This window comes from Rutidosis leptorrhynchoides, chromosome 7, assembly GCF_046630445.1.
Source record: "Rutidosis leptorrhynchoides isolate AG116_Rl617_1_P2 chromosome 7, CSIRO_AGI_Rlap_v1, whole genome shotgun sequence".
NCBI lineage: Eukaryota > Viridiplantae > Streptophyta > Magnoliopsida > Asterales > Asteraceae > Rutidosis > Rutidosis leptorrhynchoides.
Genome location: NC_092339.1, coordinates 2167074 through 2239162, shown reverse-complemented (window position 1 = coordinate 2239162; position 72089 = coordinate 2167074). Strand labels below are relative to the sequence as shown.

The 72089-nt window shown below is 34.3% G+C and overlaps 4 protein-coding genes across 5 annotated transcripts in view; 2 read left to right on the top strand and 2 right to left on the bottom strand.

Moving 5' to 3' along the window:
• The window catches only part of LOC139858805 (large ribosomal subunit protein uL3z-like), a 2627-nt gene extending 1647 nt beyond the window's left edge, over window positions 1-980 (top strand). The window contains exons 5-6 of the mRNA XM_071847644.1: window positions 39-448; window positions 544-980. Coding sequence (XP_071703745.1) covers window positions 39-448; window positions 544-802 — 669 coding nt within the window. The 3' untranslated portion in view covers window positions 803-980. The remainder of the gene's footprint in view (window positions 1-38; window positions 449-543) is intronic.
• Window positions 981-28980: 28000 nt separating this feature from the next.
• LOC139858887 (uncharacterized) lies at window positions 28981-30791 on the top strand. 2 transcript variants are annotated; one of them, XM_071847725.1, is made up of 2 exons: window positions 28981-29481; window positions 30587-30791. In XM_071847725.1, the coding sequence occupies exons 1-2, from the start codon at window positions 29233-29235 to the stop codon at window positions 30668-30670; spliced, it is 333 nt and encodes a 110-aa protein (XP_071703826.1). In that variant the 5' UTR covers window positions 28981-29232; the 3' UTR covers window positions 30671-30791. The 2 variants fall into 2 exon arrangements, with proteins under 2 accessions (XP_071703826.1, XP_071703827.1); XM_071847726.1 differs by having other exon boundaries at window positions 28984-29481; window positions 30602-30791.
• Window positions 30792-30976: 185 nt separating this feature from the next.
• LOC139856851 (exocyst complex component SEC6) lies at window positions 30977-41002 on the bottom strand. Its single transcript, XM_071845563.1, has 27 exons — window positions 40792-41002; window positions 40604-40649; window positions 40375-40508; window positions 40050-40088; window positions 39641-39729; window positions 39411-39501; window positions 38620-38709; window positions 38405-38484; window positions 38107-38199; window positions 37955-37981; window positions 37689-37796; window positions 37430-37565; window positions 37313-37357; window positions 37155-37210; window positions 36948-37056; window positions 36704-36844; window positions 36432-36611; window positions 35567-35650; window positions 35379-35465; window positions 35232-35276; window positions 35066-35144; window positions 34899-34968; window positions 34718-34805; window positions 34513-34602; window positions 31569-31685; window positions 31415-31477; window positions 30977-31256 (listed from the first exon to the last, which is right to left on the bottom strand). Exons 3-27 carry the CDS (start codon window positions 40501-40503, stop codon window positions 31122-31124), a joined length of 2271 nt encoding a protein of 756 aa, XP_071701664.1. The 5' UTR covers window positions 40504-40508; window positions 40604-40649; window positions 40792-41002; the 3' UTR covers window positions 30977-31121.
• Window positions 41003-45500: 4498 nt separating this feature from the next.
• Window positions 45501-47929, bottom strand: LOC139857838 (laccase-15-like). Its single transcript, XM_071846675.1, has 6 exons — window positions 47837-47929; window positions 47577-47728; window positions 47115-47359; window positions 46795-46923; window positions 45765-46712; window positions 45501-45631 (listed from the first exon to the last, which is right to left on the bottom strand). Exons 1-6 carry the CDS (start codon window positions 47927-47929, stop codon window positions 45501-45503), a joined length of 1698 nt encoding a protein of 565 aa, XP_071702776.1.
• Between the last annotated feature and the right edge of the window lie 24160 nt (window positions 47930-72089).

Here is a 72089-nt window from a genome sequence, read left to right as displayed (position 1 = left end):
AATAATGATGTAACTCGAGATGCGATCTTTTTGTACAGATAAGAAAAATGAAGGGATTGAAGCAAAAGAAGGCACATCTTATGGAGATCCAAGTGAACGGTGGAACAATCGCCCAGAAGGTGGACTTCGCATATGGCTTCTTTGAAAAGCAGGTCCCAGTTGACGCTGTTTTCCAGAAGGATGAAATGATTGACATAATTGGTGTAACCAAGGGTAAGGGTTATGAAGGTGTTGTGACCCGTTGGGGTGTCACCCGTCTTCCCCGTAAGACTCACAGGGGTCTGCGTAAAGTTGCTTGTATTGGAGCATGGCATCCTGCTAGAGTGTCGTACACTGTTGCCAGAGCTGGTCAGAACGGATACCATCACCGTACTGAAATGAACAAGAAGATTTACAAGCTTGGAAAGACCGGACAGGAATCTCACACTGCTCTTACCGAGTTTGACAGGTTTTTTTTTTTTTTTTTTTTTACTTTATACATATTTTTATTTTCAAATACGTTCCAAGTGAAAGTTCTTGTATGCTGACACGTGATTGTCTCAGGACCGAAAAGGACATAACTCCAATGGGTGGTTTTCCTCACTACGGTATTGTCAAGGACGACTATTTGTTGATCAAAGGTTGCTGTGTTGGACCAAAGAAAAGAGTGGTTACACTTCGTCAATCGCTCCTTGCTCAGACATCCCGTTTGGCTTTGGAAGATATTAAACTCAAGTTCATTGATACATCATCCAAATTTGGACATGGTCGTTTCCAAACTGCTGAGGAGAAGCTTAAATTCTACAACCGCGTGAAGGCTTAAGAAAAGGGTTATGTGTTGTTGGGGGATCATTTATTTAAGTTTTGGTCAGGTCGACTAAACTGTCGTGGTTCTGTTGGTTTTTGTTCGTGTCAAGTACTCTTAATGTTTGAAGAGAAACCTATTTTGGTTGGAGTTTTGTTTATTAATTATCTTGATATAAATCCATTATGTTTTGATAGCGCTATTTGGTTGCCATAATGTGCTACACAAATAGATCTTTTAGTATTAAATATATAATATATAATTTTTCAAACTGATGAATGTTGAAAAGTTGCAAGGTTTTCACCTGGTACCTGGGAGTGATGTAATCGAAAGTAGTAGCAAGTGAAGTCCAATTCGACTAATGTGGCTTTAAAAACTTCGCCGTTTTAACATCTGGCAACTCGACAAGTGAGCTCGATGCTACAAGTCTAATTAACCCTTACTACTTGATAATTCTCGATAAACAAATTGGTTGATATGATATAAAGCATGTGTAATCAGAAACTTGAGCTAAAGGGGACACAATTCTAATATCATTAATATATTATTTCAAGCAGTTTTTAAAGTGAGAAGTGAGCCAAAATTATGAGTCAATTTTATAGCGCTCTCTTAAGTCTTACCAATTAGTTGCTGTTTTTTTTTTTTTAAGAACATAGGAGTTTTAAGTTATCAAGTACGGAGTAATGTATATTACTAGTAAAATACTCCCTTCATCTCCTAAATAAACTGATGTAAGCATAAATAAATACATATTACATATAGCAAAGGAAACAAGGACTGTAATATAAAACCAGCTTTTACTGCACTAACTAACTAACTAACTAACGCAACTTGCGCCAAATCTTAGTGATTATTGACGTGTTTAGTGGCTTCAATTTGGAGAAAACAAAACCTGTCCTGGGAGGATTCCCATCAATCAAGGAATTCTCAAATATTTTCTTGCATTCTTGTACAACCTGCTTCCCACAACCACAAACACAATACATTCATCAACACGCGATTGATTTATTAGCAACCAACATGTAAACAACGTGACATTTTGTTTGTAGATTGTGCTGATTTGAATTTTAGAGCTGATTATATCGATTCTCTTCAACTGATTATTTGGAGGTCACTATAAAATTACAAATAAAATTATATATATATATATATATATATAGGGGCAGGATTAATGGGGAAGTAACCAATCGGGGGAAGCAAAAATTTTTTTTTTTTCGTTTTTTTTGGAATTTTTTTTTTCCCGACATCAAGATCACACGAAAATATGAACATTTAGAAGAGACACTTCGTGTTGAATGTTATTATTTAGGCGGGAAAACGATCGACAAAAACAACATTCAAGATAATATTGTTCGTGAAGAATATGAACGTTTTTTTTTCTTCATGTTTTGTGAAGTAAAATTTAGCCCGATTTAGAGTTTAGGGTTTAGGGTTTGGTGTTTTGGGTTTATTCCATAAACCCAAAACGCCAAACACTAAACCCTAAACCCTAAACTTTAAACCGTTCGTGTTAAAAACTCAATCTAAATCCTAAATCTAAACCCTAAATCTAAACCCTAAACCCTAAATTTTAAACCCTAATATCTAAACCCTATAAACTAGGGGTGTGCACCATTTGGTTTGAAACCATTTAAACCGAATATCGAATCGAAACCAAATCGAAAAAAATCAAACCGAATTTGAAAATTGGTTTTCGGATCGAGAAAAACCGAAACCGAATTTTAATTTGGTTTTTCGGTTTGGTTTTCGGTTTTGAAATTTTTTAATTATGATTAACCGAAAACCGAATATAAAACCGAATTCAATTAATACAATATTAAATAAATATTTTAAATTATTTATATTATTGTATTGTAAGACCTGGATTCTGATTCTGCCCAGTCGCGCGCCGCGCGGGGTTATGGCGCGCCACGTCATATGTCGCTGGCAGACCCCTTTTGCTATTTTAGAGTTTTTAAAAGGGCATTTTGGTCTTTTCGCATTTAAGCCAGATTTGGGGACTTAACCTCATCCACCCATTTCATTTATTATTTTCTTTTTCCTTTTCTTTTCATATTTCTCTCAAGAACTCAAACACCAATTTGATTCAAAGGGATTTTTAGAAAGAAAGAAGCGGGTTTTGATCTTTGGCGTAGCAGACAAGTTTGTTCTCCTCGTTCTTAGCTACACGGTGATACTAGTGGTAAGCTCTAACTCCGAATTTCGTTTTTGTGTTCATCATTCAAATTTGGGGCTTTTGATTGTATGATTCATAGATGTAACCCATTTAGTTGTTAATTGAAGATTAACACCAAGATTCGGGTTTATAAGTGTTAAAAGACGGATTTTGGGTTGGTTAATGATTTAACCATGTTTAAGACTTGAGAATGGTGTATAATAACTAGTATTAGTGATTATTGATGTATTGGAGACCTTTAGGGTTCTTGTGGTTGACTAATTTTGACTAGAGTCAAAGTTAGGGTTCGTTGATGATTATGACCCGAATGTCGATTCGATGAGGTTTATAAACCTAAAATGGATTAAGTTGAAGTATAAAACCGAGTTAAATATGTTTTGGTGTCAAAACTTGTAATTGGTGAGATTTTGACTTTATGGGTCAAAATTAGGGTTTATGGGCGATTTTGAGAACGATAAGTGTTTAACACTTGTGTTCGGGTTTACTTGGCATATTAGGACCATTATCACTTGTGTTAGTGATTATTGGTTAGTTTGGGCACGGTTTGTGCTTGGAAGTGCAATTGGGTCGAAATTGCACTAAGTGTCGAATTGGGTTGGTTTGTAAATCCATCCTAATTGTGTTGTGGTATTTATGATAATGGAATAGGTACATTCCTTCGGCGAGTTGCGAATTATGCGGAAGCGTTCATCGAGGCGACAAGGTGAGTGTTGATATCCTATGTACATATGTATGTGTAGGATGGGTGCGGGTCGGGTGAAGTGGTTCTCGGTTTTAGAGCTCACTTCACATATAGGTGGATTGATGGACTTGTGTGTAGGTCCAACTGGCACGGTTGTGCGTTTTGGTTGACCTCCTTTTGGCGAGGTGTACACTTGTGTGTACGTTATCACATGTATTATGATGTGGTTTTGGATAATCCCGATGCGGTGGATTTTATAATCCCGTGACCGTGGGTTTTAGTATTGGAGAAGTGAATCGCGTGTAGTTCGGTCATCTTATTGAGGTAGTAATCTCGTGAGGTTTCGGATTACTGAGGCTCGTGTAGTTCGGCCAACCTTGATGTTGTCCTTGAAGATGGTAATCTAGTGTGGTTTCGGATTACTAAGGCTCGTGTAGTTCGGCCAATCTTCCTTGTGGTGTTTTGGTATTCGGTAATGGGTTAAGGGGTTAACCTTATTCGTTATATATTGTTCTATATATATTAATGTATCGTTGTGTTGTAGCTAACCCTCTGGGTGTAGCTTATTGGCGTTGTTCACATCGTCGTTGGTGAACTTATACTTTGTTGATATCTTTAGCTTGTTGCTTAGAGATCGTACGGTATGCTTAGTGTAGTTGCCTTATACATGGATGCTTCGGTATGCGGTATTTGATATTTGTGTGGCGTGTCTATTTTATACATATATATGTATGTAGTATGTTATCACTCACTAAGCGTTAGCTTACCCTCTCGTTGTTGACTTTTTATAGATTTGCATGGATGCGGGCTCGGGTAAGCGGAGACTAGTAGACTTGCGTAGTTGCTTTAGAAGGCTCGCTTTTGGATTGATTAGGATTGGATAGCGTATCCCCAATCGCCATGCTCGGCTTTGTTTTGTATTAAAAGTCTTGTGGTCGAAAACTTGTATTTTGTATTTAAAGGGGTAATTTGGGCATATGTGAGCCCGGTGTCGTAAAACCCTTTTTATTAATGGAACGTGTTAGTTTTACATATTTGAACATGTGGTTAAAAACGTTTTGTCTAATTTCATCGGGAAGTGGCCAAACATTTTCGCGTATTTAACATTTTGGGACAGCAGCCTGTCCAGGCCCTTCTGCGCGCCGCGCGGGGCCTTGGCGCGCCGCGCCAATAGCTGATCAAAGAAAAAAAATTTTATCTTACATTTTTGGTTGGCTAAAGGGTTGGGTTGTTACAAGTGGTATCAGAGCATGGTCTAAGGGATTTAGGTGACTTGAGATAGGTGCCTAGACTTAGACTTTTGTGTGTGCTTAATTTGTTGCGGGACTTGTAGGAGTACGGGTCAGAATGGATTATAGTTAGCGCATTGTTTATAGGTGGACTAACGTTTATATTAGTAATGCGGATATTATTAATATGTTATTGTGTTGTGATGATAATTCTTGCGTGTGCTTATATCGCGTAGGATTTTGTTTGTGATTGTTTATATCATCGAGCGAGGTGGTCGTTGTACTAACGAGTCGATACGGCGTGTGTACGTAATAAGGACTTGCAAACCTTATTACGGGTGCAAATCGTGTCTAACAAGTGATGTGCGACGAGTGTTTAGCAAGATGGGGCGGTATTATGTGTGTGCTTTATACGTTCGTGATCTAATCGCTTTGCATTCCTTAGAATGGCGACGGGAAACGGGATCGAGACGAACGATTTGGAGTTTAACGCTAGAGTTTCGGCCGCCGTTGCGGAGCAAATGGGTGCGTTGTGTAGTGACCCGAACTTTTCCATGTTTATATATATTAAATAAAATTGTTATTTACATGATTAAGTGTTTCCAACATGTTAAGCAATCAAACTTGTTAAGACTTGATTAATTGAAATAGGTTTCATATAGACAATTGACCACCCAAGTGGACCGGTGATTCACGAACGTTAAAACTTGTAAAAACTATATGATGACATATATATGGATATATATATAGTTAACATGATATTATGATAATTAAACATATCATTATGTATATTAACAATGAACTACATATGTAAAAGCAAGACTACTAACTTAATGATTTTGAAACGAGACATATATGTAACGATTATCGTTGTAACGACATTTAATGTATATATATCATATTAAGAGATATTCATACATCATATTATCATGATAATATAATAATTTAAAATCTCATTTGATATTATAAACATTGGGTTAACAACATTTAACAAGATCGTTAACCTAAAGGTTCCAAAACAACACTTACATGTAACGACTAACGATGACTTAACGACTCAGTTAAAATGTATATACATGTAGTGTTTTAATATGTATTCATACACTTTTAAAAGACTTCAAGACACTTATCAAAATACTTCTACTTAACAAAAATGCTTACAATTACATCCTCGTTCAGTTTCATCAACAATTCTACTCGTATGCACCCGTATTCGTACTCGTACAATACACATCTTTTAGATGTATGTACTATTGGTATATACACTCCAATGATCAGCTCTTAGCAGCCCATGTGAGTCACCTAACACATGTGGGAACCATCATTTGGCAACTAGCATGAAATATCTCATAAAATTACAAAAATATGAGTAATCATTCATGACTTATTTACATGAAAACAAAATTACATATCCTTTATATCTAATCCATACACCAACGACCAAAAACACCTACAAACACTTTCATTCTTTAATTTTCTTCATCTAATTGATCTCTCTCAAGTTCTATCTTCAAGTTCTAAGTGTTCTTCATAAATTCAACAAGTTCTAGTTACATAAAATCAAGAATACTTTCAAGTTTGCTAGCTCACTTTCAATCTTGTAAGGTGATCATCCAACCTCAAGAAATCTTTGTTTCATAAAGTAGGTTATCATTCTAATACAAGGTAATAATCATATTCAAACTTTGGTTCAATTTCTATAACTATAACGATCTTATTTCAAGTGATGATCTTACTTGAACTTGTTTTCGTGTCATGATTCTGCTTCAAGAACTTCGAGCCATCCAAGGATCCGTTGAAGCTAGATCCATTTTTCTCTTTTTCAGTAGGTTTATCCAAGGAACTTAAGGTAGTAATGATGTTCATAACATCATTCAATTCATACATAAAAAGCTATCATATTCGAAGTGGTAAACTAGTAATCACTAGAACATAGTTTAGTTAATTCTAAACTTGTTCACAAATAAAGTTAATCCTTCTAACTACACTTTTAAAATCAACTATACACATGATCTATATCTATATGATATGCTAACTTAATGATTTAAAACCCGGAAACACGATAAACACCATAAAACCGGATTTACGCCGTCGTAGTTACAACCGGGGGCAGTTTTGGTTTGGATAATTAAAAGCTATGAAAAACTTTGATTTAAAAGCTATACTTCTGGGAAAATTATTTTTCTTATGAACATGAAACCATATCTAAAAACCATGGTTAAACTCAAAGTGAAAGTATGTTTTTCAAAACAGTCATCAAGATGTCGTTCTTTCGACGGAAATGACTACCTCTTTCAAAAATGTCTTGTAACTTGTATTTCTGACTATAAACCTATACCTTTTCTGTTTAGTTTCATAAAGTCAAGTTCAATACGAAACAGTGGCCGCTTAAATCACTCAAAACGGATTAGAAACAAAGAAATGGTGAGCAAAACAAAATTGGTAAAAACTACTCATTTTAGCTACGTGAAATTTCGTAACAAATCTATTCCAACCATAAATTAATCAACTTGTATTGTATATTATGTAATCTTGAGATACCATAGACACGTATACAATGTTTCGACATATCATGTCGACACATCTATATATATTTCGGAACAACCTTAGACACTCTATATGTGAATGTTGGAGTTAGCTATATAGGGTTGAGGTTGATTCTAAAATATATATAGTTTGAGTTGTGATCAATACTGAGATATGTATACACTGGGTCGTGGATTGATTCAAGATAATATATATCAATTTATTTCTGTACATCTAACTGTGGACAACTAGTTGTAGGTTACTAACGAGGACAGCTGACTTAATGAACTTAAAACATCAAAATGTATTAAAAGTGCTGTAAATATATTATGAACATACTTTGATATATATGTACATATTTGTTATAGGTTCGTGAATCGACCAGTGGCCAAGTCTTACTTCCCGGCGAAGTAAAAATCTGTGAAAGTGAGTTATAGTCCCACTTTTAAGATCTAATATTTTTGGGATGAGAATACATGCAGGTTTTATAAATGATTTACAAAATAGACACAAGTACGTGAAACTACATTCTATGGTTGAATTATTGAAATCGAATATGCCCCTTTTAATTAAGTCTGTTAATCTAAGAATTAGGGAACAGACACCCTAATTGACGCGAATCCTAAAGATAGATCTATTGGGCCTAACAAACCCCATCCAAAGTACCGGATGCTTTAGTACTTCGAAATTTATATCATATCCGAAGGGTGTCCCGGAATGATGGGGATATTCTTAAATATGCATCTTGTTAATGTCGGTTACCAGGTGTTCACCATATGAATGATTTTTATCTCTATGTATGGGATGTATATTGAAATATGAAATCTTGTGGTCTATTGTTACAATTTGATATATATAGGTTAAACCTATAACTCACCAACATTTTTGTTGACGTTTAAAGCATGTTTATTCTCAGGTGAATATTAAGAGCTTCCGCTGTCGCATACTTAAATAAGGACAAGATTTGGAGTCCATGCTTGTATGATATTGTGTAAAAACTGCATTCAAGAAACTTATTTCGTTGTAACATATTTGTATTGTAAACCATTATGTAATAGTCGTGTGTAAACAGGATATTTTAGATTATCATTATTTGATAATCTACGTAAAGCTTTTTAAACCTTTATTGATGAAATAAAGGTTATGGTTTGTTTTAAAATGAATGCAGTCTTTGAAAAACGTCTCATATAGAGGTCAAAACCTCGCAACGAAATCAATTAATATGTAACGTTTTTAATCAATAAGAACGGGACATTTCAGTTGGTATCCGAGCGTTGGTCTTAGAGAACCAGAATTTTGCATTAGTGTGTCTTATCGAGTTTGTTAGGATGCATTAGTGAGTCTGGACTTCGATCGTGTTTACTTGAAAAATGATTGCTTAACAAATTTTGTTGGAAACTATATATTTTTAACATGTGAATATTATGTGATATATTAATCTCTTAACGCGTTTGATATTATGTGATAGATGTCTACCTCTAGAACAAGTCCCATTGACTCACCTAATAATAATGAAGAGTCAAATGTAAATTGGAATGATTCGTGGACTGATTCACAAGTTCCCGAAGAGGAACCGGAAGAAGAGTCGGAACCGGAAGAAGAATCGGAACCGGAAGAAGAAATAGAACCAGTGGGGGAAATAATAAAACGGTTAAGTAGAAGAAAATCCTCAACCAACCGACCAAAGTTAATTATGGTCAATGGTGTTTCCGCCAAGGAAGCAAAGTATTGGGAGGATTACCAATTCGCCGATGAATCGGATCCCGACAAGGATTCAGATGATGTTATAGAAATTACCCCAACACAATTTAATAAGGCAAAAGAGAACAATAAGGGAAAGGGCATAAAAATAGAGAAATTTGATTCCAAACCCGATGAACTTTATATGTATCGTCAACACCCGTATTTCTTAAGTTGTGACAATAACCCGGGAACCTCTAAACCACCAGGTTTTTCTAAACCAATGTGGAAAACGACGGCTCGTATCAGGGGAACATCATATATCCCTAGAAACTTGGAAAAACGAACCAAAACCGAAGAAGAAGAAACGAGCGAGTCGAAATAAGATAGTTGTATTCGTGTGGTGTAATATATGTAATATAGTGTGCTTATGCTTTATGATATATGTAAAAATTGCTTGTATTAATAAGTATTTTTTTTTTATGAATCTAACTCTTGTCTATTTTACAGTATAAAAACACAAAATGGATAGACAACCCAATATTTTAAGAGACCTACCCGGAGATATGATTGATGAAATCTTGTCTAGAGTCGGTCAGAATTCCTCGGCACAACTATTTAAGGCGAGATCAGTTTGTAAGACATTCGAAGAACGTTCCAAGAATGCCTTGGTTTATAAAAGGCTTTCGTTCGAAAGATGGGGGATATCACATTGGGAAATCCATAAGTTACGATGTGTTTACTTTGACGCATATATTGCGGGGAACTCAAATGCTATTTTACGCAACGGGTTAAGAAATTATTTTGACTCAATATATCCGAATATAGGATTTCGTGATTTAGAAAAAGCGGTTAACATGCAACATAAAGAAGCATGTTATGCTTACGGGTTAGTAATGTTCGCTTCTCACCAAAGTGAGAACAAGAACATCGGGCTACAACTATTAAACAAAACGTTCCCACAAGTGACGGAGTCGGTAATTGGGGTAAGAAATGAGGTTTTTAGATTGTTACAGGACTGTTGGACATTACGTAACCCTCGTCCCTTTGACGAAGTTACAACACGCTGTCTTATCAACGGCCATAACGGTTATGTTCCACAAGACCAAGGATGGGAAGTAGTCCTAGTAAAACCAGAATGCATGACTTGTTTCTGGACGTATGAATTACGTGTCTTTATTGCCTTTGCTAAATGACTTGTGTACTAGCTAGAATTATCTTCACAACCATCTTGTATCAAATTTATTGTGTGCTATATTTCATGCTATATGTAAAATAAGCGGTATTGTAAGTTTGTAAAATATTGTGTAAAAGTTTGAACGCGAAATATTATTATAATCAGTTTTTCATATAGAATTGTAGTAGTTGAATTGTATATTAGCTACTAAGTATGAACTTAACGGGTAGGTACTACCCGAATTTAAACTTATAAAACGCTAATATGAAGAAAAAGCTTTTATAAATAAGTTCATATTATGCTACGATATACTATTGACTACTCTTAATATTCTGTATGATTAACTTGTTTCATTTGACTATTTTGAAGGAAATGGCACCAACTACTCGACACACCTTGAATATGAGCGAAGAGGAATTTCGTGCCTTTCTTGCTTCAAACATAGCCGCAGTACAGGCTGCGCTACATACCAACAATAACCTTGGATCTAGCAGTACAGGAAATCTTGTAGGATGCACCTATAAAGAATTCACTGCCTGCAAACCTTTGGAATTTGATGGAACCGAAGGACCGATCGGATTGAAACGGTGGACCGAGAAGGTCGAATCGGTTTTTGCCGTAAGTAAGTGTACTGAAGAGGACAAAGTGAAGTACGCTACGCATACCTTCACAGGTTCTGCGTTAACATGGTGGAATACCTATCTAGAGCAAGTGGGACAAGATGATGCTTACGCACTACCGTGGTCAGCATTCAAGCACTTGATGAACGAAAAGTACCGTCCCAGAACCGAGGTCAATAAGCTCAAGACAGAACTTAGAGGGTTACGAACCCAAGGATTTAATATTACCACGTACGAAAGACGATTCACAGAATTGTGCCTATTGTGTCCAGGAGCGTTCGAAGATGAGGAAGAGAAGATCGACGCGTTTGTGAAAGGATTACCGGAAAGAATCCAAGAAGATATAAGTTCACACGAGCCCACCTCCATACAACAGGCATGTAGAATGGCTCACAAACTAGTGAACCAGATTAAAGAAAGAATTAAAGAACAGACTGCTGAAGAGGCCAATGTGAAGCAAGTCAAAAGAAAGTGGGAGGAAAACGGTGATAAGAATCACCAATACAACAACAACAGCAATTACAATAATAATCGCAACAACTATCCCAACAATCGCAACATCAATCGCAACTACAACAAACGGCCCAACAACAACAACAACAACAACAACAAGAACAACAACAACAACAACAACAACAACAACAACAGCAACAACAACTACAACTACAACTACAACAATCATCCCAACAACAATAATAACCGCAACAACAACAACAATCAGAAGCAACTATGCCAAAGGTGTGAAAAGTATCACTCGGGGTTCTGCACCAAATTTTGCAACAAGTGTAAAAGAAATGGTCATAGCGCGGTGAAGTGTGAGGTCTACGGACCAGGGGTTAACAGAACGAAAGGAACAAATGGTGTCGGAACGAGTAATGGTGGAGCAAGTAGTGTCGGAGCAAGTTATGCCAATGTAGTTTGTTATAAATGTGGAAAACCGGGCCACATTATTAGAAATTGCCCGAACCAGGAGAACACGAATGGACAAGGCCGTGGAAGAGTTTTCAATATTAATGCGGCAGAGGCACAGGAAGACCCGGAGCTTGTTACGGGTACGTTTCTTATTGACAATAAATCTGCTTACGTTTTATTTGATTCGGGTGCGGATAGAAGCTATATGAGTAGAGATTTTTGTGCTAAATTAAGTTGTCCATTGACGCCTTTGGATAGTAAATTTTTACTCGAATTAGCAAATGGTAAATTAATTTCAGCAGATAATATATGTCAGAATCGAGAAATTAAACTGGTTAGCGAAACATTTAAGATTGACTTGATACCAGTAGAGTTAGGGAGTTTTGATGTGATAATCGGTATGGACTGGTTGAAAGAAGTGAAAGCAGAGATCGTTTGTTACAAAAATGCAATTCGCATTATACGAGAAAAAGGAAAACCCTTAATGGTGTACGGAGAAAAGGGCAACACGAAGCTACATCTTATTAGTAATTTGAAGGCACAAAAACTAATAAGAAAAGGTTGCTATGCTGTTCTAGCACACGTTGAGAAAGTACAAACTGAAGAAAAGAGCATCAATGATGTTCCCGTCGCAAAAGAATTTCCCGATGTATTTCCGAAAGAATTACCGGGATTACCCCCACATCGATCCGTTGAATTTCAAATAGATCTTGTACCAGGAGCTGCACCAATAGCTGGTGCTCCTTACAGACTCGCACCCAGTGAGATGAAAGAACTGCAAAGTCAATTACAAGAACTTTTAGAGCGTGGTTTCATTCGACCAAGCACATCACCGTGGGGAGCTCCTGTTTTGTTTGTCAAGAAGAAAGATGGTACATTCAGGTTGTGTATCGACTACCGAGAGTTGAACAAACTTACCATCAAGAACCGCTACCCACTACCGAGAATCGACGACTTATTTGATCAACTACAAGGCTCGTCTGTTTATTCAAAGATTGACTTATGTTCCGGGTATCATCAAATGCGGGTGAAAGAAGATGATATTCTAAAGACTGCTTTCAGAACACATTACGGTCATTACGAGTTTATGGTCATGCTGTTTGGTTTAACTAATGCACCAGCTGTGTCCATGGACCTTATGAACCGAGTGTGTGGACCATACGTTGACAAGTTTGTCATTGTTTTCATTGATGACATACTTATTTACTCAAAGAATGACCAAGAACACGGTGAACATTTGAGAAAGGTGTTAGAAGTATTGAGGAAGGAAGAATTGTACGCTAAGTTTTTAAAGTGTGCATTTTGGTTGGAAGAAGTTCAATTCTTCGGTCACATAGTGAACAAAGAAGGTATTAAGGTGGATCCGGCAAAGATAGAAACTGTTGAAAAGTGGGAAACCCCGAAAACTCCGAAACACATACGCCAGTTTTTAGGACTAGCTGGTTACTACAGAAGGTTCATCCAAGACTTTTCCAGAATAGCAAAACCCTTGACTGCATTAACGCATAAAGGGAAGAAATTTGAATGGAATGATGAACAAGAGAAAGCGTTCTAGTTATTGAAGAAAAAGCTAACTACGGCACCTATATTGTCATTGACTGAAGGGAATGATGATTTTGTGATTTATTGTGACGCATCAAAGCAAGGTCTCGGTTGTGTATTAATGCAACGAACGAAGGTGATTGCTTATGCGTCTAGACAATTGAAGATTCACGAACAAAATTATACGACGCATGATTTGGAATTAGGCGCGGTTGTTTTTGCTTTAAAGACTTGGAGGCACTACTTATATGGGGTCAAAAGTATTATATATACCGACCACAAAAGTCTTCAACACATATTTAATCAGAAACAACTGAATATGAGGCAGCGTAGGTGGATTGAATTGTTGAATGATTACGAATTTGAGATTCGTTACCACCCAGGGAAGGCAAATGTGGTAGCCGACGCCTTGAGTAGAAAGGACAGAGAACCCATTCGAGTAAAATCTATGAATATAATGATTCACAATAACCTTACTACTCAAATAAAGGAGGCGCAACAAGGAGTTTTAAAAGAGGGAAATTTAAAGAATGAAATACCCAAAGGATCGGAGAAGCATCTTAATATTTGGGAAAATGGAACCCGGTATAGGGTTGAAAGGATTTGGGTACCAAAATTTGGAGATATGAGAGAAATGGTACTTAGAGAAGCTCATAAAACCAGATACTCAATACATCCTAGAATGGGGAAGATGTACAAGGATCTCAAGAAATATTTTTGGTGGCCAGGTATGAAAGCCGATGTTGCTAAATACGTAGGGGAATGTCTGACGTGTTCTAAGGTCAAAGCGGAGCATCAGAAACCATCAGGTCTACTTCAACAACCCGAAATCCCGGAATGGAAATGGGAAAACATTACCATGGATTTCATCACTAAATTGCCAAGGACTGCAAGTGGTTTTGATACTATTTGGGTAATAGTTGATCGTCTCACCAAATCAGCACACTTCCTGCCAATAAGAGAAGATGACAAGATGGAGAAGTTAGCACGATTGTATTTGAAGGAAGTCGTCTCCAGACATGGAATACCAATCTCTATTATCTCTGATAGGGATGGCAGATTTATTTCAAGATTCTGGCAGACATTACAGCAAGCATTAGGAACTCGTCTAGACATGAGTACTGCGTATCATCCACAAACTGATGGGCAAAGCGAAAGGACGATACAAACGCTTGAAGACATGCTACGAGCATGTGTTATTGATTTCGAAAACAGTTGGGATCGACATCTACCGTTAGCAGAATTTTCCTACAACAACAGCTACCATTCAAGCATTGAGATGGTGCCATTTGAAGCACTTTATGGTAGAAAGTGCAGGTCTCCAATTTGTTGGAGTGAAGTGGGGGATAGACAGATTACGGGTCCAGAGATAATACAAGAAACTACCGAGAAGATCATCCAAATTCAACAACGGTTGAAAACCGCCCAAAGTCGACAAAAGAGCTACGCCGACATTAAAAGAAAAGATATAGAATTTGAAATTGGAGAGATGGTCATGCTTAAGGTTGCACCTTGGAAAGGCGTTGTTCGATTTGGTAAATGAGGTAAATTAAATCCAAGGTATATTGGACCATTCAAGATTATTGATCGTGTCGGACCAGTAGCTTACCGACTTGAGTTACCTCAACAACTCGCGACTGTACATAACACTTTCCACGTCTCGAATTTGAAGAAATGTTTTGCTAAAGAAGATATCACTATTCCGTTAGACGAAATCCAAATCAACGAAAAACTTCAATTCATCGAAGAACCCGTCGAAATAATGGATCGTGAGGTTAAAAGACTTAAACAAAACAAGATACCAATTGTTAAGGTTCGATGGAATGCTCGTAGAGGACCCGAGTTCACCTGGGAACGAGAAGATCAGATGAAGAAGAAATACCCGCACTTATTTCCAGAAGATACGTCAACACCTCCAACTGTTTAAAATTTCGGGACGAAATTTATTTAACGGGTAGGTACTGTAGTGACCCGAACTTTTCCATGTTTATATATATTAAATGAAATTGTTATTTACATGATTAAGTGTTTCCAACATGTTAAGTAATCAAACTTGTTAAGACTTGATTAATTGAAATAGGTTTCATATAGACAATTGACCACCCAAGTGGACCGGTGATTCACGAACGTTAAAACTTGTAAAAACTATATGATGACATATATATGGATATATATATAGTTAACATGATATTATGATAATTAAACATATCATTAAGTATATTAACAATGAACTACATATGTAAAAGTAAGACTACTAACTTAATGATTTTGAAACGAGACATATATGTAACGATTATCGTTGTAACGACATTTAATGTATATATATCATATTAAGAGATATTCATACATCATATTATCATGATAATATAATAATTTAAAATCTCATTTGATATTATAAACATTGGGTTAACAACATTTAACAAGATCGTTAACCTAAAGGTTCCAAAACAACACTTACATGTAACGACTAACGATGACTTAACGACTCAGTTAAAATGTATATACATGTAGTGTTTTAATATGTATTCATACACTTTTAAAAGACTTCAAGACACTTATCAAAATACTTCTACTTAACAAAAATGCTTACAATTACATCCTCGTTCAGTTTCATCAACAATTCTACTCGTATGCACCCGTATTCGTACTCGTACAATACACAGCTTTTAGATGTATGTACTATTGGTATATACACTCCAATAATCAGCTCTTAGCAGCCCATGTGAGTCACCTAACACATGTGGGAACCATCATTTGGAAACTAGCATGAAATATCTCATAAAATTACAAAAATATGAGTAATCATTCATGACTTATTTACATGAAAACAAAATTACATATCCTTTATATCTAATCCATACACCAACGACCAAAAACACCTACAAACACTTTCATTCTTCAATTTTCTTCATCTAATTGATCTCTCTCAAGTTCTATCTTCAAGTTCTAAGTGTTCTTCATAAATTCAACAAGTTCTAGTTACATAAAATCAAGAATACTTTCAAGTTTGCTAGCTCACTTCCAATCTTGTAAGGTGATCATCCAACCTCAAGAAATCTTTGTTTCTTACATTAGGTTATCATTCTAATACAAGGTAATAATCATATTCAAACTTTGGTTCAATTTCTATAACTATAACGATCTTATTTCAAGTGATGATCTTACTTGAACTTGTTTTCGTGTCATGATTCTGCTTCAAGAACTTCGAGCCATCCAAGGATCCGTTGAAGCTAGATCCATTTTTCTCTTTTCCAGTAGGTTTATCCAAGGAACTTAAGGTAGTAATGATGTTCATAACATCATTCAATTCATACATAAAAAGCTATCATATTCGAAGTGGTAAACTAGTAATCACTAGAACATAGTTTAGTTAATTCTAAACTTGTTCGCAAATAAAGTTAATACTTCTAACTATACTTTTAAAATCAACTATACACATGATCTATATCTATATGATATGCTAACTTAATGATTTAAAACCTGAAAACACGATAAACACCATAAAACCGGATTTACGCCGTCGTAGTTACAACCGGGGGCTGTTTTGGTTTGGATAATTAAAAACTATGAAAAACTTTGATTTAAAAGCTATACTTCTGGGAAAATTATTTTTCTTATGAACATGAAACCATATCCAAAAATCATGGTTAAAATCAAAGTGAAAGTATGTTTTTCAAAACAGTCATCAAGATGTCGTTCTTTCGACGGAAATGACTACCTCTTTCAAAAATGACTTGTAACTTGTATTTCAGACTATAAACCTATACCTTATCTGTTTAGTTTCATAAATTCAAGTTCAATACGAAACCGTGGCCGCTTAAATCACTCAAAACGGATTAGAAACGAAGAAATGGCGAGCAAAACAAAATTGGTAAAAACTACTCATATTAGCTACGTGAAATTTGGTAACAAATCTATTCCAACCATAACTTAATCAACTTGTATTGTATATTATGTAATCTTGAGATACCATAGACACGTATACAATGTTTCGACCTATCATGTCGACACATCTATATATATTTCGGAACAACCATAGACACTCTATATGTGAATGTTGGAGTTAGCTATACAGGGTTGAGGTTGATTCCAAAATATATATAGTTTGAGTTTTGATCAATACTGAGATATGTATACACTGGGTCGTGAATTGATTCAAGATAATATATATCGATTTATTTCTGTACATCTAATTGTGGACAACTAGTTGTAGGTTACTAACGAGGACAGCTGACTTAATGAACTTAAAACATCAAAATGTATTAAAAGTGTTGTAAATATATTTTGAACATACTTTGATATATATGTACATATTTGTTATAGGTTCGTGAATCGACCAGTGGCCAAGTCTTACTTCCCGACGAAGTAAAAATCTGTGAAAGTGAGTTATAGTCCCACTTTTAAAATCTAATATTTTTGGGATGAGAATACATGCAGGTTTTATAAATGATTTACAAAATAGACACAAGTACGTGAAACTACATTCTATGGTTGAATTATCGAAATCGAATATGCCCCTTTTTATTAAGTCTGGTAATCTAAGAATTAGGGAACAGACACCCTAATTGACGCGAATCCCAAAGATAGATCTATTGGGCCTAACAAACCCCATCCAAAGTACCGGATGCTTTAGTACTTCGAAATTTATATCATATCCGAAGGGTGTCCCGGAATGATGGGGATATTCTTAAATATGCATCTTGTTAATGTCGGTTACCAGGTGTTCACCATATGAATGATTTTTATCTCTATGTATGGGATGTATATTGAAATATGAAATCTTGTGGTCTATTGTTACAATTTGATATATATAGGTTAAACCTATAACTCACCAACATTTTTGTTGACGTTTAAAGCATGTTTATTCTCAGGTGAATATTAAGAGCTTCCGCTGTCGCATACTTAAATAAGGACAAGATTTGGAGTCCATGCTTGTATGATATTGTGTAAAAACTGCATTCAAGAAACTTATTTCGTTGTAACATATTTGTATTGTAAACCATTATGTAATAGTCGTGTGTAAACAGGATATTTTAGATTATCATTATTTGATAATCTACGTAAAGCTTTTTAAACCTTTATTGATGAAATAAAGGTTATGGTTTGTTTTAAAATGAATGCAGTCTTTGAAAAACGTCTCATATAGAGGTCAAAACCTCGCAACGAAATCAATTAATATGGAACGTTTTTAATCAATAAGAACGGGACATTTCACGTTGGAAGAAAGAATGGATAGGAGGTATTCCGAATTTCGGAGTAGCAGTGAAATGGAGCGTTGTCTTAAGAGTTTCATGAGGACTAAACCTCTGATGTACGATGGGAAACCGGATCCATTGGTAAGCACCACTTGGATCTCGGATGTCGAAGGGTGTTTCCGAACAAGTGAATGCCCTCCCGAGAAGAGGACAAGGCTCGCTACGAGCTTGTTGCGGGGTAGAGCAAAGGATTGGTTGGATGCTAAGATTGATCTTTTCGGTGGTGAACCATTTATGGCGTTATCATGGGATGAGTTTAAGAAGGAATTCTTCGAGGAGTTCCGAACTTCAGCCGATTTGTCGAAAATGCGTAATGAGTTGCGAAATTTGCAACAGGGTTCTATGGATTTGAATACTCTCAAGACAACCTTTATGGCGAAGGCTCGTTTTTGCCCGGAGTATTTGGGGAATGATCATTTGTTGATGTAAGATTTCTATCGGACTTTGAATGATGACCTGAAGAATAAAATTAGCCGGGGTCAAGCAAAATCATTTGCGGAGTTATTCGCCTTGGCTAGAGGTTTCGAGTCGTATTCACGATCCAAGAAGAGTGAACCTGCAAGTGAGAGAAGGGTTGTTTCGTATGGTTCTCCGAGTAAGAGGACTAAGGGTCCGAGTGTGAGCACGGGTGGTACACAGACTGGTATACCGGATTCTAGTGCGTCTAGATGTTACAATTGTGGCATGAGGGGTCACAATTCGTGGGAATGTTCGGTGCCAAGGGGTGATGGCATGGTGTGCTTCAATTGCCAAGAAGAAGGACATCGTAAGTCGGAATGTCCCAAGTTAGCGGGGACGGGTACGGCAAGGAGACGTTAAGGTACGTTTCATTTTAGTAAATATGTCCTTTGATTATTTATTAAGTGCCGTTTGAATTTGAGATTTATTAAATGCCTTGTGTTGTGCATATTGTTGTTATGGGTGACGTTCCTAATGGAAGTACCCTATGGTGACGTTTGATTGTCGGGCGAAGGGCATAAGACTTGGTGCAACCAAGCATTCCTTAGTATTTGGAAATGTTTCCACCAAGCCATGGAAATGGGTTTTGGTATCGGTTGTTAAGCGCGTGTTCGCTTTTGTGTTGAAATGGATGAACCGTGAGGTTCGTCGGGTGGTTGGAACCCTTGAGATCGAGTGTTTTGAATATCGATGTAGGTTGGTAATGGAGTCTTTATGACGCGACATTAGGTGCCTCTTTTATACCTACTAGCGTGGTGTTCGGCTCCGATTGTATTGTGGTTACATTGTACTTAGGGTACCGAGGTGAAATCTTTAAGTATATGAGTGACTAGGTGAAGTTGACAAACTATAGCAACTGGATGATTGCGAGGGTATAGTTTGTGTAATCGTGGTACACTTTTCGTTTAAAGTGTTTAAGGATAGGTTAAAATCCTTCGGATGCTCAGGGTTGGAGCAAGTTATGGTGATGGGTCGTGTGAGCCCAATTGTTGGTAAAGTCTACCTTTGGTAGCATTGTACGATTGTACGAGTTGTGGATATGGAACGTAGTTTCAAGTGGGGGAGTTGCACTTCCGCACGAGGAGGTTTTTAGTTTGAGACTTCGGATGATACTTTTGGTAGATCCAGAAGTTTGCGTTGGGACCTAGTTTTGGTCGATTTGTGGTAAAGTACAATTTTGGTTAAATTGTACTTATGGTTTTGGATGTAAGTTACCACCGAGGTGGTAATGTGGTAAATCTCGGTGAGAGATAAAGGACATGTTTGGCGAGCAAGGTGAAATCCCTGGGTTAAGGGATGTGCGTATTGGATTCTCTTCTAGAGAATTATTGTTTTGTACCTATGTTTGATATAGGTGGTTCTTGCTCGATTGTGGGAATGGTTAGTGGTATCCGTTAGGATTCACTATGGCGTGGCAGAGCGCGATGTTACGCTACTCGTTATTCGAGGCCAGAAGGGAGTTGATTGGTGAAGCATGACCTCCAGGGTCCGCTGACTTCATCATGGTATTGATTGATTGGTGAAGCATGACCTTCGGGGTCCGCTGACTTCATCATGGTAGTACGTGATTGGTGGAGCATGACTTTCGGGGTCCGCTGACTTCATCATGAGCGTGGTGTTATATCGGTGAAGCATGACTTTCGGGGTCCGCTGACTTCATCCGGTGTTGAGATTGGTGAAGCATGACCTTCGGGGTCCGCTGACTTCATCATGGTAGTGGATCGCGTGTGGTTTCAGATTCACGATGACGCGTGTGGTTTCGGTCATCTTATTGTGGAAGTGAATCTCGTGTAGTTCGGATTCACAAATGACTCGTGTGGTTTCAGTCATGGTATTGAGGAGTGAGTCTCGTGTAGTTCGGATTCACAAATGACTCGTGTAGTTCGGTCATTCCTCTGGGATAGTGACTCTCGTGTAGTTCGGATTCACTAAGGCGCGTGTAGTTCGGCCAATCCCGATTGTTGTTGAGGTGAAGGTAGTGAGTCGCGTGTGGTTTCGGATTCACTAAGGCGCGTGTAGTTTTCGGCCAGCCTTCGTGTTGTGTGATCTATCGGTTGTTTTATACACCGATGGTGGGGTCGTAAGGACCATGATGTTGATCTGTTGGTTGTTTTATACACCAATGGTGGGGTCGTAAGGGCCGTGTTGTGTGATCGATCGGTTGTTTTATACACCAATGGTGGGGTCGTAAGGACCATGTCGTTTGATCTATTGGTTATTTTATACGCCAATGGTGGGGTCGTGAGGACCATGTTGTATGATTAGTGATGCGATAGCCTTGTTTCGCTCACATGATGTTACGGATGTGACGATAGTTGATTTTGTACACCTTGGGATTTGCGTTTCCATAGTCGTTTTGGGCGCTATCGGCTCTAGCCGTTGGATTATGATGTTACGGTAGTTGCGTATGGGTCGTATTGCGCACTACAAGGGATGTTTAGTGGTAAGTGTTATCCGTAAGGATTTACTTCTTCTCAGTCTTCGTCGGTTTAGATGGTTAACCTTAAGTTTGGTATGTGGTTACTTTAGCATCGTACTTGGTAATGGTATACTGGGGGTTGATATCTCGGTTAGAGATTGGATGAGTTTTTTCGATGTGAAGGAATGAGCAGGGTTTTAGTGCTCGGATTGTAGACTTGATAAATCGAGGGTGACGATTTAGTTGTTAAAGGTAAGTGGGGAAGAATTGTCTAGGAAAGTTCGGATTGGGACTTATGTTTGAGGACCGTAGAGTGTGGTCCATTTGGTTAAGTGGTGAAGATCACGAGGACGTGATCGATTTTAAGTGGGGGAGAGTTGTAAGACCTGGATTCTGATTCTGCCCAGTCGCGCGCCGCGCGGGGTTATGGCGCGCCGCGCCATATGTCGCTGGCAGACCCCTTTTGCTATTTTAGAGTTTTTAAAAGGGCATTTTGGTCTTTTCGCATTTAAGCCAGATTTGGGGACTTAACCTCATCCACCCATTTCATTTATTCTTTTCTTTTTCCTTTTCTTTTCATATTTCTCTCAAGAACTCAAACACCCATTTGATTCAAAAGGATTTTTGGAAAGGAAGAAGCGGGTTTTGATCTTTGGCGTAGTAGACAAGTTTGTTCTCCTCGTTCTTAGCTACGCGGTGATACTATTGGTAAGCTCTAACTCCGAATTTCGTTTTTGTGTTCATCATTCAAATTTGGGGCTTTTGATTGTATGATTCATAGATGGAACCCATTTAGTTGTTAATTGAAGATTAACACCAAGATTCGGGTTTATAAGTGTTAAAAGGTGGGTTTTGGGTTGGTTAATGATTTAACCATGTTTAAGACTTGAGAATGGTGTATAATCACTAGTATTAGTGATTATTGATGTATTGGAGACCTTTAGGGTTCTTGTGGTTGACTAATTTTGACTAGAGTCAAAGTTAGGGTTTGTTGATGATTATGACCCGAATGTCGATTCGATGAGGTTTATAAACCTAAAATGGATTAAGTTGAAGTATAAAACCGAGTTAAATATGTTTTGGTGTCAAAACTTGTAATTGGTGAGATTTTGACTTTATGGGTCAAAATTAGGGTTTATGGGCGATTTTGAGAACGATAAGTGTTTAACACTTGTGTTCGGGTTTACTTGGCATATTAGGACCATTATCACTTGTGTTAGTGATTATTAGTTAGTTTGGGCACGGTTTGTGCTTGAAAGTGCAATTGGGTCGAAATTGCACTAAGTGTCGAATTGGGTTGGTTTGTAAATCCATCCTAATTGTGTTGTGGTATTTATGATAATGGAATAGGTACATTCCTTCTGCGAGTTGCGTATTATTCGGAAGCGTTCATCGAGGCGACAAGGTGAGTGTTTATATCCTATGTACATATGTATGTGTAGGATAGGTGCGGGTCGGGTGAAGTGGTTCTCGGTTTTAGAGCTCACTTCACATATAAGTGGATTTGATGGACTTGTGTGTAGGTCCAATTGGCACGGTTGTGCGTTTTGGTTAACCTCCTTTTGGCGAGGTGTACACTTGTGTGTACGTTATCACATGTATTGTGATGTGGTTTTGGATAACCCCGATGCGGTGGATTTTATAATCCCGTGACCGTGGGTTTTAGTATTGGAGAAGTGAATCGCGTGTAGTTCGGATTCATGATGACGCGTGTAGTTCGGTCATCTTATTGAGGTAGTAATCTCGTGAGGTTTCGGATTACTGAGGCTCGTGTAGTTCGGCCAACCTTGATGTTGTCCTTGAAGATGGTAATCTCGTGTGGTTTCGGATTACTATGGCTCGTGTAGTTCGGCCAATCTTCCTTGTGGTGTTTTGGTATTCGGTAATGGGTTAAGGGGTTAACCTTATTCGTTATATATTGTTCTATATATATTAATGTATCGTTGTGTTGTAGCTAACCCTCCGGGTGTAGTTTATTGGCGTTGTTCACATCGTCGTTGGTGAACTTATACTTTGTTGATATCTTTAGCTTGTTGCTTAGAGATCGTACGGTATGCTTAGTGTAGTTGCCTTATACATGGATGCTTCGGTATGCGGTATTTGATATTTGTGTGGCGTGTCCATTTTATACATATATATGTATGTAGTATGTTATCACTCACTAAGCGTTAGCTTACCCTCTCATTGTTGACTTTTTATAGATTTGCATGGATGCGGTGGCTCGGGTAAGCGGAGACTAGTAGACTTGCGTAGTTGCTTTAGAAGGCTCGTTTTTGGATTGATTAGGATTGGGTAGCGTATCCCCAATCGCCATGCTCGGCTTTGTTTTGTATTAAAAGTCTTGTGGTCGAAAACTTGTATTTTGTACTTAAAGGGGTAATTTGGGCATATGTGGGCCCGGTGTCGTAAAACCCTTTTTATTAATGGAACGTGTTAGTTTTACATATTTGAACATGTGATTAAAAGCGTTTTGTCTAATTTCATCGGGAAGTGGCCAAACATTTTCGCGTATTTAACTTTTTGGGACAGCAGCCTGTCCAGGCCCTTCTGCGCGCCGCGCGGGGCCTTGGCGCGCCGCGCCAATAGCTGATCAAAGAATTTTTTTTTTTTTTTATCTTACGTTTTTGGTTGGCTAAAGGGTTGGGTTGTTACATGTATACATGTACGAGAAACGATTTTGAATAGATATTTTAATTCTTCAAGTCAACTTCGGTTTACTTGGATTGAAATCCTATTTTAATCTTTAATTTCATAATTTTTCTGTTAACTCCACATTTTTGAAACTGTAATCATTTCTAGTCGATTTGCTATTCAGTTCAATCTATGTGTGTATGCACGTTGAATCAATCAAATTTATATACGCTGCTTTACAACAGTTTATTATTAGAAAGTATACACTATGACTAAAACAGAGAAAGTTTTAGCTTTGTTATTGGTATTGGTTTTGTTTATTTTTTGATATAAAATGTATTGTATTATGATATTATATAAGCTTATTTTATTTTCTAAAATTTGTATATATGTTCGATTATATATATTATTTTAGTATGATTTACAAAGTTAATAATATAATGTTTATTTATATCGTGAGAAAAAAGAAAAAAAATCGATGTGGAAGTTAATTTAGTTTTAACCGAAACCAAACCTAATTCAAATTTGGTTTTCGGTTCGATTTTGGTTTTGATTTTGATATTTGAATTTGGTTTCGGTTTGGTTTTTGGTTTTAATTTTTAGAATTTCAAAACAGAAAAAACCGAACCGAATAAACCGAAAAACCGAAAACCGAACCAATGAACACCCCTACTATAAACCCTAATATCTAAACCCTAATATCTAAACCCCAATAGCTAAAACCTCAATATACGCTCGAAAAACTCGATAATTGTTATATATTACTTCTTCGAGCGTTTTACCGCCAAAATAAAAACATTTATCACAAAGTGTCTCTACTAAATGTTCATTTTTTCATCTCATCTATAATGTTCGTGAACAAAGTTTTTTCAAAAAACGAAAAAAAAAAAAGTTTTTGCTTCCCCCCGCTTCCCCCGATTGGTTACTTCCTTCTTGATCCTACCACTATATATATATATATATATATATATATATATATATATATATATATATATATATATATATATATATATATATATATATATATATGAAGAGTGAGGAAATCACTAATAACGATACCTCTTTTGCATCTTTCCGAGGAATTCCTTCTCGCAGGCCAACAATTCTCTCAACGACATCAGGCTGCAATGGCTTAAGTTAGCACCTTATATCCACACATACATTTATTTATAAAAACTGAACATTATTAAAAACAAGAGTGACTTTTATGGTGACCTCTTGTTAGAAAATGATTCGACATGTCCTGTTAGAAATTTGGTAGTTCAAATGAAATATTATCCAGCCCAGATTTTGAGTTTTCAAGGGATAAAAGTGTGGTTTAGAGGTTTTGAAAGAAAAGCTTGTTAAGGGCCCAAACGATGATGTTGGTGACGGTTATAATGGAGTTTTGGAGTCAAATGATGATAACATACCATTTGCGGAAAGACCGGCTCAGCTCGTTTGAAGAAGGAGAAAAAGAAAAAGAAAGAAGAAATGTTGGAAAGAAATAAGGCGATCGAGGTTTCAACATCGGGTGCTTATAAACTTAAAGATAACATCGACGACTTGAATTACGGCGACACAATTCAAAACTTGTTTATAGGCTCTCAAGATGAAAGAGATGGTGGCTCATCCACAATTGAGAAAGGAAATATGTCCGTGGAGGATCTCATGGCATTCGACGTTATGATGACAAGGTTGGCCGGGGACAGTGCACCGGGTGATGGATCCACTAACGTGTTATCTTACAAGATTGAGAACCGATCCAGGAAAAATTCTCTAAAAGAGACGGTTAATGGGAAACTGAAAAGGGCGGGTCCTCGAGGTTAATTGTTATGGTCCGTCTTGTTTTCTTCGGATGCTTTCGTTCGTTACGTTCGTTGTTTTTCATCTATTATTCGGTTTTTTTCTTTAATTAATATGTTTGCATTTTTTCGGATGTTAAGAAGGCTCGCATATAGATACTTTTGTTAGTTGGTTGCTTTGTAGGCGCGAGCGAGCCTTCTATTTTTCCTCTAATCCTTTTGTATTCTCTGTTGAGAGTGTTTTCCTTTGGAAAACGATCTCGTTTCTATATGAGTATTTGTTTTTTCGCCAAAAGAAAAAGAAAAAAAAAAAACAAGAGTGACTTACAGGGCAATCAGGTTGATGTTCAAGAATATTTGTGTAAACAAGAGTGAACATATATGGGCTTTCAGCCGATGCAAGCTCTCTCAAGTCGACTAGTATCTTAGCCTGTTTTCAACTTTCTGCACGTACCAAACCATACATTTAAAATCCAGAAGCAACTTCTGCGATTGGAGATAGTATAGACTGAACCTCCTATATCATTTTTTTAAGTATAGATATATTACTGAATCAATGCAATTTTTGGAATCATACTTACAGCTAACTATATATTATATTTTGAAAAAGGTGTCTCTGGTCAACCCAAACTGCTTCGACCCGAAAAGTATACTATTTGACCAGTTATCCCCCATCCATTTTCAACCATTACTACATAATAGGAATATATATATGTTCTCGAAAATGACTCATCATATTATCAGCTACCTAACCAAGATTTTTATATATCAGGGTAAGTAATTTACATTAACACTTATGTATTCACTGAAGAAATCCTTAAGAACCTCTTCATCAAGTCTCATCCGATAAAAAATTTCTTCCTTGATGTAATTTTTCTACAACACATCATGCATTTCGTTTCAGTTGGCATCCTAAATAAAAGTAAGCTACAAAGTACTTCCAGTCATGCATCATGTCTTAATTATTACATGAAAGATTGTACATATGAAACCTGAGACAAAAGATGGTCAATGGTCAACATAAACAATGACCGTTTCTTCCAGGCAAGACTCAACATATCCCCCGCCTGACAATAATTGAAATCATAACAATAACAAATTAATTAATCCCCAATTTAAAAGACAGAAATATTACTGAACTATAAAGATATTGATTAATGCCCAAGCTTCAAAAACTTACATCTTCACATCAGTAAAGTAATCACCGAAAGTTGCGACTAGGTACTCAGTAACCTGCCCTTCACTTCATTCTGTATGTATGATGCACCAAGTAGATAATGAGGGAGCCCCAAAGAAGCAATTGTAACTTTGTCATTTAAAAAAAGTACAAAAAACGTCATCATTCTCATCTCGTCCTCACGCCATATCATACAAGAGATGTAAAACTCATATAGATCAAAACCCAACTCATCAATAAGCTTGTATTATATGCTCAAATGGTATACTGAGGTGCTCCAAGTCTTTTAAGGTGTAGTCATGTGTATGTGAAATGATGAAGATAGAGATTAATGGAGAATGAAGGAAGAAAAAATAGTTCAAAGAGATTAGGTGCAAAAGAGATATGAATCAAAAGATGGAAGGCTGAACTTTTAGATGCGAGTTACTTGTACAGTTGTACGTGTACGTACGTTTTTAGTGGAAATTGTTTAACCCCCCAGATGATGTGTCATCTGGATACTAAGCTAACCACCTGTGAAACAAGAATATTTCCATTTTGACCGGAATGGACAGAGAAAGGTTCAAAACAAGCATTCGACAATATTCATTTTCATTTGTTACAGTGATCCACCTATGACAGCACTTCTTTACCTGGACTAGTCGTCGTATCAGCGCCACATCAGCACTTCTTTACCGGGATTAAACACATGACTAAACACTACCAACCATGACATATTTTTCCAAGATGCGTTTCATGATCATCTCAATCGACAACTCAACAAGTGAGCTAGATAATCCCAAGTTTAGCATAGCTTTACTAGTTCACTACGTACCATATACATCCCGGTACAATTAGTTTTAAAGTTTTTACCGGTTTACTTGTGTTTCGATTTTCTAAGTCATGATACACAAACATATACATGACGAGCCAAATTTAGGGGCCAATTCTAAAAGCACTCTCTTACCAATTAGGTGGCTGTTTTTTTTTCTTCTTATCATGCAACTCAAATTTGGATCCCATTAATTAATGGGCAAAAACATCGGACACTTCAACTACTATGTTTCAGCCCAGCTTCTTTCACAGCTCGTTGTTGATATTTTCAGTTGGGTTAATAGCCCAAAACCTAAGCAGATATGAAGAACATAGTCCCCATTGGCCCACTATTACATAAATTGATGCTTTTGCATGGGTCAAAGAGACTGAGTCAAAAGGCAGTGGGAGAAAGGCCAAGAAGAAGAAATTAATTGTTCCCTGACACCTCCGCTTGGAGTTGGTAAAGACACCTGTCCTCTTCTACATTCCAAATTACCTTTTTTATATTCTTCTCTATCCACTATTTTTTTACTAAATATTCTGATTAATTTCGATCTGTGGCTAAAATTTTAATTCCACCCTATGACATGTTTAATACTAATATATGATTATTACATTTTTAATTATTATTATTTATTTAAGTTTAAGAAAGTTATGTCGTCGTTTCGCTTGTTACAATGACTTTAAATGTGCCGTTTTAAACTGTAGTATAAAAGTAATTGTAAGTTTTAGTTTTTCTTTTCTTGTTTTATTTAAATTTAATCATATCTATTTGCTGTAGTAGTAGTTGTTTTATCATATCTGTTAGAGTTTTTTTTTTACTAAACTATCTCAGTATACAATTAAAGTGTCTCTCAAGTTCAAACTTTACTAATAGCACAATGAAATGATGAATATGAAAATTGTCTAAAGCACTTGAGATAACTCGATACGACCTTATTTGAGAAAGAATATTCGACATTTTCACGGTACACATGAAAAAGTTTAGACATTTATTATATTTTACTAATCAATAATATGTTTCTCATGTACGGAAAAATGAAATAAAAGGGTATTATATATGTTTGTCTCATTAATTCTTGTATTGTGTAAAAGTTATTTCCCAAGAAGAAAATTCCACCAACCCATGCATTGAATATCACTACACTACTATTCATGGAACTCAGCTTTAAATACATAAAAACAATATTCTTAATAAATGTTATGCCCATTTCTAACCTAACCTTCATCTCCTTCATCTTCCTAATTCCCTTTTGACTTCAAGAAAGTTTTAACAAAATCAATCAAGCATAACAAGATAGTTGTCACTAGCCTCAAAGTAACAAATTTCCTTATGTGTTTTAAGGTTGTTAATTGTTAAATAATACAATATAAATAGAATAAAATGGTTGAGGAAAGAAGTGAAGTTGTGTATGATATTGGTTATGGTTATAGTAACCCATGTAGGTATTTACAAGAAGCTTTTAAAGGTTTTTTGAAGTGTTTGGGACTATATACTGAACAAAAAGAAAAAGATGGTGATGGCAACGACGACGGTGGCGATGACATCAGTGGTGATGGTGGCGGCGACGGTAGAGAGGTGGATGATCCGTCGATCATGGATCCTATCGATGAACCCATTTCTTCAGCAACTGTAAGTTACAATTTAACAACAAAATTTGCTTACGTTATTACCAAAATATTGTTGTTTTCATAACGTAATATGTTGTTACTATCAATTCTGTTTGTTATAATATAATTTAATTTAATATGTTATCATTTATCAAATTAAAGTGATCAAAGAACAGTTTTAATGTTTGTAACATGTGTATGTTTTTTTAAAGTGAGAAACGTGGGTCATGGTTACAACCCCTTCTCATTGATATATAATTTGATACAACAAAACTCAGTTTTGGTGCATATGTTTTTGTAGAATATTTCTAAAGTTAAACATATTTTATCAGTCTAAGAAATATAACCCATCTTATTGAAGGTTGTATCAAATCAATATCTTAATTTCTAGCGTAACTCATAATATATTTGTTTTTCGTTCTCTAATAATCGTTTGTAAGTGGTATTTTAATTTTAATATAGTATACCAAACTTAAAGCGAACAATTTACAAACTGTTTTGGTAGTAAAATTATTCGTGTTTGTTCATTTTGTTATATAAACGAAAATGAACAAAATTTTATGTTTTGTTTAACAATATGAACTAACATGAACATATGTTTGTTTACTAGTAGTTTAATTTAAATAAATCGATCCATATTTGTACATCATATCTTTTATTTGTGTGTGTCTAATATATATACATGTTCCTTGTCTAGATTCGTTTGGTTCGTATAATTTCATTTAGCATATTAACAAACACATGCATTTAACTACATACTCAATCGACCAAAAGGCCATTGGTCCGACGTTATCGTGGTGACCCTTTTAACCAAGAAGTTGAGGGTTCAAGTCCCGTTGTGAACATATTTTGTGGATTATTGTAAATATTTGTGTAAAGTGTGTGTGATTTTATCTTTAAAAAAAATTTGTGAATTATTGTAAATATTTGTGTAAAGTGTGAGTAATTGTCTTAAAAAAAAAAAAAAAAAAAAAAAAAAAAAAAAAAAAAAAAACTATATACGCATTTGTTTGCATTTTTTTTCCTCACGCATATACAAGGTATCTAATATGTATGTGCACAAATTACCGTAACTTTTATAATTTTTAATATTAATATTAATTATTTTGACATTGACATTTATATAGACGACGTTGGTGCAGGGGATTGTGACAAGACGCGTGCCACCAAGACGTCCGATTAGCTCCGGAGGACCTGGCCAAACTAACTAGTCAAACTTCTAGTCTAGTCTAGGATTATTATAATATGTCAAATTAGGATGTTTATTATTGTATCTGAGTTGCCAATGAATGAATTATTATTAAATACTGTTTAGTAGTATCGGACTCCTTTAAACCATTAATAAAGCAGTGTTTTGGGTAATAATATTATGGATGTAAACTAAAATGCAAACATAAAAAATGTGACATGATGGTTTTAATTACAAGTCAGTTAATTTATATTTTCACTTAATAATCACCTTATAACCCACTCATGTTCACCCGTACAAATACAAAGGGCTATCTAAAAAGCCAAGGTGAAAACAAAGAAATTATTACATCACAATATGTATTTGCTTGCAGTAAAATAATGAAAACCAAGACTCAAGGAAAACAAATCTAAGCATAAATAATTGAACACATACGCAAAGAAAATGAGGACAGTAATATAAAAGCATCTTTACTAATGCAACTTTCGCCAGATATTAGTGATCTTTGACGTGTTTAGTGACTTCAATTTGGAGAAAACAAAACCTGCCCTCGGAGGATTCCCATCGATCAGGGAATTCTCAAATATTTCCTTGCATTCTTGTACAACCTGCTTCCCACAACCAGAATAAAACATTCATCAAAACACGATTGATTTATTATTAGCGAATAAGATGCGAGTGTGACATTTAGTTCAGGATTGTGCTAATTTGAAATACAAAATATATACATCTATATATATAGTGAGAAAATCAGTAATAACGATACCTCTTTTGCATCTTTCCGGGGAATTCCTTCTCGCAGGCCAACAATTCTCTCAACGACATCAGGCTGCAATGGCTTAAGTTAGCACCTTATATCCCCAGATACATTTAAAAAAAAAAAAAAAGGATAATAATAAGCATTATTAAACCACACTTACAGGGCAATCGGGTTGATGTTCAAGAATGTGCGTGTAAACAAGAGTGAACGTATCTGGGCTCTCAGCCGATGCAAGCTCCCTCAAGTCAATTAGTATCTTGAGCCTGTTTTCAACTTTCTGCCACGTACCAAACCCATACACATTTTAAATCCATAAGCAACTTCTGCGGTTGGAGATAGTATAGACTCGCACATGGTAGAGGTGGAAACTTTGACCTATTTAGTTACAAACAGGTCGGTTTGGTTGTATTTTATCCCTAAATCCCCCCATCGATTAAGATAAAATAGAATAGCAGCTAATAAAGGAGGCAAAGGTTGAACAAAGTTGGTTTAAGCATATTTTTCTAAGAACTGAACCTCCTAAATCATTTTTTCAGTAACTATATATTACTGAAAATAATACTATATATATATATATATATATATATATATATATATATATATATATATATATATATATATATATATAGAGAGAGAGAGAGAGAGAGATTTAATCAAGAGGGGAGCACTTTTTTGGGGGGAAGTAATTTTTTTTCGTTTTTTGAAAAAACTTTGTTCACGAACATTATAGATTAGATGAAAATATGAACATTTAAAAAGACACTTTGTGATGAATGTCATTATTTTGGCGGGAAAACGCTCGAAGAAAAAAATAAAAACATTCAATGCATTGAATGTTTTGCTGCTGAGTTTTTTTTAAGTGGTTAGAAATTAGGGTTTAGAAATTAGAGTTTAGAAATTAGGGGGTTATAAATTAGGGTTTAGCTATTAGGGTTTAGAAATTAGGGTTTAGATTGAATATTTTAACATGAACGGTTTAGAATTTAGGGTTTTGGGTTGAGGGTTTACGGAGTAAACCCGAAAACCCAAAACCCTACACCCTAAACCCTAAACTCTAAATCGGGCTAAATTCGAAAAAAACACTTCACACAAGATGAAAACAAAACGATGCAAATAAACTCAGCAGCAAAACATTCAATGCATTGAATGTTTTAATTTTTTTATTCGAGCGTTTTCCCGCCAAAATAATGACATTCATCACAAAGTGTCTTTTTTAAATGTTCATATTTTCATCTAATCTATAATGTTCGTGAACAAAGTTTTTTCAAAAAACGAAAAAATAATAAAAAATAATTTGCTTCCCTCTTCCCTCAAAAAAGTGTTTACCTCTTGATTATGACCCTATATATATATATATATATATATATATATATATGGTATCTGACTTTGCCTGTATATATTTTTTTGTCGTTTATATGGGTTATTCGATGGTCTGTATATGTATTTACGTATAGGTTTTTGTACCTATGTTTATATGTACAAGTGTATATGCCTCTGTATCTATTCAGGTTATATATAGGTTCCTGTGTATATGTTTGTATCTGTATATGTATGTATGTATCTAAGTGCATGTATCTAAATTTATATATGTATGCTTGTATCTATACCTAGGTATATATGCCTATGAATGTCTCTATATGTATACATGTTTAGGTATTGTTATTTATACATGCTTATGTGTGGGTGGGAATATATATATATATATATATATATATATATATATATATATATATATAGTGGTAGGATCAAGAGGGAAGTAACCAATCGGGGGGAAGCGGGGGGAAGCAAAAACTTTTTTTTCTTTTCGTTTTTTGAAAAAACTTTGTTCACGAACATTATAGATGGGATGAAAATATGAACATTTAGTAGAGACACTTTGTGATAAATGTTTTTATTTTGGCGGGAAAACGCTCGAAGAAGTAATATATAACAATTATCGTGTTTTTCGAGCGTATGTTGAGGTTTTAGCTATTGGGGTTTAGATATTAGGGTTTAGATATTAGAGTTTATAGGGTTTAGATATTAGGGTTTAGAAATTTAGGGTTTAGGGTTTAGATTTAGGGTTTAGATTTAGTTTTTAACACGAACGGTTTAGAGTTTAGGGTTTAGGGTTTGGTGTTTTGGGTTTATTCCATAAACCCAAAACACCAAACCCTAAACCCTAAACTCTAAATCGGGCTAAATTTTACTTCACAAAACATGAAGAAGAAAAAAAACGTTCATATTCTTCACGAACAATATTATCTTGAATGTTATTTTTGTCGATCGTTTTCCCGCCTAAATAATAACATTCATCACGAAGTGTCTCTTCTAAATGTTCATATTTTTGTCTGATCTTGATGCCGGGAAAAAAAATTCCAAAAAAAACGAAAAAAAAAAAAAAAAAATTGCTTCCCCCCGATTGGTTACTTCCCCATTGATCCTGCCCCTATATATATATATATATATATATATATATATATATATATATATATATATATATATATATATATATATATATATATATATATATATATATATTGGGTTTTGGGGTGGGGGGTGGGGGGTGGGGGGGGGGGGGCTGTGTTTTTTACTTGTTTGCATGTCTACTTGGTTTTACATATTTCTGCGCATTATATTATCCATGTTATTTGGGCTACTGTTGTGCATTACTGCTATATGTGTTTTCTTTTATGGATACTTTGTATTTGTATGGTTGCTATTTCTGCACATAACTCTTACATGTACGTATGCCCGCACTATTTCGTTTGGAGGAGCATTCCTGGCCGGAGGTCCTTTAGGAAGCAATCTCTTGGCTCTTCGAGTAGAGGGAGGGACGATCTTATCTAGTCACGGGTTCTATACCCGCGGGTGGAGTAGGGACTTCCTTCTAATCTAGGGTTCGGGGAATGATTGTCTACACTCCACCTCCCCCATACCCTACATATATGGGATTGGGTGTTGTTGTTGTTGTTATTATATTTTGAAAAAGGTGTCGTACATTTTCAACCACTACCTTATCAAGATTTTTCTATGTCAGGGTAAGTCACTTATATCAACACTTGTGAGTTTGCATCTCAATAAAAAAAAAAAAAAAAAAAAAAAAAAAAAAAAAGAACACTTACATTAACACTTATGTATTCCCTGAAGAAATCCATAAGAACCTCTTCATCAAGTCTCATCCGTTCAATAGTTTCTTCCTTGATGTAATTTTTCTACAACACATCAAGCATTTCGTTTCAGTTGGCATCCTAAATAAAGTAAGCTACAAAGTACTTCCAGTCATGCATCATGTCTTAATTAAAACATGAACGATTGTACATATGAAACCTGAGACAATAGATGGTCAACATAAACAATGACCGTTTCTTCCAGGCAAGACTCAACAAATCGCCGAAACGATCTTTCTTCAATATACCTGACAATATTTGAAATCATTACAAATTAATTAATTCCCAATTTGAAAGACAGAATATTACGGGATATTAATGTCCAAAATTCATAAACTTACATCTTCACATCAGTAAAGTAATCACCGAATGTTGCGACTAGGTATTCAGTAACCTGCCCTTCACTCCATTCTGCATATATGATGCACCAAGTACATAATAATACGAAAAAATAATATAAAATACTCATAATGATTATAATAACAATAACAATTCAGGTGATATTTACCTTTATGATAAAGCTTGACCAGTAATTCCTGCACTCCTGGATCATCAAAAATGACATTGACGGTTTGATGTACAGCTTCCTATATCCCCAATAGATAAGGTCAAAGTCACACAACAATTAAACATAGGCTAACCTAATACTACCGAATTGCTGATAACATACATACTTTTGCAACCTCCAGAAAGCCTTTGCAGGTGTCTTCAAAATTAACCTGTTGGGTGAAAGGTCAAAGTTGTAAATTCAAATAATTAAAGAACATGGTGATAATTTGGTCTTCTTTATCAAGTCAGGGGAGGTACAATCGGATTATTACCTGCTCGGCATAATTTTCTGGAAGAGCTTCAATAGTGCTAGAAGCTAGTTCCATAGCAAGATCATAACATCGCAAATTGTTGTTAATCTGTCATTGAGAAAGAATTTAGATCGAGTAGATATAGACATGTTTTAAAACTACTGGGAAGTTTAATCAGATTAAATATATAGTCGAAGAAAATTACAAACCATGGCACATATTGGTTCCAAACCAATTTCGGAAGCAGGCTCTTCTAGTCTCTTTTTTTGGGCACCTTGGAAATCAATCATTACCTAAACCGTTTTCAAACAAGTTGCATTCAAATTCACTCTACAATATGACAAATTTCATTTCGAACTAATACTACGCAACATCTATAGGTATCATTTTGTACTGAGATTTTGAGATAACTTTTGACCTTCAAACTTAATTTCTGAAAGTATCCACACAAACTGTACTCTGTGCTTTTAGTCCACTCACCATGACAACTATGTGTATGTTTGGAAAGAAGCTTTTTGGACCTTATAGCTTCTAGCTTTTATGAAAAAGCTCTTATCTTATAAAAAACTTCAATTAGTAAGAAAAAGCTTAAAGCTTTTAGATGGAGGAAAAAGCTAGAAGCTAAAAGCTACTAGAACTGGCGTTTGAGAAAAAAGCTCCTAGTTGTTTGTCAGTTTATTCTTCATTTGAACACTTTTAGCTACTTTGACAAACACCTATATATATATATATATATATATATATATATATATATATATATATATATATGAAAAGCTACCAGCTAGTTTTACCAAACATACCCTCTGTAGATAATACACCAACGGCATCTATGGATACACAATTTGGAACTGATCATCTAATTACTACCACTCAAGTCAAAACAATAAGATTTTTATGTTTGTCCCAACAAATTTTGCTGTGACTATCTATTTATATAATAAAAAACCTAGCTTCATACCAGAATCAACAAAATTTGATTAGTTCAGGGTACATATTTACCTTTTCTTTTAACCAGATTTTCTACTTTTCTTATTTTGTCAACAAACTGCTTAGTTCTAGTGGAGGTATATATACCTGAATGATTGACAAAGCGATTCTGTATAGCATAATTTCAGTGCTATTTTCTCTAACAATTTGCACTTGTTCTCCAAGTATTCTAAATAAGTCAACAGCAGCTGGAGTATATAGTTTTCCCTCGTCTGTTGATTTTGGTGGTTGAACTTTATCAGCCTCAAGGATATTCAAATACCATTTCTAAATAAACGAAATACAATGAGCGAGAGTAAAAAAATACAACGCTAATATATAGTACAAAAAAATGGAAGTTAACAAAGTTTCTAGCTTACCCTTGTTGTAGCTTGCATTCTCTCAACATATGAATCCATTAGCGGATCCATTGCACCACTTTCTGAACAAACTTGAGCTAATGCCTCATCAACTCCAAGTGCAATCAGGTTATCTTGGTATTCGACCACCCACCCAGTTACCTGATTAAAATAATAATATAAAGGCCATTGCAAGAGCAATAAATTCTATCATATAAAATAATGTTTCAAGATTAAAGTTGATATCAGATTAAACACACGATACCTTTAAGATTTCAATATTTGTGATATCGTTGGCACGGTCACTCAGCAGTCTTAGCCACTGAATAAACCTCTCCGTATACAGATTCACCATCAGCTGAAATATTTCATACCTGTAATACTAATAGTTCACATTAGGAAACAGCTATAACCGCTTAACCAAAATTATCAAAGTGAAACAAAGAATAAGGAAGAATAGTTAACAACAAACCGTGGAGGAAAACAAGGAGCCACAAAATCATATATATCTCCGAGCTCTTCCCCAATCTAAAAATATTCAACAAATAAATGAACAGCTGCATTAAGAATAAACCTGCCACCGTGGCAACTTTTTATCATCGTCTACCTAAAATAAATGGCATGGAATACCTTTTTTGCCTCCTCTATGGCGCCTTTCAGGTTTTCAAAGACAAGCTGTCACACCAATACTGTTACTATGGTTGAAAATACGAAATACAAATGTACCATTATAGGTTGAAAATATACTTCTGATAGAAGCTTGCTGAATCTTGTTTCAACAGCTTTCGTGATATGCTCATAACATTTATCTTTGTAGCCTTTTCCCTGTTTAGCCTTTTTCACTGCAAGGTTTTTAGAAGACATAACTGCAGTAGTAGATTTTCTGCATGTCAAGGAAAAATAAACCACATATGAGAAATTTGATACAAAGGCAAAGTTTTAGAAACAATTATGATTAGAATTTTTTAAGAAATTTAGAAAATAAATTCAGTCAGAATATAAGTACCTGCCAGCTCTACGAGGATTTGAAACAGAGGCCATCGCACCACCACCTTCAGCCTCAGCTGCTTCTTCGGCCACTTGTTCATCGAGTATCTCTTGCATTTCAACAACCCTAAAAGTAAGTGTGGTAGGATGTATGAGTATTTTAGTTTCAGATAAAAACGTGTCTAGTTAAATTATATGAATAAGAATCACATAAATGAATACAAAAATCCATGACCCTACTAAACGGTTAAAAATGATCTTGACCATGTTGATTAATAAACGTACCTCAAAGCACGTACAAGTGTCTGTGGGCTGCAATTAAAACACGAACAAAAAACAATATCAGTCACAACTTAATAAAACCATGAAACTAATAAACATGTAGAAATAGAAGATACTCCATACTATGTAAAAATTGACGATGCAAACGAGTATACCTCTCTTTAGAAAGTTCAAAGAAGTTAGAAATATGTGACCATAGGGTCTGCTCAAATGTCTCCCAAGTCCTATCAACTTCTTCAAAATATTCTCTGTGAGATTTAAAATGTGAAACATGTCAACGCCAAAACTTATTTAGGCTGCCATTTTTTTTGAAGAAATGTTCCACAAAATCATCAAAATGTAACATCAAATGCCATTTGAAAGTGTGATGTTAGTGTGTTTGCATTCTCATCAAGTAATTTCATCTTTTTAACCATCAGCAATATACTATAAGTCAGGGAAACTGATCCTGACCTGAGTCTGCCAACCTCCTCTTTATGAGATCCTGCAGCAGCTAATGCAAACCTCCTCTTTCCATCCAGAGCTGTCAGCCTCTGAAAGAATAGATGAAATTTAATAGATATCATTTTGAAAATTAAGCATATTTAATTAAAATATGTGTCCTTACCTCATACGTAAAACATTGTGCAGCATATTTAGTTAATTTTATGTAAAACATTATGTCTTACCTCATACGTGTTAATGAGCTCCTTATCATCACTCAGAGATTCCTGTGCAGCAGCAGCTTCAACTGAAATCGACATCATTCCCTCGACATCCTAAGAGTTAGACAAAAACATTGGATTCAATCATATACATAAGTTATGGTAAGTTCGGTCCACAATTTCATGAGCATTCTCACATATATGGCTACACAGAAACTGCCAGTCTAATTAAAAGCCAAAGTTATTCCAAAATACAGTAAAAAGGTAGTAATTAAGCTGGCACAAGTCATAAATAATATTGGGGATTGAAAATTAAGCATGTACATGCAAGCCAACTTTGTATTCAAAAGTTGTTGATGTATCCAAAAATGACATTACTTCTTTTCTTGAAGAAAAGGGAAGAGAGATTGTTGAGGAGATAAACACTCTCCGCAAAACACTAAAAAATATGCTTGATCGTAAGCACAAAACCTTAAATAATATGAATACGTTTATTGATAACCTTAAACGACTAAAAAAGCGACTATTAAAATGAAAGAAAATAAACCAAATAGGATTCTAATTCATAATTTATTCGAAACTTATCAAAAAATAAAGTAAATTGATGAACAAGAAAATCTACTAGAAAATAAATAACTTATGACTAAGGAAAATCAACTAGAAATATAGTTCTAGTAGGATTCTTCTTTCATTTCCTAACCCGGTTTCACGTTATATGAACACAGGGAAAATGAAAAAAGGACAAGATAAATATAATAAAATAAACAATTAAAAAGAAGAAAGTGGATCTATGATCAATGAGTTTAGATGCATACCTTCAATGTCGTGTTTAAGTTATTTCGCGCGTTGCTAAGAAGCTTAATCTGATCGTGATTATCAATTAAAGTTTGACATTCTAGACATAACCTGAACAAGTAAATCACTATGATCAGTCCTAAAGCAAGCTATACATATCCTACTCGAACCAAATATCAGTATGTTTAGTCAAAGAAATATAGGAGTGTATAAGATTCATATAAGTGACTTCATGTGCCATCAAAAGTACCTCTCAATATTAGCAAAGTTATCACGGAGATGGTTTACAGTCTTCTCAGATGAAGCAAGTGCTTTGAGACCAGCTTGTGCTTGTTCAACCTGCAAACAAAATGCAGAATGTTTACAAATTCCACATATTCAAAAACATGCCATCTGATATGAACCTATCCCATATTAGGACCGTATCAAGCAATAAACCCAAGTGTAGAAGTCACTCCCAAAAGCCAGCTTGTAATCGGCCAAATATAAGTTTATAGATCTTGATGTTCCCTCCTACAAGCTGGTGGCTTTTAGAAGTAAGTTATACACTTGGTTTTGTGGCTTGATTTGTGCCTGGTATTGAATAGGTTCGTATCACCATCTTCATCAGATTAGTTACGATATAACTTTCGGTAATGGCAACACGACGACTACTTCACCTGTTCAGCAACCATGGTACTAAGTTGTGCATCATTTGCCTGAAACAAGTGAGAGGAACAAAAAGAATTAATAAATGGAAGTTGGTATATCATCTCAGTAATCTCAGCCATCCATTTCCCGATGCTGTCAATGAAATCAGACTTATATAATTCACATTCCTAATGCCAATAGAAACATATTCTTACCAAAACAAACAAAAATATATCGAATCGAACTTTCGAAATTGAACAAAAACATTGATACCAATCGTGTTCATCCGAATTTGATACTAACTTATGAACTCAACTAACAAGTATTACAGAATAATTGAGCATTTAATTTAACCTGTTGCCGTGCAATGTAATCAGCTTTGATTGAAGAAATGGATAACAAAAGTTCAGGAAGCGGTAAGAGCTTCGCAACCTCACGAACTGCGGACTCCTTAGCTTCGATTCCAAGATCTTCGACCATCATGTTGCCTAATTTATTATAACAATATCACACAATTCATCGTTAGGGTGTAAATTTAATAACTTCCGGTGTACAGTAAATTCTAGAGATCTTTGTAGTGTACCTGATAGATTAGATCAATGTACAGATATGATAGACTATAATTGTACCTGAATTCGGTGAAAATTTAGTTAATTGGATCTAATTATTAATTGATTAATTAATAATTTAATAATTAATTTATATAGTAGGATCGATATATTTAGGTTGAAAAAATGGTTTCATTCAAATTAGGGATTGCAAGGGACTTACTTTGTAGAAGAAGTGTAGATATTGAGGCACGTCGTAGGACGCAGTAACTGATTTCCGACGACGATGACCGTGTGCGGTGATCTGTTGGAAGAGAACGTCTGATATACGGGTTTTGTATTTTGACCCAGTTAATTACTCCGTATTACATGCACTACAGAATTATTTGTATCACTAATAATCAAGGTTGAAGTTTCCTTACTCGGGCACTTTTCGGCAAGATAATTTTTGAGAGTTCTCGGAAAATTTGGGAAGAACTCGATCGTTGACTTTGGTTTACTTTTAATATAAATATATATTTTTGAATAAATATATATATAAATATTATACTTTTGAGATAATTCTCGAGATTTGACCGATTTTTCTGAGAAGTTGACCGATTTGACCGAGAAGTTGATCGATTTTTTTGAGATATCGGTCGTTGACTGATAAATTGAGCGTTGACCAACTTTTTTGCCGATTCACAAACGAGTTCTCACCAAGATTGAGTTTCCGAATTCTCGGCGATTTTTTCCGATTTTTACAACCATGCTAATAATATTACTCATATTTTTAGTTGATTTATATAAAATAAAAACATTTATCTAATTTATTTAATTTTATTAATTATTAGTGTTACTGTATATATTATTATTATTATTATTATATATTTTTAAAATAAACATTAAACAAAAAATTTATGTTGTATATTCAAAAATATAAATAAATATCCTATAGAGATGTTATATAACTTTTTTAGTTTCAATAAAAATAATATGACACATTTAATGCTATTAAAATATTAACTGTAAATTTATAATTATTATTATTATGAAGTTTTGATGTGATCCAGCGGTTGGTAGCCTGCCTCCTTTAGGGGAGGTCAGGAGTTCGACCCCCATTGCTACATATTAAAGACACAATTTCATTTCTGCCATGAAGAATCCACCCATGGGGAGATGGGTAGGGGGTTTTATTTGGCTGTGCCCTTAGATCGGTTTCAAGGTTTCCTCCCGGGCAGCGATGGGGGCGGGGTTATTATCGCAACTGGTGGTTTAGTCCCTTCAGGTGATCTCAATCGCTGTTAAAAAAATTATAATTACTATATATTTACTGTATATACTAAAGATCAAAGTGGAATGGTGTCTTCCTATTGGTCGGCCACTATTCATCAATAATGTTCGACCACTATTCACCTTTTTCCCCCGGTTTTTTCCCCGGATTTCTATTGGCCGAGCACTGTTCATCATTTTTATTTTTTTTTATTTTTATTTTTGCCTATTATGTCTTTATCATTTGGAGAAAGTTGAAAGGATAATATACATGAATACATACACTCGCTATTACACGTTTTAAAATGTATAATATTTTTTAATTTTTTTTTTATTTAAATCGCTAACACTTTTCAAGCAGCAGCGCGCGAACCCCACCTTTCTTGTTATTACATCAAAGTTTATTTTGGGATCAAACTTACCAAATCCTCATCCAACGACATAAAATTTAAATACATGTAAATGTATTAGAATTAAGATGATCAAGGCATGTAATCAACTTGGTGCCTTAAATTATTAATCGCACATTTACTTGTGTAACGTTCAAAAAAAAAGGAAGAAAAAAAAAAACAAAACGTTCAGGTGTTTGTAGAATCAATGGAAATTCGTAACATTAAATTGTAAACTTGTTTTTCAAAACCACGGAACACCAAAAAGTGGTGTGCCGAAATTAATATTTAATATTCAACTTAATTAAAATAAGATTGTACTATATGAATTATGAAACATATGTAATGAATTTAGTTTGATTTTTGTATTTTTATTTATATTTATTTTTAATTTTTAATTTTGATTATAGAACGAATAGAATAACTGTTCATTATCAATAACGCATACTCTGTATTATTTTAGGACTAGTGTAATACCCGCGAATTCGCAAGCTTACGTAGAAAAATCTGTTACAATGGAGTATACATATAAGGAACCATGCATATTTTTTTATTTACTTGCATGGTAGTACAAAGTAACCTTAAATCAATGAAAAATATAATCACTATCTTTAAGCATATTTTTAAACATGCAACTCTTTATGATTTAAATGTAATATATAATCGGTTGTCGTAATAATTTTCAAGTTACATTCATTTCACAAGTTGAAACTAACTTGTATTCATATACAAACGGATAAAAGCAATGACGTAATTAAATTGTTACTGTATGCATAAAATATTTATTTATAGACAAATATATAGAAATATATGTATGTAAGAATGAACACATTAGTATGATTAACGATCTATGTAATTTTGTAAAATGTAGAAAGACATAAAATAGATCAAGAATACAATGCCTTTATATGATTTTAGTAACACAAAATATATCAAAAAATTCAAATAAACTATAAAGCAAATATTAGCATAAAAATCAACAGAGTTTCATGTATAGATACGATTTTGAGATATATGAACTCTCTATATAAGCAAACCTTCAAGTACCACACAATCAGTAGCTTGTACCCAACAACAATCATTAGATTACATCTATCTTATAAGTTCAGTAAAACCAGTAACTTTTTTCTTTTCTTTTTTTTCTTTTTTTTGGCAAAAAAAAAAAAAAAAACCAATAACTTTACCATTATAATTCTCATAATATTGTATTATTTGTATTACTAAAAAATTCAAACACAATATGGCAATTTTGACCCATCTTCTTCATTTTGTATTTAAAAATTTTCCCAAACTTCATAACCAAGTTAACAGACCCTACATTATTAAATTATTAATTTAACATGTATGAAATAAAACCATACCTTAATTTCATAACCATGTGGAGGGCAATGTGTTTTAATTATCTCTTCTTTTAATATAAAACCATTCATTTGGTGGCTGCAAAAGTATAAAAACAAATAAACGAAATATTATGAAAGCTCTAAAATCAAGTCGTGTATGATCACCTTGCTAAGAACTTATGACAATTACAACAGAAAAACTACACAATCTTTTTACCTTTAACCTGAGATTTGCAGGATTAGATGTAATGGAAGCCCCATCATGAAGAGGAACTAAAGCTTTGTTAATATCAGTATTGTATAAGGGTTGTCAGTAATCTCAATATCAGCTTTTACTAAATTGGGTAATGCTAAAAAACAAATAACGACAATGAAACGGTTGAAGCTTTATACATAATCCATATTGTGGCAATTCCACAAACACCACAAAGCCAATAAAATGTTTTAATTATTTTAGTTTCATTATTTATCTTGATATATAATTAAATTGTTTTGATAATATGAAATCAGTGTAAGCAGGTTATCATCTTTTAAAGAGATCCTAGGTATGTCATAATTCTTAATCAACAATATATTGTAGTCTTTATCTGCTCATTTCTTATAAGTGACTATATTGACCCATATAAAAAAAGTCATTTTGGGTGGTGATTAAAGACTACTAATTACTTTCCAAAAGCATAAATATCAGTAGTAAAGTCGTGTTCAACTAACAAAGATTGATTGAAGTTGCAAATATCAAAATAAATACGACCCACAAAACATGTATCAAAATGGTTTACACATGCTTCACTTTGAAAGGTTTTCATCTTCATTCGGATTTGTTATTTTACAGAAATAGATGAGTGTTTTTACTAAATATATTGAATCCCATAGAAAATTATGGTCGCCTGTAACCAAATCTAATTTTCAAAACTTTTCTCAATATGAAATTTAGATAAACCAAGTCAATTAAAAAACACAAAAGAATAGCAAGATCACGCCAAAAAAAGTTGATAGGAGAAAGAAGGAATAATACCATCGCAAGATTAGAACTTTTCATCAAACGATCGTTTCTATCGGAAACCCTAAAACCCTAAAGAAGACAACTAAGATATCAATAATTCAAATTCAAATACAATAATACGGATGTATATCGCACCTCAAGAACTGTAAAATCGAGATGATCCGCAACAAATGTTCAATCAATCTGCACATTGAACACACAAAAACCTAATTTTGATTGAAGCGATAATAAATCGGTATAAAATTGTCGAAATCGGATTTAATACATGCCTGGATATACATCCTTATATAAAACGAATTAAATTCATCCTTGAATATACGATTGTAGATCAACGATGGCTGAAAGAAATAATTCGTATAAGACATAAATCTGATTATAAAATTGACGCACTTTCTGATTTGTTTAAAACGTAAATGGCTTTGGTATTTAGGTATATGATGATTATATGAAGATTTAGAAACTGAAAAGCAGTTAGAGACATTCAAGCGACAAACATGTTTGAGGGTTTACTGATATTGTGTTTTGGGAAGAGGTTAATTAGCGGTTTTTGAGATGGTAAGGGTAATCTAGTAAAATTCTCTTAACCTTTGTGTGAAAGAGACAAATCTAAACTAAGGTAAATAGGAACCATTAGATCTCCATGTTAAGAATCCATCCTAAGGCTGCTGTTGTTTTTTGATTGGATTGTTTTTGTCATCTTAATTAATTAGGACCGTGCTTTAATATATAGAGGAGATAGAGGAGATTGTTACAAGTTAAATGACCCTTCCAATCTTAAAATGTTTACTCGTAGACAATAAAATCAGTGTACAATATGAATGAGTATGTTTACTTAGAATTATGACTAAAGCAAAACAATTAGAAAAGAATAATGTAACCCATTTATTTCCTGATTCATAATTATGCATAAATGAATTAATTTATATGATGTGAATCTACACCAATTAATTTAACATCGCATCATGTGATGTGGTGGTGATAGCATGTGTTCTTCACTACGTTTTCCATCCTTAACGATGAACACTGTATCCATCCCCCATGTAAGGTGACGTTCCAGATGACAATGCATAAACCAAACTCCTGTTTCAATACCATAACACAAACATATGCATATTATCATCATTATCATTATCATTATGATTGTGACTATGATTACGATATACTAATACTAATAAATAAATGGAATATAATAATTGTATGTATTGCAGTGTACCAGGATTAGAAGCCCTAAACCGAATAGTAGCCCATCCATTTATCGGAACAAGAACAGTGTTTCTAAATGGTGGGTCCACTAAGTTATAGTTCAACGGGTCCTTTTTCGGATCAAAGTTACCAAATCCCCATCCAACGACGTAAAAGTTGAATCCATGTAAATGCATAGGATGATCAAGCCCTGCAACCAAGTTTGTCCCTTGAAAAACCAATTCTACGTTCGAATTATAATCTATCACCTTCACTTGTGTGGCTTGTTTAGGCGTTTGTAGAAACAATGGTAAATCCCTATCCGTAAAGTTGAAATACAATGGAGGAACATTAGGAAATCGTGTGTTAAACACACCACTGATATGATAATAGTACGCTCCGAGTATATCAATTGATGGTGATTGAAAGCTAATATTATTCATACTAGCCGAAAGCCGAGTACCATTTGGCCCAAAACACTTACTGTTCTCACATGGGAATGTGTTTATAGAAATTGTGGAAAATATTTGTGTCTTATCCTCGTTTAACGGATAAAAGGTCGGGTCCAAGCTCCTAAGGCTTCCTAAAAAGTCAAACGCCGCATTGGTGTCGTTGTAATGGGGTAGAAAAGGGAATAGTGGTGCGGTGTTAACTGAAACAGAATCATTGTAATATTGTACGATTCCCGTGGTGGTTGTGTTATCAAAAGAAACAATGCTGTTGGTGCGAGAATATGCTCTAGCCGCCATGTAGTAACTACCTTTTGGTGGAACTTGGTTTGCTTCAAATATGCAATCAAGTGTTTGGCCGGGTGAGATTACTACATAGTCTTTGGTTAGTGGTTTGGTGTAGCTACCGTCGGCTCCTACGGCGGTTAGTGAGTGGTTTGCAATGGCGAAAAAAAGGACTTCGTTCAATGCTGCATTTACCATACGTAGCATGTATCTTTTTCCGGATACTACCGTTAACTTGAAGGTATCTGCAAGTGTTTAACAAATGTTAAAAAGTCAAGTTTTATGTGCATAATCACTTTTTGATGATGTGAAATTACTTGAACTAACCTTGGCTCGAACACGGATACAAATCGCCTGGTTGACCATTGATGGTGTAAGCATCAGAGTCTCTAGGTGGGCCACCAGATGCTACAAATTCTTCAAGCACTTGCACAATATCTTGCTTCCACCATTCACCTTCAAAGAAAACAATTACAGGTGAGAGTTTGAGTGGGCTAGAAGGTGTCCAAACGGGTCGGGTTAACCCATAAATACTTTTATTTTTGCAACTTTGCCCTTATAAAGAAAGTACTGTGTTAAAAATTATCACAACTGTATAAACTTTGAACAAATACACAATTGTTTGTATTAAAAATTTTAATATGTACCAAGTATTATAGGTACTTCTTGATGGGGCTTGGGGAAGGGGTAAGGAGTGCCCGGCTCATGGTGCACGACGATAGCACCATGGACTGTGGCTCGAGACCAATCACTATGAGCGTGCCACCAAATAGTCCCGATCTCCATTGAGAATATGATCTTGTAGTCAAATGAATCACCCGGTTGAATTGGACATTGGGTGATATATGCGGGACCATCTGACCATGGGTTCCTAGGTTGCTTTACTCCATGCCTGCGGTTTACATTAGTCAATAAAATAATCTTATTTAAATAAATGTAGATATTTAAATAATGAATATTTAAGGGGTTGCAGTGCATAAAAGTGTTTATAATTCAATAACTAACATCTTAGAGTTAATATATAACCAATATATACAACACTTTTTATGCAAGCTAACAACGTCCACCAAGGATTGTAGTTAGATGAAAACTAACAAAACTGTTATTACCAATGAATAGTAATGTTGTATCTTCCATTGTTATGAACCTTGACATAAATTACTTCTCCTCTGTAAACATTCAACGTTGGCCCCGGAAATTGCCCATTCACAGTTAAAATGTTTTTCGTTTTACAAAGGCGAGTGTAAGATGCTTCCTTCACCTACACAATCAAATATATGATCGATCAATCAGTTCAAGATAACGTTGTACGTTACACATAACACTTATTAACAAACAAGCAATTCTTTTTTGTAAGAAAATTACTTACGAAAAAATCATGGTGTCGAAGCAGTGCTTCATAATGAACAATTTTTGCTATCGCCAAAAAGAATGTTAACAAGGTTCTTTTGCTTGAAAGCATTTTAAGAGATGAGAGGATGTAACACAATGCGATAGATTCATGTGAATTTATATTAATATATTTGGTGAATCTGAAAATGTGAAGTTATATAAATATTTGGTAAATCTGAAATGATGTAAATTCAGCAAGAGTAATGCATGTGTATACGAGGATATAATGTAGTTATGCTTTCTTTGCTTTTTTTCTTTTACTTCTTATAGTCAACTTACTAAGCTGTCAAAAACTTAATTTAATAATGGTAAAAAGATATGCAAACCTAAATTCAATAAAGATAGACGTACATATACATGCATTTAATCACCTGAAATTATCCAACATAAGAATATGGTCAAACCCCAAATTGTTTCGATTTTGACTAGGTATTGTCAAGATGATACTTGATTTGATTTAGATAGTTAGTATGTTTGTCGATTTCTAGCTACAAACTCTCTTTTGCATCTTTTGTTTGCGTATTTTATTCGAAAAACGTTTTCTATATTTATATAAAATATAAATAAATTTTCGTAATTAAAAAAAAAAAAGAATATGGTCAAACCTCGAGACTTTTTAGTTGTAATCAACAAACTGTAAAGTCAATCATATTTATGAAAGAAAAATAGTCAGCCAGACACGTTACCATCAAAAATGTACTATGCCAAGTCATGGACATATAACAATATTTGATTTTAAATACTTAAACATTATTTTAAGTACATCAAAGTTCAGAGACTTTACGTGTAGTTTAGCATTTTTAAGTTAACAAATGAAAACACGGAATACTAGAAATGGCATTTTAAAGTGTCGTCTATAATTTTCTATCTACGTTTTTAATATGTTGTTAGTGTTATAATTCAGTAGTTTATAACTATCTTTGGCTTATTTACTAATTAGAGACTTATACATATAAGTAAGAAAAGAGAGAGAGTTTATATATATGAAATATATATCAAAGTGTGTTTTTGAAGGCTAACATAGAGGCCTTATTTATAGTGTAAAATATTACTATGCAAGCTATACAAAGTTGACTAAAATTTATCATCCATATGATTTTTTGTACTCATATTATAACACTCCCCCTTGGATGATCAATTTTATTAGAGTGCAACTAGTACTGTCTCATTAAAAACCTTGCTAAAGAAAAACTCAGTGGGATAAAAACTTTAGTCAAGGGAAAAAGAGTGCAGTATAGAGTTGACTCCCCCTCAAGTAGACATCGCTGAGTCGTCACATATTTTGAACTTGCTTCATGCCAATATTGTGAACGTGTGTTCTGAAAACAGCGATTGACAGTGCTTTGGTATAAAGATCAGCAGAGTTGTTGATTGAACGTATTTCATTTTAATCTGGTTGTCTTATATGAGAAGAACCTGAGGTTTTCATCTGAAAATTTATCATCTAAATCTTTTATGTACAAGTTTAGCCTCTGTGATTTGTCTACAGTCTCCTTCATGGCTTGCTTAAACCCTTGTTTCAATTCCTATTCTCTTTTAGTCATTTCTGAGCCTTACCAACATACCATTCTTTTCCATCAAACTTATGACCGTTAAGACCGTCTATAGCTTTGGCGCCTCGTCAGTATTTATATTTTGTTCAGTCACTTTTGATACTCTTCTTTCATTTGTATTATGCAAGCTGCATTATCTTCATATATAGTTGTTGGTGAAGATAGTTGTTAGTCTTTTATAGCGTTCTAGTCCACAAGAATCAATAATGATTTGTGTCATTGATCTCAACCAAACACATTTTCGAGTAGTTTCATATAATGCAATCACTTCGACATGATTTGATGATGTTGCAACAAGTGTTTGTTTTAAGAACGCCATGATTTTGTGGTACCTCCATTTAGGAATACATATCGAGTTTGAGATTTATCTTTATGAGGATTTGATGAATGACCTGCATATACATAGTCAATCAAATCTTGTTTTGAAACGTTAGAATAAAATAATTTTAAATCAGCAGTTTATCAAGGGTATCAAAATATGTGTTTATCCCATTCCAATGTCTTTTTGTAAGGGCAGAGTTGAACCTTGTTAATAAATTAACTGTAAAAGAAATGTCAGGTCTTGTACAATTTGTAAGATACATAACAGCCCCAATTGCACTAATATATGAAACTTCTGATCCGTTAATATCTTCATGATCTTCACGGGGATGAAATGGATCAGTGTCAATATTGAGTGATCTAAAAACCAATTGGTTTTATCTTTAAAAAATGTTTTAAAATCTTTTCAGTATAAGTTGTTTGATGTACAAGTAGACCATTAGGCATATGCTCAATTTGCAATCCAAGGTAATACTTGGTTTTTTCAAGATCTTTTATTTCAAAATAATTCTTTAGAAGTTGAATAATTTCATAGATTTCTTTATCTATTCATATGATGTTAAGAATATTGACATAAACAACTACGATCACATATCCGAACATTGTTTTTATAAAACATACGTGCAAAATAAGTTTATATGTATACCCTTTTTTATCAAGTAATCACTTAATCAGTTATACTATTGTATCAACCCATATAAAAATCTTTGTGATTCAATGGAATACATTTCTTTGAGTTTTGCATTAGATGCTTATGATACCATAAACCCTTCAGGTATATTCATATATATCACCATCAAGTGATCCATACAGATAAGTAGTTATGACATCCATGAGATGCATTTAAGTAACTACCAGGTTGATTAAGTATCTAATAAGTAATTGTATCAATTAGAGGAGGATAAGTTTTCCTCATAATTCATTTCTGGTCTTTGTGGGAAATCTTGAGTTACAAGTCTAGTTTTGCCTTGTAACTTCATTTGCACATTTTTTTTTTTTTTTTTTGGATAAAAATTCATTTATATCCCATACGTTTCACATCTTTAAAAGTGATAACGATTGATCCGAAAAATTTTCTTTTATTGAGCGATTCTAATTCAGCTCGTATTGCTCCTTTCCATTGAGCTCAATCATGTCCATTTTGTATATTCAATGACAGATTTTAGTTCCAGATCATCATCTTTATTCATGATGTCATTGTAAAATTATATGAAAATATCTCATAGAGATTTTAATCTCATTTCGGTTCCATAATATTGCATAATTTATCGTAATTTTTGTATTTACATTTATCAATATCCTCTGCAGAAGGAATATTGATTTATGGTTCTTCTTGAACACTTTCTTTTACCTCATTATCAGCTGATTTTCTTTTTCGAGGATTTTTATCTTCAGAACCAATTGATCTTCCACGTTTGATGCGTGGCAAAGACTCAACAGTGACATTATTGCCAGCTTTTGGAATTTCAGTTCGAGCTGGAGCATTTATCGCTGGTATATATGATTTAGTCACTTTTTTTTATATCTGTAAATTCATAAAGTAATTAATTTGCAAGTTCTTGCATATGCATTATTTTTGAACTTTCGTTTCACATTCTTTTGTGCGAGTTCAATATACCTTAATTGATGTTCACATCATGAAGCATCATTTTATTTATTTTTTTTACTTCACCCTCTAATCTAGGGAACAATGTTTTATTAAAATGACAATCAGCAAAACGTGCTGTAAAAACATCACCCATCATGGGTTCAGTATATCTTATGATTGAAGATGTTTTATATCCAAAATATATTACCATCTTTCTTTGAAAAACCATTTTATGGTGTTGTGGTGATACATTTGGAACATACACTGCACAACCAATGTTCTAAGGTGAAAAATATTTGGCTCTTGGCCAAAATCAAGTAGTAAGTGAAAATATTTATGACTTCCACATGGTATAATGCGAATTAATGTCGCAGCATGTAAATTTACATGTCCACATATAAATATTGAGAGTTTTGTACTCATTATCAATTGTCTAGTTATTAGCTGCAAGCGTTTATCTATTGATTCAGCTAAACCAATTTTGTGTATGCACATGAGCAACTGGATGTTCAACAACAATCCCTGTAGATATATAATGATCATTAAATGCTTGAGATGTTAACTCACCAGCATTATCAAGTATCATTTTTTAATGGTGTAATCAGAATAATGTGTTCTCAATTTAATAATTTGTGCAAGAAACTTTGCAAATGCCATATTACGGCTTGATAACACATAAACATGAGACCATCCGCTAGATGCGTCTATTAGAACCATGAAATATCAAAATGGTCCACATATTGGATGAATTGGTCCATATATATAACCTTGAATTCTTTCAAGAAATATTTGTGATTCCTTTTCACAATATACTTTTCATTAATCACCATATGTGCTTTTTCATTAATCACCATATGCGCTTTTCATCATACATCTTTTTTCACCATATGCGCTTTTAATCATAAGCGCTGTGCTTTTTCATTTTTTTTATTAATCGTTCTCTTTTTTTTCTTTTTATAGAATTATACAATCATTTTTTATATATCATCATTTAAGATTTATCTCATGGGAATGATTCGTACTGCAAATGGAGTGAAATATTTGACGGTGTACTAACATTTGCCAGTTTTTTTAATGAGAAAATATATAACAAAAATTTTGTAAATATTGTTCAAGTTTTGTTATTTATAAATTTAAAAATCATTTTAAGTTGAATGTATGTGAAGCAACTTCACATGTATGAATTAAAACTGAGATTATTTAGTAGCTAGTGGTACGTTTTAGTATCATATCAAATATCAATATCAATAGTAGTTAGCCACTTAACTGACCCACTTTTCCGGGTGGCCCAAAAAGAAGGCCCACTGTAACGCTGCAGAAAACTTAAAGGAGTGGTTTCGCGGGGTGTCAACTATATATATTTTAAAGGGTATTTTGGGTAGTTAAGTAAAAATATAGTGGATCTATAAGAAATAGGAGTGGAAATATCATCTCCCTTTAGACAATAGACCTTTGATACAGAACCTTTTTTTTTTTTTTTTGTACTTGCTATACATAGAGTATCAAAAACACTTAAATATGTTTTGCTAAAAAAAGAGAAAAACAAGTATTTACATATTTGCATTTTCAATTTGTTCAATCTGTGATTTTTTTTTAAAGTTTGATGATGACATGAAAGAGACATGTCAAACACAAACAAACATACGCAAAATTGTCAATGGGAACTACCAATTGGATCGGTTTCTTTTCATTAACAATGTGCACCATCAATTTAGTACCCATCATGTCCTATTTTCATGCTTTTTTTTTTTTTTTTTTGAGTCTAATCATGAGCATGAATACTGTAAAATTTGCTCTAAACAACTTACTTCCATTTATCTTTTTTAATCTTATTTTTTACTCCGGTTACCACCACAAAACATAGGCCGACGACAACCGTCATCCACCAACGACCACACTACTTTCACATTAATCAATTCTTTTGCCTCTGCTCCTTCCCAACTTACAATAATTGTTTGTCTCTCAACTTTCATCTTCCGTCTCCATAAACCCAAAACTACCATTTCTATTACTATAATTTTAAAACTACCCTTCTAACTAAATCAGTCATGATTTCTTGGGTACGTATTATTGTTTAATTATTAAGTAGGACCTGTAAGGAAGAAGATGTATATGCAAATAACTATATGAAAAGATTTTACCCATTTTTAGAATGAAAATGATTCATACTATGTAAACTCTCTAATCTCTATGGGTTGAAATGCTGCGTTACTACCGAAGCCAAATTAACATTTCTTCCTATGGTTAATTAATTTTGCCAAAAAACTCAAGTGGGAAATTAAATAATGGATGGATATAAAAAAATTAGTCATCGCTGATATGAAATGTGAAAGAGCAACAGGAGCAAGGAATGTGGGTGGAGAAAAATTAACAGGAAAGAGAAACAAAACAAAACGGAAAAACAATAGGAAGTATATTTTTTTTATTTATAGAAGGAGATCACTTCATTTTCAATACTTCATTTTTTGACAAAAAGCTACTCCATTTTACCATTTTTTTTTTATTATTTTAACTTTTAAGATTTACTTAAAAATACAAACTACTTTTTGTATTTTAACTTTTAAGATTTACTTTTAATAAAAATACAAACTACTTTTTTTGTATTTTAACTTTTAAGATTATAAATTTAAGAATAAACATTAGTATGCATGAAATAAATAATGATTAATTGCATAAGTAATCATAAATGTTAGATAACATATAAAGACCCCATCGTATTCGTATTGATCGGAATTAATCTCGACCCATGGTACCGTGTTGTCAAATGACGTGTTGCGTACATAAAGTACCGTGTTGTCAAATGACGTGTTGCGTACAATCATGAGGTCTTATTAACATAAATATAAATGTTAGTGAAGTTAATAAGAGTTAGATTACATAAAATATAATTCAGGCGGTATAACCGATCATATATAATTTAAATAACATAAATATAAATGTTAGTGAAATTAGTAAAAGTTAGATTGCAGAAATATAATTCAGGTGGTATAACCGACCATATATAATTTAGGTGGCAGAGCCAACCATATAATAAGAACAATACAAATGCACTAAGAACTTAATAAAAATTAGTAGTTCAAAATGTTAGTAGTTCAAAATTTGATATATTCGAGTCTGAAAATTATTAATAATTTCATACCTTGATTAGTGACTCGTGATCGTTTGAGATATCCTTTGATTACACTAAGCTCATCGTGCTGATAACGTGTTATAATTCAGTAGTTTATAACTACTTTTGCCTTATTTACTAATTAGAGACTTATACATATAAGTAAGAAAAGAGAGAGAGTTCATATATATGAAATATATATCAAAGTGTGTTTTTGAAGGCTAACATAGAGGCCTTATTTATAGTGTAAAATATTACTATGCAAGCTATACAAAGTTGACTAAAATTTATCATCCATATGATTTTTTGTACTCATATTATAACAGTTAGGTCACTTTTAGTCAAGGTTGCAAAAAACGTGAGACGGGGTCGAGATGGTCGGGTCCGAAAAAGGTCGAGACGTTCGAGACGGGGTCGAGACGGGGGTCGAGACGGACGTTGACCAAAGTTGACTTTTAAATATATAAGTATAAAAATGCATATATGTATACATATTTTAAAGCTAAAAACTTTAATTAATTAATTTGTGCCCATAATTGCTATCATCGTTAATTTAATACAAAAAATTCAAACTAAAATACGATATATTTTACCGATTTTCTTTTTTTTCTAATTTTTGACCGACTTTGACCCGATTTTTTCAACTTTGACCCGAATTTTGACCGTTGACTGTCATATTAGACGGTTTTCTTCAAGACAGGACGGACTAGTCACCAAACCGTCGAGACGGGCGTCGAGACGGCCCGAGACGGGGTGTTTTGCAACAGTGCTTTTAGTACTAAAAAAACGTTAGGCCTATTAATTTTAAATCAATGCTAACAAAATAAAAATGACTTTGTGGATTGAATTAAAACTAGTGAAGGAGCCCTCGCATCGCGTCGGGGCTCCGTTTCGAATATAATTTGCTGTTCGTAATATTATATCGTGTTTAATGGTTATGTCGGTTAAACCTAACTCAAGTCCTACGAAAATATAAAGTCCATTAAAAATTTAGGTGGGTTTGTATGGTGTTTTATGAAAAATAAAAAAGTTACCGTTTAGCTCCATGTAGTTTAACGTTACACCCCTATAAAGTTTACAATGAATTTACATTTGTTGTTGGTAAAATCATTTCGTGTTTAACGGTTATCTCGGTTAAACCTAACTCGAGTCCTACAAAAATATAAAGCCCGTTGAAAATTTAGGTGGATTTAGTGGGGGGTTTTATGGAAAATAAAAAAGTCGCCGTTTAACTGTAGTTTGCAATGGTTGTCAACTTCTAGTGTGGTGGTATTGTGGGTACAACCATTTTAACATGAGGTACAAACAATTTAATAATGAGTTACTATTCTTATTTTTTACGTTTTAGATAAATGGTAAATTTCTATTAAAGTTCAAGAGATTCGTAAAATTCAAATGTATTTGGCGCAAAGGTTTCTAGGATTGACTTGTATAAAACAAAACTATACATTTGAAGATCACATTAACTTTATTCTTTATATATATATATATATATATATATATATATATATATATATATATATATATATATATATATATATATTTTCGAAAGGCAATAATTATATTAAAATTAAAAAAAACTAGCAAGATGCTAGGGAATACATAACTCGAATACACAACACGACCTCCATAACACAACCTCCGCTGAACATTCTACAGTGAACACGAATCTACTAAGACAATACAAATTAGTTGGCAACCTACAACATCACGACTAAAACAATACATAACTCGAATACACAACACGAAGCAATCACGACTTCAGGTATTCATCGCAACACAAGTTTGACAAAAACCCACCACGAATACATAAATCGACATAGGTCGGCAACCACCACGAATCACAACCGATATCCGCGAACCACAATCGAAACCAATCGACAATCACAAAGCGACAACCACGGATCAACAATCAAAAACCACGAACCACGAATCAACAATCAAAAACTACGAACCACGAATCGAAACCTCTGATGACCCGAAATTCGAAACCAAGAGCACCAAAATCCACCGCAAACCATCCCAACCCGAACACGGAATCACCCATACCACATATTCAACTAGATTCACGAAGCAGACAAACCGCTAGAAACTCACGAACAAGTGGTGAACAAGCGGGGGAGCAGCGACACAGGGATAAAATGCCCGGATAAAAACGAAAACGAGACTTGAAGGCATCGAAGGAGATGGAGACAAGGGCAAGCGAACGGGGTCTAAACTTGAAGCTGCAACTAACCGATCTGACAACCGGGATCACCAAACCCGAAAAGACACCACTCCGGCGACCCCATCGCCGGAAAAACCAAGTACCCTGAAACCGACTACTCCTCAGTATCGGAGAAACCCGAGGGCCGTGGATCCACCACAAACCACACCTAATCACAGCTAAGGAATTACCCTGACAACTTACTGAACTAAAAGGAGCTCAGCAAGAAGAGCCTATGACGGAGGGCAGAGGCACAAGGATCTACGGCCGGAGAGACCACCGGCAAAAAAGGAGCGTCGGAAAACAAGGAACAAGGCAAGAGGCGAGCAAAACGGAGAGCCAGAGGCGAGCAAAACGGAACTCGGAGAGCCAGACCAACAGCGTCAAGTCGGTGGCTGGAAAAGGAGCTACCGGACGGTGAGTTTGTTTTTTGAAATAGGTGAGGAGCGTATGAGAGAGAAAAGTCTTTTGTCTTCGCACTCAACTATTATTTGTGTATATATATATGTATGTATGTATGTATGTATGTATATATATATATATATATATATATATATATATATATATATATATATATATATATATATATATATATAGTGGTAGGATCAAGAGGGAAGTAACCATTCGGGGGGAAACGGGGGGAAGCAATTTTGTTTTTCGTTTTTTGAAAAAACTTTGTTCACGAACATTATAGATTGGATGAAAATATGAACATTTAATAAAGGTACTTTGTGATAAATGTTTTTATTTTAGCGGGAAAACGCTCGAAGATGTAATATATAACAATTATCGTGTTTTTCGCGTATGTTGAGGTTTTAGATATTAGGGTTTAGATTTTAGGTTTTAGATATTAGGGTTTATAGGGTTTAGATATTAGGGTTTAGAAATTTAGGGTTTAGGGTTTAGATTTAGGATTTAGATTGAGTTTTTAACACGAACGGTTTATAGTTTAGGGTTTAGGGTTTAGGGTTTGGTGTTTTGGGTTTATGGAATAAACCCAAAACACCAAACCTTAAACCCTAAACTCTAAATCGCGCTAAATTTTACTTCACAAAACATGAAAAAAAACGTTAACATTCTTCACGAACAATATTATCTTGAATGTTATTCTTGTAGATCGTTTTCCCGCCAAAATAATAACATTCATCACGAAGTATCTCTTCTAAATGTTCATATTTTCATCCAATCTATAATGTTCGTGAACAGAGTTTTTTCAAAAACCGAAAAAAAAAATTTGCTTCCCCCCGCTTCCCCCCGATTGGTTACTTCCCCATTGATCCAGCCCCTATATATATATATATATATACATATACTTTCAAAATAAAATATATCACACACACACACACACACACACACACATATATATATATATATATATAGTGAGGATCCAGAGAGAACCAAGGGTAGTACTCAGAGAATCACACACTAAACTCAATTTATGTACAGATTGACTTAATATGTGTGCAGATTGAGCTAAATATGTGAGTTCTATGGATTTTCTCGCCATTAGTTCTCTCTGGATCTTTTCATATATATATATATATATATATATATATATATATATATATATATATATATATATATATATATATATATATATATATATATATATATGGGCATGATCAATGGGGAAGTAACCAATCGGGGGAAGCAAAATTTTTTTTCTTCGTTTTTTTTGATTTTTTTTTTCGGCATCAAGATCACACGAAAATATGAACATTTATAAGAGACACTTCGTGATGAATGTTATTATTTAGGAGGGAAAACGATCGACAAAAATAACATTCAAGATAATATTGTTCATGAAGAATATGAACGTTTTTTTCTTCATGTTTTGTGAAGTAAAATTTAGCCCGATTTAGAGTTTAGGGTTTAGGGTTTAGGGTTTAGGGTTTGGTGTTTTGGGTTTATTCCATAAACCCAAAACCCTAAACCCTAAACCCTAAACTCTAAACCGTTCGTGTTAAAAACTCAATCTAAATCCTAAATCTAAACCCTAAACCCTAATATCTAAACCCTATAAACCCTAATATCTAAACCCTAATATCTAAACCCCAATAGCTAAAACCTCAAAATACGCTCGAAAAACACGATAATTGTTATATATTACTTCTACGAGCGTTTTTTCGCCAAAATAAAAACATTTATCACAAAGTGTCTCTACTAAATGTTCATATTTTCATCTCATCTATAATGTTCGTGAACAAAGTTTTTTCAAAAAACGAAAAAAAAAAGTTTTTGTTTCCCTTGAAATTCGTTACCATGTACTACTGCTACTAGTTATTATGTATTATATATATTACAACATCGAAGAAGGATGAAGACGGTTATGTTAATGATGGTAAAAAAAAGTTTTTAATGTTCGTGAACAAAGTTTTTTCAAAAAACGAAAAAAAAAGTTTTTGTTTCTCTTGAAATTCGTTACCATGTACTACTGCTACTAGTTATTATGTATTATATATATAATTACAGATTTTACTATGTAAGTACTTTGTAAGTGATGTGATAAGCTTGTTGAAGAGTTGTGTGAAAATTGAAAGTGTTGTGAAGATATAAAATATGAGGTAGATAAAACATTTGATAAAAGCATTGATCAAACCAACCCAAAATGTTTATGAAGTTCCATAGTCCAGAAATTCATAACAACTAACAATGTTCATGTAGATACAACAAAACAATCTTAACAGGAGTTTACAATACCAAAAATGAATAAAACCTTTATTAGAGAAAAACTTTCAATCAATTTAACACTAACATTCAGAATTTTGATTGATCCACCAAACAAGAACTCTGGAAAAATGCAATAGTTCAAACAACATAGAAAACACACGGACACGGGGAGTTGTGGAAGCCACCCTTACGAATAAAAATTTCGAGGGTGACATCAACAAAAAGGGAAGTAGTATAATTAGCAAACGAGTGAGAGATAAATCCTTTAGTATATTCAAAAAATTTAACATGCACATCCACCTCGTTGTTATGCTTCTAGTACAGCCTCGAGGACCCCCTCAAAATATCGATTTCACGTCGTAGAGACGGAATAAATTAGGAATTGTAAACTATATCTTGCTCAATCTTTATTTAGCACACATATCCTTACTAATGCCTCAAACATCACGCAGGTTACGAAATAAACTCAATATGAACGAAGATCTTAATCAGAGATATTGTTGGCCCATTATATCGGCCAAGGTGATAATATTAACCCAATCACATGTATATGGTAGATTCATGCTATATTAACCTCTAAAGTGTCAAACGCTTAAATGCAACATGTTGAATGAATCATCATAAGCGGTAGGAGATGTTTTCAAATGCTATAACTTTTAAAATCATTTTGTTCAAGTAGATTATATGCTTCGTAGTAAAAAAAATATATATACAAATCACAACTAAGAATATGTGACAGTACATCGTTAATTGTTCTACACAACTGTGAAAAATCATTTTGAAATCACAACTAAGTAGGTTACACTATTATCAAATGTTCTGGATTAGTACATCTTATAGAATAAGAATCATGTAACACACCGTTTTTCTAAACATGATGCTCGAGGCATCATACAGAGTCTAAGAATGAGTATTTGATAGTTTGGATGTAATGAATTGACCACGTTTGACTTTGAGATGTTTTAAAAGTGAAATTGGAGTACATCAGGTAAACTGTCGAGTTCTAAGGGGGTTTATCGAGTTTGAAGCTATCGCGGATCGTGACAGAGTGGGTCAAAACACGACAACTTCTGATCCATGACTTCTGTCCTTTTGTCGCGTTTGAATGATGTGTATCGCGTCCTGGTGTTGCGAAACGCGACGTAGTGTCGCGAAACGCGACAATTGTCGTTGTAATGACATTTTAACCCATTTTAATGAAATATTTTGAGGGTGTTTTGGTAATTTCACTTATGGACGGGTTTTATACCCCAAATCAGTTCCAAGGCTTATCTTATCTTCATTTTCACACATCAACACTCTCACCTTCAAACCCTAGAGAGAGAGGAGAGAGTTTAGAGAGAGAGAGAGAGCTCCATTTGGAGAAGAAGAAGAGTGTTTTGGGTCAAATCTCAAGTGTTAAAGTAGTTCCACTCGTCAACGACATCATTTTGGCGGTATTGGTAAGTTCTAACTCCGAGTTTCATTGTGTGATTTGAGATTCAATGTTAGGATTTTGATATTGTTAGTTGTAAAACCCATTTAGATGATGAAGAGGGTTTATGAAAACTTGTTATTTTGATATTTGGCGGGTTTTGGGTTGGTTAATGAATTAACCATGTTTAAGGCTTGTAAGTGGTGTATAATCACTAGTGTTAGTGATTATGGAAGTATTGGAAACCTTTTGGGTGTATTTGGGTTGACTAATTTTGAAATGGGTCAAAATTAGTGTTTAGATGTCAATTTGGACAAGATAAGTGTTTAACACTTATGATTGAATTTAATTGGTGTATTAGGACCATTCCCACTTGTGTTAGTGATTATTGCTTAGTTTGGACGCGGTTTGAACTCGGAAGTGCAATTGGGTCGAAATTGCACTAGTTGTCGAAATGGGTTGGTTTGTAATCCACCCTAATTGTGTTGTTTGTTATGTGATTAATAGAATAGGTACTTTCCATTGACGTGTTGCGGATTTGTTCGGTTGCATTCATCAAGACGACAATGTGAGTGTTAATATACTATGTGCATATGTATGTATAGGATGGGTGCGAGTCGAGTGAAGTGATTCTCGGCTATAAAGCTCACTTCACATATAGGTAGATTTGATGGACTTGTGTATAGGTCCAATGATTGTGCGTTTTGGTTGACCACCTTTGGCGAGGTGCACACTTTGTGTGTACGTTATCACATGTGCTTGTGATGTGGATTATATAACCCCAATGGCGAAGGGTTGGTATTGAGTTGCGGTTGAGTAACCCCGATGATGTGGGTTTTGCTTTGGGAAGTGAATCACGTGTGGATGCGGATTCACGATGGCGCGTGTAGTTTCGGTCATCTTATTGAGGTAGTGATCTCGTGTGGATGCGGATTCACTAAGGTTCGTGCAGTTCGGCCAACTTCGATGTTGTTGTGATATTGAAGATAGTTGTCTCGAGTGGATACAGATTTACTAAGGCTCGTGTAGTTCGACCAATCTTCATTTTTGGTAATTGACTTTCGGTATTGGGTTAAGGGGTTAACCTTGGGCGGTTTACGCTTTGTTATGTATATTGATGTATTGTTGTGTTGTAGCTAACCCTCCGGGTGTAGCTTATTGGCGTTGTACACATCGTAGTTGGTGTACTTATATTGTTGATGTTATTAGTTTGTTGTATAGCGATCGTACGGTATGCTTAGATTAGCTTGCCTTTATGCATGGACTCCGGTATGCGCTATTTGATTATTATTGTGTGGCGTGTCCATTTTATGCATATATATGTATGTAGTAAACTTTCACTCACTAAGCGTTAGCTTACCCTCTCGTTGTTTATATTTTTATAGATTTGCATGGAGGCGGTGGCTCGGGTAAGCGTGGGAACTAATGGACTCGTGTAGGTTGCTTTAGAAGATGTGCTTTTGGATTTATTAGGATTGGGTAGCGTATCCCCAATCACCATGCTCGATTTTATTGGAAATTAAATTAGTCGGGTCGTGTATGCCCGTTTGGATATTTAACTCATGTATTAAATGTTTTAAAGTTTATTAAACTTACTGTTGTATTAAAGATGTTTTTGGAAACATAATTGGGACCAAAATGTTAACGATATTAATGTATTATAAAGAAAAAAATTTATGGGCCGTTTTAAATGCTGGTTGGGTTGTTTCAAATCATTGATACAAAGCTATGCAAAATTTATTTGTAATTTCATTCTTCAGTGAGAAGATTACTAGTAGCCTACAATGGATAATCAGAAGTCAGATACAACTGACGTTGAACAGCTAATAAAGATTAGTCAGATTTTGAAAAAACTAATTAGCTTGATTTCTAAAAAGGATTAATTAGGATTTCTTTTATAAAAGTGGGGACAAGATGTTATATTACTGTCTTAATACAAGGAGCTTATATTAAGCTTCAAAGTGACACAAGATATATATGGAGCTTTTGATTTTAGTGTTCATATTAGTGAGCTTATATTGACATTAAGATCGCACCGATGATAGCAGAATAGTAAAACATTTGAGTATTCCTGGTCTCCTACTAGTCTATTAGTAATATCACTTTTCACCTGAGATAGTAGCTGCTAGTAACTTATTCAATTATAAGTTTGTCTATTGAACCAAATATACAAAACAGTATAGTGGGCTACCTAATTATTTTGGTATCACCGTTTTAAACAATCTGGAAGAGTTGATACATTTTTTTTCACCATCTGCGTGCAAGTGTTTTATACATTCATTATCACTTCAGTACATTACCTTATCCCAAGCATATGCAAAAAAGGTTATAGAAAGAAAAGGGGGAATGCACTATTATAAAAGAGGAGCAAGGCCTTTTAAGTGCACTAACAAATTCTACTCATTGTCATAATTAAAAACATAGCTATATATGCAATAGAAGATAGCACTAATTGAGAAGATTTATTGCATTTAAGTACTCTTACATATCATGTTTATGCTCATTTGCCATTGTGGTTCTGGCGATACACATGAATGCAACATCCACATTATGGTCTTCCTTTGCAGATGTCTCAAAGTAAGGTATGTTCCCTTTTGCAGCACACAATTCCTTGGCCTTCTTCTCAGATACCTATATTTGGATACTTTACGAAGGTTCTAAAGAATGAAAAATGAAAAAAATAACCTGAAACTTACAACTCGGCTATTTCTACCATCTATATTATCATATTGATCTTGTTGCCAATAAATATGAAAGGAAATTTGTTGGGGTCTGTCGGGTTTGACTAAAATAGTTAAAAGATAGAAAGAATAAACATTGAATTTCATTGTCACATCTCATTTTCATTAACCCAAAAGATATCTAGGAAAGGTTAATGGGTTGGACGGTTAAAGCTCAATGAACTTCTTGTTCATTTTATCCACTTAACAAATACTTACGACGGAAGAGGGTGAAGGTTTATATTCTTTTGTCATTTTTCAGTCTGACTATGTAACATCCTGTAACCGGGCCTAGTTGCAAAGACCCTTTTGACTTTGGGTGTGTTTGTATGTTATTATAATAATTATATGTTTATTATTAATTGAGTATGTGGTTATGACCAGTTTTGTGACAAGGGTCACAGAACAGGTTCATTTATTGAATTTGTACTATGTTAGTGTAACGACCCGTCAAAATCGCTATTGACGCGGTACGTTATTCATTGATTTCACAGTGAGATTTTGACCTCCATATGATACGTTTTGATAAAATATTGCATTCATTAAAATAAGTGACTTTTTAAAGATAGAAAGTCATACACATGTGGCCGATTACTTAAGTATAAGTAAATCCCCATAAATACATAAGTCTTTATCTTACAGGTTGACATCACAGTCAAATTATTTATTACACAACGTAGTTTTGTTTCGAATGCAATAAACTTTAAACAAAGCATGAGAGATTCCATGCAAGCAACAAGTACATCATAGCAGAAGCAGTCTAGGGATCTGAGAATAAAACATGTTAAAAAGGTCAACACGAATGTTGGTGAGTTATAGGTTTAATTGCTCGAGTCATAAGTATATAAAGTTGGACCACAAGATTTCATCAAAAGTTTATCAATAGATTCTACGTAACAGAGCACCCTGGTAACTAAACTTAACGCTATAATAATAATTACCCCTGTTGTTTTAATACACGCAAACCAATGTGTCGTAAACTCAAGTAACATACGTCCGTTAAAAGGCTAGCGCTCTAGCTCGGACGGGGATGTCAAGCTCTATGGATCCATATACAATTACTCGCGCCCACCAGTCCGCATCCTATGTACTGGCAGTTACTAGTTACCAAAGCTAAGGGATTTTCGGTTCAAACTCGGTGTAGAATTAAGTATGTACTTATGTCCATTGTGTATAAAATAAAGTGCATGTATTCTCAGCCCAAAAATATAGATTGCAAAAGCAATTCAAAAGGGATCTATAAAACTCACTGTTCAATATTGAGATTCAATATTGTAGGTAAATTGCGTAGACGTAATGATAGTAGACGACTGTACGGTTGGCCTTGGATTCACGAACAATACCCAATATTTTCTTATATATAATCCATTTGAAAACCCGAATTAAAAACACCCGCGTAACACTTGTTGTAGTATATTATTATTTGTATCTTAATAATAATAATACTAATAATGATAATAATAATAATATAAGAATCTAGATATCGACATAGATATAGATGTATGTTGGTTTTGCCTTGAGCAAAATATGAAATATATATAATGGTATTTTTATTTGTTTACGATTAATTGAATAATTTACTTGAAAGAGATCAAAAAGTCTTGATTTTTGAAAAGACGTCCAAACATCTCGTCCAAACAGCTATGAAACGAGTTGTCAAAGGTGGTTCTAGATATTTATAAAAATTATACACATTTTTAAGAAGGCATAACACTCCAAATGTTATATATAAAGTTTATAATTTATAAAAATAAAAGGTAATAATATCCTTAACAACATTAAAGTTTTAAGATTATTTTCTAACCCTCATAATTTATATACAAATATATAATAAGATTATTTATTTAAGTCTTTATATATATATATATATATATATATATATATATATATATATATATATACTTGAAAACTAAATAAATTAACAATATTAAAGTTAGCTTTTCGAAACTAATTGTATTCAAATTACTTTATGTATATTTAAAAACATTTTAATAATAGAAATTATTTATATATAAAGTTTATAATTTATAAAAATAAATGGTAATAATATCCTTAACAACATTAAAGTTTTAAGATTATTTTCTAACCCTCATAATTTATATACAAATATATAATAAGATTATTTATTTAAGTGTATATATATATATATATATATATATATATATATATATATATATATATACTTGAAAACTAAATAAATTAACAATATTAAAGTTAGCTTTTCGAAACTAATTGTATTCAAATTACTTTATGTATATTTAAAAACATTTTAATAATAGAAATTATTATATCTTACAACGTTTTCATTTTAGAAAGTAAATCATGTAATATTTTCTTATCGGGTTTCGAGTTTTAAATTACAGTTTGTTCGTGAATCGTAGGGTAAATCTAATGAGTACATAAATGTGTAAACTAGTTCAAGAAGTTTTAAGACTCAACATAATAGGTTCACTTAAGACTCAACATAATAGGTTCGCTTACCGTGTCAGAAATATTTTATCCTGTAATTAATTTAATAATGCGGAATTTTTCGGGTCATCATAGTACCTCCCCGTTAAAGAAAATTTCGTCTCGAAATTTTGAGTAGTACCTGTTTTATGAGCGGTATCAGTGAACAAATGTGGATACTTTTGCTTCATTTGATCTTTATGTTCCAAAGTAAACTCGGGTCCTTGTCTAGCGTTCCAAAGAACTCATTCGGTATTTTACTTTATTTTAATTATTTGACCTCACGATCCATGATTTTAACAGGTTCTTCGATAAAATGGAGTTTATCATTGATTCGTATTTCGTCAAGAGGAATTATGACATCCTCTTCAGCTAAACATTTCTTCAAATTTGACACGTGAAATTTGTCGTGAACACCACTAAGTTCTTGCGATAGCTTTAATCGATAAGTAACTGTTCCAATTCTTTCGGTGATTTCAAAGGGTCCTACGTACCTCTGACTTAGCTTTCCTCGTTTACCGAATCGTACAACACCTTTCCAGGGTGACACTTTCAACATAACTTTGTCGCCCATTTGAAATTCTAGCGGTTTTCTTCTTTTGTCAGCATAACTCTTTTGACGACTCATGGCCGTTTTCAATCGCTGTTGTATTTAAATGATCTTTTCGATGGTTTCATTCGGTGATTTCAAAGGGTCCTACGTACCTAGGACTTAGCTTTCCTCGTTTACCGAATCGTACAACGCCTTTCCAGGGTGACACTTTCAACATGACTTTGTCGCCCATTTGAAATTCTAGCGGTTTTCTTCTTTTGTTAGCATAACTCTTTTGACTACTCATGGCCGTTATCAATTGCTGTTGAATTTAAATGATCTTTTTGGTGGTTTCATGAATAATTTCTGGTCCAGTAAGTTGTCTTTCTCCTACTTCGCTCCAACAAATAGGAGATCTACACTTTCTACCGTAAAGTGCTTCAAATGGCACTGCGTTGATGCTCGTATGATAGCTGTTATTGTATGAGAATTCTTCCAAGGGTAAGTGTCGATCTCAACTGGTTCCAAAGTCAATCACGCATGCCCGTAACATGTTTTCCAATGTTTGTATTGTTCTTTCAGTTTGACCATCTGTCTGTGGGTGATAAGCGATGCTCATATCTAATCGAGTGCCCAATGCTTTTTGTAATGACTGCCAAAAATGTGATATGAATTAGGTGTCGCGATTAGATATGATGAAGATAGATACACCATGCCTGGAAACTACTTCCTTCAAATATAAGCGTGCTAATCTCTCCATATTATCTGTCTCCTTTATTGGTAGAAATTGAGTTGATTTAGTGAGGCGATCAACTATAACCCAAATAGTATCATGACTACTTGCAGTCCTTGGCAATTTCGTAATGAAATCCATGATTATTCTTTCCCATTTCCACTGAGAAATTTCCGGTTGTTGCAGTAATCCTGACGGCTTTTGGTGCTCAGCTTTAACCTTCGCACATGTCAAACATTTGCTTACATAAGTAGAAATTTATATCTTCATATTAGGCCACCAATAGAACTTTTTGAGATCGTGGTACATTTTCCCGTTTTTCAGGTGAATTGAGTACCTCGTTTTGTGTGCTTCATCCAGTACTAGTTGCCTTAGGTTACCATGTTTTGGTACCCATATGTAACACCCTGAATTTTTAATACATCAGAAAGTGTCGCCGGAAAGTGTCAGTAGAAAATGCCAGTAAAAGTGTGCATCAGAAAGTGTCACTGAAAGTCTACCTAACACTTATGCATTTTCAGATTTTACATCAGAATCATAATCAGACAACTTCAGTCCCTGAACTTCTAAGAACTGGTATCATCGCGTTTCAAGCCACCATGTCACGTCCTAGTTACGCGACGCATTGAAAACCAGATGACCTAATCGAATTGGCACGTTTGAGTGGAGTTTATCGCGTTTGGGTATCGTAAAACGTGACAGGTTGTCGCGAAACGCGACATTGTCGCAGATCTGACTATTTTAACCCGTTTTTAAGGGTATCTTTTGGGGTATTTTGGTCTTTTCACTATATGGACGGTTTGGGGGACTTAAAAACTGGTTCAAGCTTATCCTTACCACATTTAACACTCCTTCACCTACACACTTCAATTTTAGAGAGAGAAATAGAGTTTTAGAGTGAGAGAGCTCACTTTGGGGAAGAAGAAGACCAAATCTTGCCTAAGTCCAAGTGTTAAAGTTGTTCATCTCGTTCTCGACTATGTTGTGGTTGTATTGGTAAGTTCTAACTTCGAGTTTCATTGTTTGATTTGAGATTCAATGTTAGGGTTTGAACTTAAATTGTTAAGAAACCCACTTAAACTTAAGAAGTAAGTTTATTGATGTTATTGTTCGGGTTTAAAGTTGATGTTGGTGGGTTTTGGGTTGGTGAACGATTTAGCTTTGTTTAAGGCTTGTAAATGGAGTATAATCACTAGTGTTAGTGATTATGAAAGTATTGAAACCCTTTTGGGTGTATTTGGTTGACTAATTTTGAAATGGGTCAAAATTAGGGTTTATGTGTCAAATTAGGGAAGACAAGTGTTTAACACTTACGATTTGGTTTAATTGGTGTATTAGGACCTTTTTCACTAGTGTTAGTGATTATTGGTTAGTTTGGGCACGGTTTGTGCTTGGAAGTGCTTTAGGGTTGAAATTGCACTAAGTGTCAATTTGGGTTGATTTGTAATCCACCGTAATTGTGTTGTGTATTATGTGATAAATGGAATAGGTACATTCCATTGGCGAGTTGCGGACTATTCAGTTGCATTCATCGAGGCGCTAAGGTGAGTGGAATATTTATACATGTATGTATGCAGTTTATTTACTCGTACGCGATGTGGGCCTTAGGTGCCACATTCTGAGTATTGGTGTTATGTCACAAGGCGGTGACTTGTTGATGATATGGGTGATGAGAACTACGGGTCGGTAGTGTATTGATAGGTAATTCACAAGTCGGTGATACCTCATGGTGGTTCACAAGTTGGTGACCTCTTTTGTAGTGGCGGGTGATTCACAAGTCGGTGACACCCTATAGTGCTTCACAAATTGGTGACACTTAATGGCGCTTCACAAGTCGGTGATGCCACATGGCGTTCACAAGTCGGTGACCCACATGTATTGGTGGGTGGTTCACAAGTCGGTGACACCCTTTGGTGGTTCACAAGTCGATGACACCTTACAATGATTCACAAGTCGGTGATATCATACGAGTGAGACTCGAAATTATTGGTCGTCTACAAGTCGGTAGTGCCATAGCGGGGATTGGTTTGATACGTTTACGCATTTTTATGTTTAAGTATATTTTTGTGGTGATCTATATACTAATGTTGTTGCTAGTTGTATGTTTGGTGATGCTAGCTCGTTAACACATTGTTTGCATGGTATTTTGTAAGTGGATGCGTGTAGGTAAACTATATATATATATGTATAAGTATTGCATTCACTAAGCAATTAGCTTACCCTCTCGTTGTTTATATTTTTATAGGTTGCAAGTGGCGGCTTGGGTTTGCTTAGGGACTAGTGCTTTACGGATTGCTTTAGACTTTTGCTTAGGATTGGGTAGCGTTCCCAATTACCATGCTCGGTTTTGGTTGTAAAGTGAACTAGTCGGGTCATGATCTACCTTTTGGATACGTCAAATGGGTCCCGGGTTGGTTCGGGTTTTAGTTTGTGCCTTAGCGAATAGGTGAACTAGCTATGTGTTGATTATGTTGTTACTAATCATGTTGTTTTGTGTTGAACATCTAGCGAGATGGTTGTTGTACTTATGAGCTCGACATGGTATGTGAGCTTAATAATGATTCGTGACCATTATTACGGTTGCAAACCAATTCAAGCGAGTGATGTACAACAAGTATCGAACTAGATGGGGTATACAGATAGTGATATATATATTGTGTGAATATAACTCGTGGAGGTGTATGTGACTTACTTGTGTTGCGTTCCTAATCGAGTTCATTTCTTAGTATGAAGACGAGGAACGACCATGATAACGAAGACCAAGGCGATGAGAGCGATTTCACGGCCAAGGTAGAGGCCATCTTGAAAAGTCACAAGGCGGAATTTCTTGCGAACGTTAGGAGGGTCTTCCAATAATCGGTTAATGAACAAGTGACCGATACGATAAAGGAGAAAATGAGTGCTCTTATCCAAGAGGAGTTTGATAAGAGGTTTCCTAACACTCAAGAGGGGAGTATGGAGGGTTTAATGGGTGATGTTGGGAGAAGAGACTTCCATTACAAGAACTTTAAATTATCTCAACCTCCTATGTTTCATGGTGAACGAGATCCACATAAGAGCACGTGTTGGATCACCGATATTGAGGGTGCTTTTCGTACAAGTTAATGTCCTCTTGATAAGAAGACGAGGTATGGTAGTAGTATGTTGCGAGATAATGCAAAATTATGGTGGGATGGAAAGGTTCAAGTTTATGGCAAAGAACAATGTTTGAGTTTAATTTGGGAAGAGTTCAAGGAGGAATTCTTTAAAGAGTATCGCACTCAAGCCGATCTTTCTCTAATAAGAGATGAGTTGCGAAATTTGAAGCAAGGGTCAATGGACTTGAATGATCTTAAGTCCACCTTTTTGTCAAAGACCCAATTTTGCCTGGAGTATATCGGGAATGTTCGTATGTTGATGGAAGATTTCTATCGAACTTTGAATGATGACTTGCGGAACAAAATTAGTAGGGGGTCGGTGGACTCTTTTGAGAGGTTGTTCGAGGTGGCGAGGGGTTTTGAGACACTTGTCCCGAAAGAAAATGGCTCCGATGGTAGTAAATGGAAGTTCGAAGCGTCGACGCATCCGAACAAGAAAATTAAGAGTGCTTCCGAAGGTGTTGAAAGCGTAATGATGAGTGGCGCGGGTGGCTTTGCATTCGCGTGTCATAATTGTGGGCAAAAGGGACATAAGTCTCGCGATTTTCCGTCGGGTAGAGTCACATGTTTTAAGTGCCGGAAGGAGGGACACCGAAAGTCAGAGTGTCCCGAGTTGATTAGTGACGGAGCGCGGAGGTCCGACGACGCTTGATGTAGTGACCCGAACTTTTCCATGATTATATATTATGTGATATCTATATTTACATGATTAAATGTTTCCAACATGTTAAGCAATCAAACTTGTTAAGAATTATTTAATTGAAATGAGTTTATGTAGACAATTGACCACCCAAATTGACCGGCGATTCACGAACGTTAAATGTAAAAACGACATGATGATATATATATGGATATATATATATATATATATATATATATATATATATATATATATATATTTAACATGATATTATTATAAGTAAGTATCTCACTAAACATTTTAACAATGAGTTATATACATAAAATGAGACTACTGAATTAAGAAACTCGAAATGATATATATAACGATTATCATTATAACAACGTTTTAATAAATACATATGTATCATATTAAGATACTAATACATTATGTTTAACATGATAAAATGATAATTAAATATATCATTAAGTGTATTAACAATGAACTACATATGTAAAACAAGACTACTAACTTAAGGTTTTCGAAACAATATATATATATATATATATATATATATATATATATATATATATATATATATATATATATATATATATATATATATATATATATATATATATATATATATATATATATGTAACGATTATCGTTGTAATAACATTTTAACATATATATATATATATATACATATATATATATATACATATATATATATATACATATATATATATACATACATATATATATATATATACATATATATATATACATACATACATATATATATATATATATATATATATATATATATATATATATATATATATATATATATATATATATATATATATATATATATATATATATATATATATATATATATATGTTATCATGTTAACATAACAATTTAACATCTCATTAAGTATAATAACAATGGATTAATTACATTTAACAAGATCGTTAACTTAAAGATTTCGAAACAACACTTACATGTAACGACTAACGATGACTTAACGACTCAGTTAAAATGTATATACATGTAGTGTATTAAGATGTATTAATACACTTTTGGAAGACTTCAAGACATATATCAAGACACTCATACTTAACAAAAATGGCTACAATTACATTTCCATTCATTTTCATCAATAATTCTACT

Bases quoted from the DNA above. Each gene is read 5' to 3' on its own strand.
- LOC139857838 (XM_071846675.1), bottom strand. From the start codon at position 47,929: ATGCTTTCAAGCAAAAGAACCTTGTTAACATTCTTTTTGGCGATAGCA. The intron at 46,924-47,114 runs GTACATATTAAA...TTTTCTTTGAAG, and splicing joins AGAAGTACCTATAATACTTG to GTGAATGGTGGAAGCAAGAT. The intron at 46,713-46,794 runs GTTAGTTCAAGT...AAACACTTGCAG, and splicing joins GTATCCGTGTTCGAGCCAAG to ATACCTTCAAGTTAACGGTA.
- LOC139858887 (XM_071847725.1), top strand. From the start codon at position 29,233: ATGGTTGAGGAAAGAAGTGAAGTTGTGTATGATATTGGTTATGGTTAT. The intron at 29,482-30,586 runs GTAAGTTACAAT...ACATTTATATAG, and splicing joins AACCCATTTCTTCAGCAACT to ACGACGTTGGTGCAGGGGAT.
- LOC139856851 (XM_071845563.1), bottom strand. From the start codon at position 40,503: ATGATGGTCGAAGATCTTGGAATCGAAGCTAAGGAGTCCGCAGTTCGT. The intron at 37,797-37,954 runs GTACGTTTATTA...ACTTACTTTTAG, and splicing joins ACACTTGTACGTGCTTTGAG to GGTTGTTGAAATGCAAGAGA. The intron at 37,358-37,429 runs GTATATTTTCAA...TTGGTGTGACAG, and splicing joins TCAGCAAGCTTCTATCAGAA to CTTGTCTTTGAAAACCTGAA.